The following is a 63,840-nucleotide window of genomic DNA, read 5'->3' as shown; positions in this document are numbered from 1 at the left end:
GATCGTGGTGGTGACGGAGGGTGAGCGGCGGGAGGGGAGGGATCGTGGTGGTGACGGAGGGTTAGCGGCGGGAGGGGTGGGATGGTGGTGGTGACGGAGGGTTAGCGGGGGCAGGGGAGGGATCGTGGTGGTGACGGAGGGTTAGCGGCGGGAGGGGAGGGATCGTGGTGGTGACGGAGGGTTAGCGGCGGGAGGGGAGGGATCGTGGTGGTGACGGAGGGTGAGCGGCGGGAGGCGTGGGATGGTGGTGGTGACGGAGGGTTAGCGGGGGCAGGGGAGGGATCGTGGTGGTGACGGAGGGTTAGCGGCGGGAGGGGAGGGATCGTGGTGGTGACGGAGGGTTAGCGGGGGCAGGGGAGGGATCGTGGTGGTGACGGAGGGTTAGCGGCGGGAGGGGAGGGATCGTGGTGGTGACGGAGGGTTAGCGGGGGCAGGGGAGGGATCGTGGTGGTGACGGAGGGTGAGCGGCGGGAGGGGAGGGATCGTGGTGGTGACGGAGGGTTAGCGGCAGGAGGGGAGGGATCGCGGTGGTGACGGAGGGTTAGCGGGGGCAGGGAAGGGATCGTGGTGGTGACGGAGGGTAAGCGGCGGCAGGGGAGGGATCGTGGTGGTGACGGAGGGTTAGTGGCGGGAGGGGAGGGATCGTGGTGGTGACGGAGGGTTAGCGGCGGGAGGGAAGGGATCCTGGTGGTGACGGAGGGTTAGCGGCGGCAGGGGTGGGATCGTGATGGTGACGGAGGGTTAGCGGGGGCAGGGGTGGGATCGTGGTGGTGACGGAGGGTTAGCGGCGGGAGGGGTGGGATCGTGGTTGTGACGGAGGGTTAGCGGCGGCAGGGGAGGGATCGTGGTGGTGACGGAGGGTTAGCGGCGGCAGCGGTGGGATCGTGGTGGTGACGGAGGGTTAGCGGCGGGAGGGGAGGGATCGTGGTGGTGACGGAGGGTTAGCGGTGGCAGCGGTGGGATCGTGGTGGTGACGGAGGGTGAGCGGCGGGAGGGGAGGGATCGTGGTGGTGACGGAGGGTGAGCGGCGGGAGGGGAGGGATCGTGGTGGTGACAGAGGGTTAGCGGCGGGAGGCGTTGGATCGTGGTGGTGACGGAGGGTTAGCGGTGGCAGATGAGGGATCGTGGTGGTGACGGAGGGTTAGCGGCGGGAGGGGAGGGATTGTGGTGGTGACGGAGGGTTAGCGGGGGCAGGGGAGGGATCGCGGTGGTGACGGAGGGTTAGCGGGGGCAGGGGAGGGATCGCGGTGGTGACGGAGGGTTAGCGGCGGCAGGGAAGGGATCGTGATGGTGACGGAGGGTTAGCGGCGGGAGGGGAGGGATCGTGGTGGTGACGGAGGGTTAGCGGCGGCAGGGGAGGGATCGTGGTGGTGACGGAGGGTAAGGGGCGGGAGGGGAGGGATCGTGGTGGTGACGGAGGGTTAGCGGTGGAAGCGGTGGGATCGTGGTGGTGACGTAGGGTTAGCGGGGGCAGGGGTGGGATCGTGGTGGTGACGGCGGGTTAGCGGCGGCAGGGGAGGGATCGTGGTGGTGACGGAGGGTTAGCGGCGGGAGGGGAGGGATCGTGGTGGTGACGGAGGGTTAGCGGCGGGAGGGGAGGGATCGTGGTTGTGACGGAGGGTTAGCGGCGGTAGGGGAGGGATCGTTGGGGTGACGGAGGGTTAGCGGCGGGAGGGGTGGGATCGTGGTGGTGACGGAGCGTTAGCGGGGGCAGGGGAGGGATCGTGGTGGTGACGGAGGGTGAGCGGCGGGAGGGGAGGGATCGTGGTGGTGACGGAGGGTTAGCGGCGGGAGGGGAGGGTTCGTGGTGGTGACGGAGGGTGAGCGGCGGGAGGGGAGGGATCGTGGTGGTGACGGAGGGTTAGCGGCGGCAGGGGAGGGATCGTGGTGGTGACAGAGGGTTAGCGGGGTAGGGGAGGGATCGTGGTGGTGACGGAGGGTTAGCGGGGGCAGGGGAGGGATCGTGGTGGTGACGGAGGGTTAGCGGGGGCAGGGGAGGGATCGTGGTGGTGACGGAGGGTTCGCGGGGGCAGGGGAGGGATCGTGGTGGTGACGGAGGGTTCGCGGGGGCAGGGGTGGGATCGTAGTGGTGACGGAGGGTTAGCGGTGGCAGGGGAGGGATCGTGGTGGTGACGGAGGGTTAGCGGTGGCAGGGGAGGGATCGTGGTGGTGACGGAGGGTTAGCGGCGGGAGGGGAGGGATCGTGGTGGTGACGGAGGGTTAGCGGCGGGAGGGGAGGGATCGTGGTGGTGACGGAGGGTTAGCGGCGGCAGGGGAGGGATCGTGGTGGTGACGGAGGGTTAGCGGCGGGAGGGGAGGGATCGTGATGGTGACGGAGGGTTAGCGGTGGCAGGGGAGGGATCGTGGTCGTGACGGAGGGTTAGCGGCGGGAGGGGAGGGATCGTGGTGGTGACGGAGGGTTAGCGGGGGCAGGGGAGGGATCGTGGTGGTGACGGAGGGTTAGCGGGGGCAGGGGAGGGATCGTGGTGGTGACGGAGGGTTAGCGGGGGCAGGGGAGGGATCGTGGTGGTGACGGAGGGTTAGCGGCGGCAGCGGTGGGATCGTGGTGGTGACGGAGGGTTAGCGGCGGGAGGGGAGGGATCGTGGTGGTGACGGAGGGTTAGCGGCGGCAGGGGTGGGATCGTGGTGGTGACGGAGGGTTAGCGGCGGGAGGGGAGGGATCGTGGTGGTGACGGAGGGTTAGCGGGGGCAGGGGAGGGATCGTGGTGGTGACGGAGGGTGAGCGGTGGCAGCGGTGGGATCGTGGTGGTGACGGAGGGTTAGCGGCGGCAGGGGAGGGATCGTGGTGGTGACGGAGGGTTAGCGGCGGGAGGGGAGGGATCGCGGTGGTGACGGAGGGTTAGCGGGGGCAGGGGAGGGATCGTGGTGGTGACGGAGGGTTAGCGGGGGCAGGGGTGGGATCGTGGTGGTGACGGAGGGTTAGCGGCGGGAGGGGAGGGATCGTGGTGGTGACGGAGTGTTAGCGGCGGGAGGGGAGGGATCGTGGTGGTGACGGAGGGTTAGCGGCGGGAGGGGTGGGATCGTGGTGGTGACGGAGGGTTAGCGGCGGCAGGGGAGGGATCGTGGTGGTGACGGAGGGTGAGCGGCGGGAGGGGAGGGATCGTGGTGGTGACGGAGGGTTAGCGGCGGGAGGGGTGGGATGGTGGTGGTGACGGAGGGTTAGCGGGGGCAGGGGAGGGATCGTGGTGGTGACGGAGGGTTAGCGGCGGGAGGGGAGGGATCGTGGTGGTGACGGAGGGTTAGCGGCGGGAGGGGAGGGATCGTGGTGGTGACGGAGGGTGAGCGGCGGGAGGCGTGGGATGGTGGTGGTGACGGAGGGTTAGCGGGGGCAGGGGAGGGATCGTGGTGGTGACGGAGGGTTAGCGGCGGGAGGGGAGGGATCGTGGTGGTGACGGAGGGTTAGCGGGGGCAGGGGAGGGATCGTGGTGGTGACGGAGGGTTAGCGGCGGGAGGGGAGGGATCGTGGTGGTGACGGAGGGTTAGCGGGGGCAGGGGAGGGATCGTGGTGGTGACGGAGGGTGAGCGGCGGGAGGGGAGGGATCGTGGTGGTGACGGAGGGTTAGCGGCGGGAGGGGAGGGATCGCGGTGGTGACGGAGGGTTAGCGGGGGCAGGGAAGGGATCGTGGTGGTGACGGAGGGTAAGCGGCGGCAGGGGAGGGATCGTGGTGGTGACGGAGGGTTAGTGGCGGGAGGGGAGGGATCGTGGTGGTGACGGAGGGTTAGCGGCGGGAGGGAAGGGATCCTGGTGGTGACGGAGGGTTAGCGGCGGCAGGGGTGGGATCGTGATGGTGACGGAGGGTTAGCGGGGGCAGGGGTGGGATCGTGGTGGTGACGGAGGGTTAGCGGCGGGAGGGGTGGGATCGTGGTGGTGACGGAGGGTTAGCGGCGGCAGGGGAGGGATCGTGGTGGTGACGGAGGGTTAGCGGCGGCAGCGGTGGGATCGTGGTGGTGACGGAGGGTTAGCGGCGGGAGGGGAGGGATCGTGGTGGTGACGGAGGGTTAGCGGTGGCAGCGGTGGGATCGTGGTGGTGACGGAGGGTGAGCGGCGGGAGGGGAGGGATCGTGGTGGTGACGGAGGGTGAGCGGCGGGAGGGGAGGGATCGTGGTGGTGACAGAGGGTTAGCGGCGGGAGGCGTTGGATCGTGGTGGTGACGGAGGGTTAGCGGTGGCAGATGAGGGATCGTGGTGGTGACGGAGGGTTAGCGGCGGGAGGGGAGGGATTGTGGTGGTGACGGAGGGTGAGCGGGGGCAGGGGAGGGATCGTGGTGGTGACGGAGGGTTAGCGGCGGGAGGGGAGGGATCGTGGTGGTGACGGAGGGTTAGCGGCGGCAGGGGAGGGATCGTGGTGGTGACGGAGGGTTAGCGGCGGGAGGGGAGGGATCGTGGTGGTTACGGAGGGTTAGCGGCGGCAGGGGTGGGATCGTGGTGGACGGAGGGTTAGCGGCGGGAGGGGAGGGATCGTGGTGGTGACGGAGGGTGAGCGGCGGGATGGGAGGGATCGTGGTGGTGACGGAGGGTGAGCGGGGGCAGGGGAGGGATCGTGGTGGTGACGGAGGGTTAGCGACGGCAGGGGAGGGATCGTGGTGGTTGTGACGAAGTGGGACTGTTCTTAATGTTTCCTCTGAATAGTGTGGGGGTGCCTCAGTTTCCCCCAGGCAGTTCTTAAGTATCTAGGTGGTGGGGTAAGGGTGTATGATCATTGCAGAGCCCTAGAGGGCAGGTGTGTGCAGGGGTCTGGACACAGAGAATGGCCGACACCCTGTTTCCTGGCAACTAATGGCCTGGGCCCTTCCCCCCCTGCAAGGTGAGAGCTGAAGGGTTGGAGAACAAAGGAATCCGGTGACCTCCTGGCCCGGGAAAGGAACAAAGCCCAGAGGAGGAGGGGCTGGAGGGAGTTTCAGTTTGGGGCTGGCTGGGACATGGAGTGAAGTGCAGACGCGGTTGTCTGGCTCACTACCCCCCAAAATGGACCCAGCTGAGGGGTCCCGTTCTCTGCTCCTGCAAGCTCTGTGTTAGACCATGTTCCTGTCGTCTAATAAACCTTCTGTTTTACTGGCTGGCTGAGAGTCACGTCTGACTGCGAAGTTGGGGGGCAGGACCCTCTGGCTTCCCCAGGACCCCGCCTGAGTGGACTCGCTGGGGGGAAGCGCACGGAGGGGCAGAGGAGGCTGAAGGCTCCGAGGTCAGACCCAGGAAGGTGGAAGCTGTGTGAGCTGTGTGTCCTGCAGACAGGCTGCTCACAGAAAGGCGACTACCCCAGAGTCCTGACTGGCTTCATGGGGAGCAGTTCCAGAGCATCGCCCAGGGACTCCGTGACAGTGGTGACGGAGGGTTAGCGGGGGCAGGGGTGGGATCGTGGTGGTGACGGAGGGTTAGCGGTGGCAGCGGTGGGATTGTGGTGGTGACGGAGGGTGAGCGGCAGGAGGGGAGGGATCGTGGTGGTGACGGAGGGTGAGCGGCGGGAGGGGAGGGATCGTGGTGGTGACGGAGTGTTAGCGGCGGGAGGGGAGGGATCGTGGTGGTGACGGAGGGTTAGCGGCGGCAGGGGTGGGATCGTGGTGGTGACGGAGGGTTAGCGGCGGGAGGGGAGGGATCGTGGTGGTGACGGAGGGTTAGCGGGGGCAGGGGAGGGATCGTGGTGGTGACGGAGGGTTAGCGGTGGCAGCGGTGGGATCGTGGTGGTGACGGAGGGTTAGCGGGGGCAGGGGTGGGATCGTGGTGGTGACGGAGGGTTAGCGGTGGCAGCGGTGGGATTGTGGTGGTGACGGAGGGTGAGCGGCAGGAGGGGAGGGATCGTGGTGGTGACGGAGGGTGAGCGGCGGGAGGGGAGGGATCGTGGTGGTGACGGAGTGTTAGCGGCGGGAGGGGAGGGATCGTGGTGGTGACGGAGGGTTAGCGGCGGCAGGGGTGGGATCGTGGTGGTGACGGAGGGTTAGCGGCGGGAGGGGAGGGATCGTGGTGGTGACGGAGGGTTAGCGGGGGCAGGGGAGGGATCGTGGTGGTGACGGAGGGTTAGCGGTGGCAGCGGTGGGATCGTGGTGGTGACGGAGGGTTAGCGGCGGCAGGGGAGGGATCGTGGTGGTGACGGAGGGTTAGCGGCGGCAGGGGTGGGATCGTGGTGGTGACGGAGGGTTAGCGGCGGCAGCGGTGGGATCGTGGTGGTGACGGAGGGTGAGCGGCGGGAGGGGAGGGATCGTGGTGGTGACGGAGGGTTAGCGGCGGCAGGGGAGGGATCGTGGTGGTGACGGAGGGTTAGCGGCGGGAGGGGAGGGATCGTGGTGGTGACGGAGGGTTAGCGGCGGCAGGGGCGGGATCGTGGTGGTGACGGAGGGTGAGCGGGGGCAGGGGAGGGATCGTGGTGGTGACGGAGGGTTAGCGGTGGCAGGGGTGGGATCGTGGTGGTGACGGAGGGTTAGCGGCGGCAGGGGAGGGATCGTGGTGGTGACGGAGGGTTAGCGGCGGCAGGGGAGGGATCGTGGTGGTGACGGAGGGTTAGCGGCGGCAGGGGAGGGATCGTGGTGGTGACGGAGGGTAGCGGCGGCAGGGGAGGGATCGTGGTGGTGACGGAGGGTTAGCGGCGGCAGCGGTGGGATCGTGGTGGTGACGGAGGGTTAGCGGCGGCAGGGGAGGGATCGTGGTGGTGACGGAGGGTAGCGGCGGCAGGGGAGGGATCGTGGTGGTGACGGAGGGTTAGCGGTGGCATCGGTGGGATCGTGGTGGTGACGGAGGGTGAGCGGCGGGAGGGGAGGGATCGTGGTGGTGACGGAGGGTTAGCGGCGGGAGGGGAGGGATCGTGGTGGTGACGGAGGGTTAGCGGCGGCAGGGGAGGGATCGTGGTGGTGACGGAGGGTGAGCGGCGGGAGGGGAGGGATCGTGGTGGTGACGGAGGGTTAGCGGCGGCAGGGGAGGGATCGTGGTGGTGACGGAGGGTTAGCGGCGGCAGGGGTGGGATCGTGGTGGTGACGGAGGGTTAGCGGCGGCAGGGGTGGGATCGTGGTGGTCACGGAGGGTTAGCGGCGGCAGGGGAGGGATCGTGGTGGTGACGGAGGGTTAGCGGCGGCAGCGGTGGGATCGTGGTGGTGACGGAGGGTTAGCGGCGGCAGGGGAGGGATCGTGGTGGTGACGGAGGGTAGCGGCGGCAGGGGAGGGATCGTGGTGGTGACGGAGGGTTAGCGGTGGCAGCGGTGGGATCTTGGTGGTGACAGAGGGCTGGTGGTGTCAGAAGTGGGATACTAGGGCAGCAGGCTCCCAGCCGTTCTCTCCTCCCAGGTGGGGCTCCTGGGGCCCAGTGATGAAATGCCCCTCGGGGCAGCGTCTGAACCAGTTCCGGCTGCGGGTGGAGCCGTGCCAGGGCCTCAAGGACGACACGGCCGCCGACAACATCGAGTTTGTCTGCACGGGTGGGGCGGAGCTGCGGGGGCAGGGGCGGTGCTGGGGCAAGTGGGGCCCCCAGAGCCGCTCCTGCGGCCAGCGGGGCATCTGCACCCTCGACACCAAGGTGGAGGCCCCCCCAGGGCAAGGGGGACGACACGGCCCTGAACGACGTCTACTTCAAATGCTGCAGCCCCCTAACCCTGCCCCCCACCTCCACCCAGCTCCCCACCTCAACGAAGCTCCCCCCCACCACAACCCTGCCCCCTCCACGCCAACGCAGACCCCCTGCTTCTCACCCCAGACCCTCGGCACCAGGTCGTCTGGTGGGCGCGGACCGCTCCCCATTGCCCCCCCAATCCCTCCTACTCAGACTCCCCGCCCCCCCCCCACGAACCCTGCTCCCAGCTGCTGCCCCGCCAGCCCCTGTGTGCGTGACCCCCCCAGGAAACGACTTACTGGGGACCTGAGCGGAATGGCGTCTGCCTCTCGTTGGCCGGACCCTGGCAATGGGGCAGGGGGTGTCGCTCCCCCCAGCTAAGCTGGGGCAGAGAGTGGGAATTAGAGACCCAACCCCCCCACCCAATCCAATTCCCTCACCCCCACCTCCCCAAACAGACTGCCTGGCTCAATGGGGCGGGGAATGGGGAGCGGGGCCTGTCCCCTCTAGGGGGCACCGGCTCCCATCTGGCCCCAGGGCGGGGACTGGCTGGCTTGGGGGGCAAGAGGGAATCTGCGGGAGGGGCATGGGGGACAGGGTTGTACCCACATCAAGGGCCCTGTGGGGGAGAGCAGCCCCCTTCACTGAGCCCCCGAGCTCTGCCCCGATCCCCCCCAGTGCTAACCCCCTCCTCTGGCCCCCCCACGCTCTTCCATAGGGCTCTGCCCCACTTCCCACCATCTCCCTCCCCAAATCCGTCCCTCCCACCTCCCCGCGAGCCCCTCCTTCAAGACCTAGGGGGCAAGGTCAGACCCCGAGGAGTCCGGACCCCCACCCGAAGCCCCCTCCGCCCAACTGCCCCATCCCGAATTTGGTGTCCCCCCCACATCGCGCTCCCAATGAAACCCGCATGCGCCAGGAAGGAACAGGGGGGCTCTTTAATCCGCTGGGGGGGGGGGCAGGAACAAGCTTGAGGGCTGGGGGGTGAGGGGGGCTGAGAGCTTCAAATCGGGAGAGCGAGGTCTGGGGGGGGCCCAGCTGGAGCCCCCACCATAAAGGGCCCAGGCATCCCACAGTCACTGAGCCCCAGGGACCTTCACCCCCTGCCCCCCGAGATGGACAGACAGACGGGGAGTGCGTGACAAGGAGTGAAAGAGCCCCCCCGAAAGAGCCCCCCAGAAACGGGTTTTCGGGGTCTCTCGGCAGCTCAGAGGCCTTCGCCCTGCGGGAGGGGAACCAGAGATGCCGTAAGTTAGTGACCAGGTATTTATCCAGCCCCCCCGGGTGCCCCAAACCAGGTATTTACCCAGCCCCCCGGGTGCCTCCAAACCGGGTATTCCCCCAGCCCCCCAAAAACCCCAAACTGGGTATTCCCCCAGGCCCTTGGGTGCCCCCAAACCGGGTGCTTACCCAGCTCCCCGTGAGCCCCAAACCGGGTCTTTACCCAGCCCCCCGGGTGCCCCCAAACTGGGTATTCCCCCAGTCCCCCAGGTGCCCGCAAACCGGGTATTCCCCCAGCCCCCCGCGAGCCCCGAACCAGGTATTCCCCCAGCCCCGGGCGTCTCTCACCTGGCGCTCGGCCGGCTTGCGGCAGTCCCCGCACAGGGTGCCCAGCAGCCCGTTGACCACCTGCACGGCGCACAGGGCCAGCTCCAGGGCCCCCAGCCCCAGGGTGATGGAGAACAGGACCACGTGCCAGAGCACCCCCCGGGGGGGGTTCACACACAGCCCCCACAGCGTCCGGTTCGCCAGGTAGTTCTCGCTGCGGGAGTCGGGGGGGGGGGGACGGGGACACACGGTCAGGGTGATCGCAGCTCGGGGAGCAGAGCCGGGGGGGCGGGCGGCGTGATTCTGGGGGGCCAAGATCAGGGAGGGGGGCAGGGAGTGGAATCGGAATTGGGGGCCGGGAGTGGTGGGGGAGGAGGCGTGGGAGTTGGGGTGCTGTCTTTATGAACCCCCACCCCTGCCTCGGTTTCCCCAGGGTGTTCCTGTTGGCCCTGGGGTGAGGGGGGAGTGAGGGAAGGGGTGCACACTGCCTGGGGGGGGGAAGGCTTGGGGGCCAGGCCTGGGTCTATGGGGTGCGGGGACCTGGATCAAGGGAGGGGGGGCAGGATTTCTGAGAACGGTGGAAGGGGCAGGAGTCAGACTGAGGTTAGGGGGCTGGGGATGGAAGTTGGGGGGCTAGGGATTTGCGGGGCTGGGCAGGTCAGGGTTAGGATTGTGGGGGGCTGGGAGGGGGTTAGGGTTCTGGGGGTCAGGCTGGGGGGCTCCCAGCTCCCAGGGCTCCCCAGGGTTATTATGGGATGGGGCAGGCCCCCCCCTCCTTACCTGATGTCCTGGAAGGGCGACCCCCATGTCCCCTCAGAGTCCTCGCAGAGGGGCCCATTGGCCAGGCCAGTGGCGGACACGACCAGGCAGTAAAACCCCCCCAGGACGCCCCACAGCGAGCAGAACACAGAGCGCAGCATCTGTGGGGGGAAACGGGGTGGGGTGAGGGCAGGAAGCGACCCCCCCGCCCCCTCCCCACAGCCTCCCCCACCTCATCCCTTACAGTCCCCACACTATCCCCCAGACCCTCCCCTGCCCCCCACCCGCCCCAGGAAGGAGGGTTCAAGGGGCAGTCCGTACCCGGCACCGGTTCCCGCAGCATCCGACTCCACAGCAGCCCTTCCCCCCGGCGCGGATGGCCGAGAGCCCGGGGCAGAGAACCTGAAATGGGGGGCGGGGGGGACACGTCAAAACCAGCAGCCCATAACGCCCCCCCCACCATCAGTCCCACGGGCCCATCCAGTGTCGGGCAGTTCCCCAGGCCCCTCCCGGGTCGCTGCGTCACTGGCATCAGGCCGATAAGGCCCCGTTATCAGGCTCCTGATAACCGCAGCCCGGAGCAAAGGGCAACCGGGGTGCGCTCGATCGAAGCTAGCAGGGGGGAGGGGGAAGTGCCGGCATGGGATCCCCCCCCCCCCTCCAGGCCCCAGCCCAGAGTAGGGACAGCGCCCTCCCCGTCACACAGAGCCCCCCTCCCTGAGACCCCCCGCCCCTCCAGTCCCACCCACCCCGCAGTCAACACGATTCTCCGCAGGGAAGGGACCACATGTAAGGAGGCCTACGTGCGCCTCAGTTTCCCTCTGGGCTCTGCCTTGCTGTGCCCCGAGCGTCCCAGTGGGGAGCGGAGGTGCCGGAAGAGACACGGGGCAGCCAACCCCACCAAGCCACCTGCCGCCGAGAGCTTTCCTCCCCGCCCGCCCCCACCGCTCTGCAGGGAAACCGAGGAAAGTCCCTGAGCCGGAGGACCAAAAGGCCAGGCAGCTGGGTTAAGAGGGAAGCTCTCCGGAGATGGCATGGGCGCTGACTCTGGTTTGAGACCTAGCCCGCCCTCCCCCGCACTTCCGTCCACACACAAATCTGGGGTGGCGAGCACTCCGGGCCTGGGTCCTGGGGGGCTATCCCAGGAGCCTGCGTCCTGCTGCGATCTGGATCAGAGTCTCACCCAGGGGTCTGGCTCGGTGGGACCCAGCCTGGCACGCTGCAGGGTTCCCCCAAGGGGCAGTTTAAAAGCCAGGCCATAGTGCCGAGTCTGTGGACCCGGGCCACCCCGTCCTCTGGGGCGTCGTCATCGGTGACAAGAACTTGCCCGACAGATACGTGGCTGGCCGGCGACCAACAGAACGGAGGTGGTTGGGTGGAGCCATCGACCCTGGGGTGGGCGTGCCCAGAAAAGGGCCGGTCAGGGCGCAGTTGGTGCCAGCGGTGGGATACAGGCCTGCAGCGGAAACCAGCCCAAGGAGCGTTTCCGCGCAAGGCATCTAGGGGTGGGGATGCCTTTGGGTCCTCGTCCAACGCCGTGCCCCCATCACCGATTCACAGGCTCCGTGCCACGCCCCGGCCTTTACCCAGTCTCCTGGGAGCAGCTCCTTGACCCCCCCACCCCCCCATGTCTGCTCCCGCCAGCTGGGGGCAGACGCTTGCCCAAGGAGGGGCGGGCGAAGGAGTCAAGGTTCAGTCCTCGGAGCTTCTCCGCCTCTCAGCCCCGGGTCTCCCCGGGAGGATACCCGGCGACGCCATCTCCCCCCACGGCTTGCACACACCGGTTACCGGCCGTGGCCGCGTCCTAGTACACAGGGCCGCTGAGCGACGTGTACCCCAGAGCAACCCCCCCCCGGCGATCGCCAGCAGCACCCGGGGAAGGGGGGCAGAGAGACCTGGGGCGGGGAGGGAGGGAAGGGGGGCAGGGATGGAGGGCCAGGTAGACAAACAGGTTGGAACATGGCATGCGGGGAAGCGGGACAGACGGGGGGACGCGGCGCGGGGGGACAGGCGGACAGGGGGACGCGGCGTGGGGGGGCAGGCGAAAGGGGGGACCCGATGGCCTGGAGAGACGGACAGAAAGTCCCCCCCACCCGCCCGCCGCCCCACTCACCATGAGCCCCCCGCCGGCCAGGCCGCCCATCAGCCAGACCTGCAGGCTGAGGTGCTCGGTCCAGCCCGTCTCCCCGTTGGGGAAGATCAGCAGGATGTTGGCCACGATGCAGCCCAGGGCCATGGGCACCAGCGCCAGCCCCACCAGCCGCGAGCAGCACCCCGTGCACATGGCTCGGGGAGGGGCGGGACGTCTCTGCCCAGAGCCGGAGGATTCGGGGGGCCGCTGCCCGGAGCCGGAGGATTCAGGGGGGGCCGCTGCCCGGAGCCGGAGGATTCGGGGGGCCGCTGCCCGGAGCCGGAGGATTCAGGGGGGGCCGCTGCCCGGAGCCGGAGGATTTTGGGGGGGGCTGCTGCCCGGAGCTGGAGGATTTTGGGGGGGCCGCTGCCCGGAGCCGGAGGATTCGGGGGGCCGCTGCCCGGAGCCGGAGGATTTTGGGGGGGCCGCTGCCCGGAGCCGGAGGATTTTGGGGGGGCCGCTGCCCGGAGCCGGAGGAGTCCCAGCCGCGTCTCCCGGGCCCAGGGCTGTTTGCTCTGTGATAAGCCGGGCAAAGGGCTGGGTTGGATGCGACGTCACCGACCGCCCCGGTGCCAGGGGAAGAGTCGCGGCTCGGCCTTGGAGCCGGGGGGGGAGAGGGAGGGGGGAGCCGGTGCCTGGCCCGGCTGGGGCCGGGGCGGGTGGGGGGTGACGTCAATGCCAGGGGAGGGGGGCCAGGACCGGCTCATCCCCAGGGCGGGGGGAGGGGGACCCCGGGTCGGACAGTAACGAGGCGCAGGCTCCATTAGCCGGGGCGGGTTTATTAGTCCCCCCCCCTCCCGCCACCCCCCTCATTTGCGGCGGCGGCCGCCACGGTTCTGCCGCTTCTCCTTGCGGCGGGCGCGGGCCGGGCTGGGCTCCAGGTGGGCGGGGCTGGGGGCGGGGGGCGGGGCCGGCCCCGGGGGCTGCCGCGGCCCCCCCGCCCCCCCCCTTGTACAGCAGGTGGAAGATGAAGGCGTTGGCGTACCTGGGGGGGGAAGGATACAGGGGTCAGAGGTCACGGCAATGGTGGGCAATGGGGGTCAGAGGTCATTGGTGGGGGGTCCAGGGGTCAGGGGGAGCCAAAATACAGAGGCGAGGGTCAATAGGTCAGAGGTCATGTCATTGTTTGGCGCCATGGCAGGGGTTAAAGGTCATGGAGAGGGGCAGGAGGTCAAAGGCCATTGCAAGGGGTGCAGTGACACCGGGGTCAGAGGTCACGACAATGTGACGGGGGTCGGAGGTCACATGGATGGTGGATGACCTGGGTCAAAGGACATTCTGGCAAGGCCAAGGGAAGGGTCACTGGTGTTGGGGGTCAGAGGTCACGCTAATGAGAACAAGGGGTCAGAGGTCATTCCAGCGTTTGAGGGGGGTCAGAGGTCATGCTAACGAGAACAAGGGGTCAGAGGTCGCTCCAGTGTGTAATGGGGGTCAGAGGTCACACTAAAAGAGTGTGGGGTCAGAGGTCACTCGTGACGTACAAGGGGTCATAGCGCCACAGGGGCCAGAGGTCAGGTCACGGGGCGAATGACCGTGGGGTCACACCAAGGGCCGGGGTCAGAGGTCGCCCTACGGCAACCACAGGGGTCAGAGGTCATGTTAGCGTCCGCCCCCTCCCCCGCTGATGCCCGCCGGCCCCCTGGCACCCACCAGGGCATGGCGTTGTCGACGCCGGCCTGGCGGAAGGGCGAGCGGAAGGGGTTGACGTGGGGCGGGCCGGTGCTGCCCCCCGTCGCCATGGAGACCGTGGCCTCGTCCACCGCGCAGCTGTACTCGCTGCACTCCGTGAAGTAGGCCGGGACCCGGAGCGCCTGCGTGGGAGACAGAGACATGGGGACCCAGGCGTCCGGGGCCGGAGCCACCGGGGACCCAGGCGTCCGGGGCCGGAGCCACCGGGGACCCAGGCGTCCGGGGCCGGAGCCACCGGGGACCCAGGCGTCCGGGGCCGGAGCCAGAGCCGCCGGGAACCCAGGCGTCCGGGTCTGGAGCCACCAGGGACCCAGGCGTCCGGGGCTGGAGCTGGAGCCGCCGGGAACCCAGGCGTGCGGGGCCAGAGCCGCCGGGAATCCAGGCGTGCGGGTCCGGAGCCACCAGGGACCCAGGCATCCGGGGCTGGAGCCGGAGCCGCCGGGGACCCAGGCGTCCGGGGCCGGAGCCACCGGGGACCCAGGCGTCCGGGGCCGGAGCCACCGGGGACCCAGGCGTCCGGGGCCGGAGCCACCGGGGACCCAGGCGTCCGGGGCCGGAGCCAGAGCCGCCGGGAACCCAGGCGTCCGGATCTGGAGCCACCAGGGACCCAGGCGTCCGGGGCTGGAGCTGGAGCCGCCGGGAACCCAGGCGTGCGGGGCCAGAGCCGCCGGGAATCCAGGCGTGCGGGGTCCGGAGCCGCCGGGAACCCAGGCGTCCGGGGCCGGAGCCGCCGGGGACCCAGGCGTCCGGGGCCGGAGCCGCCGGGGACCCAGGCGTCCGGGGCCGGAGCCGCCGGGGACCCAGGCGTCCGGGGCCGGAGCCGCCGGGGACCCAGGCGTCCGGGGCCGGAGCCGCCGGGGACCCAGGCGTCCGGGGCCGGAGCCGCCGGGGATCCAGGCGTCCGGGGCCGGAGTCGCCGGGGATCCAGGCGTCCGGGGCCGGAGTCGCCGGGGATCCAGGCGTCCGGGGCCAGAGTCTGGGGGTGCGGCAGGAAGAGAGGAGTTTGGGGTGCTGCGGGACGAGGGGAGCTTTGGGGGGGCCGTGGGTCGGGGGCACCCACCTGCAGGCGGGGCAGGGCACTGAGCCAGGTGTCCTTCAGTGCAAAGCCGGAATTGAACCCTGAGAAATAACGGGGGGAGGGGGCTCAGGGGTCGGCCACAAATGAGGGGACCCCCCCCGCTGCTGCCCCGGGGTGAACCCCCTCCTCCCTCGGGGAACCCCTCCCCTCACTGTCAGCCCTCCCCTCCCCTGGAGCCCCACCCCCATGCAGTGGGGTTCCCCATGTGCCCCCCCTAGAGAGCTCCCTCTCCCCTCCCTGCCACACAGCCCCCCCCAGGTCCCCCCTTGGCCTAAGCCCCTCCCCCCCGACAGCCACCCAGGATCCCCCCTCCCTGGACTGAGCCCCTCCCCCCCGACAACCCCCCAGAGTCCCCCCTCCCGGGCCTGAGCCCCTCCCCCCTGACAGCCCCCCAGGGTCCCCCCTCCCTGGCCTGAGCCCCTCCCCCTGGGCTCCCCCCCAGCCAGGACCCCCGTGGGGGGACACTCACCGATGACCAGGTCGGGTCTGGGGCCCTGCAGCAGGGGGGTGGGCTGGGCGCAGAATTTCAGCTGCAGCCCCCCCCGCCCCCCCTTGGCCTTGGGGGCCGGGCCGGGCCAGACGCGCACCCCCTGTGTCTCCTGGGGGGGGGGGAAGAGATATGGGGGGATGATCAGCCATGGGGGGGGGTGAGCCTCAGGGCCCCCCCACCCCCACCGGACCCCCCCCTCACCGTTCTCTGCAGCAGGAGCTGCTGCCCGTCGGCCTCGGGGGGCAGGATGCCCCCCAGAAACAGGAGCTCCAGCCACACGTGGGGCAGCAGTACGGAGAGCTCCTGGGGGGCCCAAAGGAGAGGAGGGGGTCACAGCAAGCCCCGCACAGCCCCACGGTGCCCCCCATACCCACCAGAGCACAGCCCTGCCCCACGGCGCCCCCTGCCCCCCCATACCCGCCAGAGCACAGCCCTGCCCCACGGCGCCCCCTGCCGCCCCCCATACCCGCCAGAGCTGAGCCCTGACCCACGGCGCCCCCTGCCCCCCATACCCGCCAGAGCACAGCCCTGCCCCACGGCGCCCCCTGCCCCCCCCCATACCCGCCAGAGCACAGCCCTGCCCCACGGCGCCCCCTGCCCCCCATACCCGCCAGAGCACAGCCCTGACCCACGGCACCCCCTGCTCCCGCATACCCTCAGTGCCCAGCCCCCATGCCCCAGCCCCCACCACCCCGGCGCCCCCCACGCACCCAGAAGAGGGGGGCCATGTCCGACTCCTTCCCCGTCTCCACGATGTGAATCTTCAGCGACTGTTTGTTCAGGATGTTCAGCTCCGGGACTGGGGGGGTCAGAGGAATGGGGGGGTCAGAGGGGGGCAGAGGACCCCCCCCCCGTTTCCCAGATCTGCCCCAGGACTGGGGCTCCCCACCCCTGCCCCGATGGTGACGCCAGGTTCCCAGCCCCCCCATCCCTCCCCCGCGGAGGGACCCCCCGCCCCCCCGAGACCCCCCCACTCACAGTGCCGGGGGGCCAGCTGGGTGACGATGTAATAGACGCTCAGGGGGTAGCTGAGCAGCACGGCCAGGGGGGAGCCCAGCGGGAGCCCCCGCCACGCGTAGTACTCCCGCCACGAGCCTGGGGGGACACGGGGGTCAGGGGCGCCGGGGGGCAGCCCCCCGCCGAGCTGCAACTGCCCCTCCCCGCCTGCGGGACCAGCCCCAGCCCGGAGATGGGGCCAGCCCCGCCCCCAGCCGCCACTGGCCCCGCCCCCTCCTCCCAGCTGCCACTGGCCCCGCCCCCAGCCGCCACTGGCCCCGCCCCCTCCTCCCAGCTGCCACTGGCCCCGCCCCCTCCTCCCAGCTGCCACTGGCCCCGCCCCTCCTCCCAGCCGCCACTGGCCCCGCCCCCTCCTCCCAGCTGCCACTGGCCCCGCCCCCTCCTCCCAGCTGCCACTGGCCCCGCCCCCTCCTCCCAGCTGCCACTGGCCCCGCCCCTCCTCCCAGCCGCCACTGGCCCCGCCCCCTCCTCCCAGCTGCCACTGGCCCCGCCCCCTCCTCCCAGCTGCCACTGGCCCCGCCCCCAGCCACCACTGGCCCCGCCTCTCCTCCCAGCCGCCACTGGCCCCGCCCCTCCTCCCAGCTGCCACTGGCCCCGCCCCCAGCCGCCACTGGCCCCGCCCATCCTTCCAGCTGCCACTGGCCCCGCCCCCAGCCACCACTGGCCCCGCCCCCTCCTCCCAGCTGCCACTGGCCCCCCCCCCGCTGCGAACCCCCCCGCTATTACCCACCCCTGCCCCCATCTCACTGAAATAGGTCCTGGGTGCAGGGGGCTCTGGGGAGGTGGGGGGCAGGGCCGCTCCCCCCTCCGGCCTCAGCGCTTCGAAGGGGTTACCTGGGGGGGGAGGGAAAGGGGGTGTTAGTGGGGGGATGGGAGCCGGCACCCCCTAGAGGGGACAGGCCCCTGCCCCCCCCCCCGCCCGTCCCCGCTCACCGCTCTGCAGGGGGCCGGGTGTCCAGTCCTTTCTGCCCCCCAGCCCCACACCGTAGTCGGGGGCCCGGACCAGCATGCTCTCGTGGGCCCAGTACCCCCGGGTCAGCCCCCGCGCGGCCAGGAACCCCTCCTTGTTGAACCCGTCGCCGGTCACCTCTGCAAGGCAGACGGGGGGGGGGACCCCCGATAAGCCCCAGCTCTCCGCCGGAGGGGGGCCCCCCGCCGCCCCCCGCCCCGGGGCTCACCGGCGGCAAAGCTGAAGGGCAGGTCGGCCAGCTGGCGGGCGCGGGCCACGTACCCGGCCATGCGGGGGCACCAGGCCCGGTGGGCTGCGTCCTCGGGGCTGCGGGCCCAGTCCGCGGCCCGGCACCGCTCGGAGCAGTACAGAACGGCCCGGCACTGCTGGCTGGGGGGGGAGGGTGACGGGGGGGGGCTCAGAGCCAGCCTGGCCCCCCCCCCCGGTACCCAGCTGCCCCCCGCCCCGCCCCCCGGCCGCTGCTCACCAGGGCGCCAGCCGCCCCTGGAACCCGTGCCTCTTGCACACGTGGCAGGCTCGCACGCGCATGGAGGGGAAGGTGAAGGCGGGTCGCGGCCCCCAGCCCCGCATGGGCCCCGGGCTCAGCCGTACCCCGAGCCGGGGCAGCAGGGGCTCCAGCAACCTGCGGGGAGAGCCGGGGGGGGTGGGGGGGCTCAGCGGGGCGGGGGATGGGCACGGAGCCCCCCCTCCCCCGCCCACTGTCTCACACTCACTTGTGCAAGGCGGGGTCCCCCACGGCCAGCAGCCGGGGCCGGCGGGGCTCCCCCGCCCCCAGCGGGCAGGCCATGCTCCGGCCCAGCAGCTCCAGGGCCAGCTGCTCCAGCGGGGGGGGCGCGGCCGGCTGGGGGGGGGGCCCCGGCCCCCAGCTGGAAATCCAGGCCCATCACCGTCCCGTGCTCGTCCGTCACCAGCAGGAGGTGCTGCACATGCACCAGGGCCTGGCCTGGGGGGGGCGGCGGAGGTGAGGCCGGCTGGGGGGGTGGGCACAGCCCTGGGTGTGGGGCAGGGTCCCGCGGGGGTGGGCAGATGGGGGGAAGAGGGGGTGTCTGGCAGGGTGGGGCGTAGCAGGACAGGCAGAGGAGGGGGAGGGGGACTGGTGGGGAGCCCAGGGGGCCAGGCGCTGGCTTGGGGGAGGGGGAGGCAGGGGATGGGGGGCCCAGCAGGGGAACCCCAGGGGCCCGGCGGTAGGTTGGGGGAGGGGGAGTCAGGGACGGGGAGCCCGGTGGTGGGTCGGGGGGCCAGGGGCCAGGCAGGGGAGCCCCACAGGGACGGGGGCCCGGCGGTGGGTTGGGGGGGCCGGGGGCCAGGCAGGGGAACCCCACAGGGACGGGGGCCCGGCGGTGGGTAGGGGGGCGGGGGCCAGGCAGGGGAGCCCCACAGGGACGGGGAGCCGGCAGTGGGCCGGGGGGTACCTGTCTCCAGCCCCTCATCCTCCTCGTCCAGGCGCAGGAAGGTGACCGTCCGCTGCAGGTCCCGCAGTTGCAGGGCGTCCTCCCCGCAGAGCCGCCCCCGGGGCTCCCCCCGGGCCCCCCCCGGCAGCGCCAAGCCCAGGGCCAGCCGGGGGTTGGGCAGCAGGTGCAGCAGCCAGAGGGCGGGGTCGGGGGGCAGGCGCCGGACGTGCCCCTCCTGCCGGCGCTGGTGATGCCCGTCCCGGGGCCCCCCGGCCTGGAGCCGGTGCCACCCCAGGAGCAGCTCTGCCAGGTCCAGCACCTCGGCCCGGTACCCCGTCACGAACTCCATCCTGGGGGGCCGGGGGGTTAGAGCAGGGAGCCCCCAGACCCCCGCCCTGCACCCCCAAACCCGCACCCTGTGCCCCCAAACCCCGCCCCGGTACCCCGTCACGAACTCCATCCTGGGGGGCCGGGGGGTTAGAGCAGGGAGCCCCCAGACCCCCGCCCTGCACCCCCAAACCCGCACCCTGCGCCCCCAAACCCCCGCCCCGGTACCCCCGTCACGAACTCCATCCTGGGGGGCCGGGGGGTTAGAGCAGGGAGCCCCCAGACCCCCGTCCTGCACCCCCAAACCCGCACCCTGTGCCCCCAAACCCCCGCCCTGGTACCCCGTCACGAACTCCATCCTGGGGGGCCGGGGGGTTAGAGCAGGGAGCCCCCAGACCCCCGCCCTGCACCCCCAAACCCGCACCCTGCGCCCCCAAACCCGCACCCTGTGCCCCCAAACGCCCGCCCTGGTACCCCATCACGAACTCCATCCTGGGGGGCCGGGGGGTTAGAGCAGGGAGCCCCCAGACCCCCGCCCTGCACCCCCAAACCCGCACCCTGCGCCCCCAAACCCGCACCCTGCGCCCCCAAACCCCCGCCCCGGTACCCCGTCACGAACTCCATCCTGGGGGGCCGGGGGGTTAGAGCAGGGAGCCCCCAGACCCCCGCCCTGTGCCCCCAAACCCGCAACCTGTGCCCCCAAACCCCACCCCGGTACCCCGTCATGAACTCCATCCTGGGGGGCCGGGGGGTTAGAGCAGGGAGCCCCCAGACCCCCGTCCTGCACCCCCAAACCCGCACCCGGTGCCCCCAAACCCCCGCCCCGGTACCCCCTCACGAACTCCATCCTGGGGGGCCGGGGGGTTAGAGCAGGGAGCCCCCAGACCCCCGCCCTGCGCCCCCAAACCCGCACCCTGCGCCCCCAAACCCCCGGCCCGGTACCCCGTCACGAACTCCATCCTGGGGGGCCGGGGGGTTAGAGCAGGGAGCCCCCAGACCCCCGCCCTGCACCCCCAAACCCGCACCCTGTGCCCCCAAACCCCCGCCCTGCACCCCCAAACCCCCGTCCCGGTACCCCGTCACGAACTCCATCCTGGGGGGCCGGGGGGTTAGAGCAGGGAGCCCCCAGACCCCCGCCCTGCACCCCCAAACCCGCACCCTGCACCCCCAAACCCCCGCCCCGGTACCCCGTCATGAACTCCATCCTGGAGGGCCGGGGGGTTAGAGCAGGGAGCCCCCAGACCCCCGCCCTGCACCCCCAAACCCGCACCCTGTGCCCCCAAACCCCACCCCGGTACCCCGTCACAAACTCCATCCTGGGGGGCCGGGGGGTTAGAGCAGGGAGCCCCCAGACCCCCGCCCTGCACCCCCAAACCCGCACCCTGCGCCCCCAAACCCCCACCCCAGTACCCCATCACGAACTGCATCCTGGGGGGCTGGGGAGTTAGAGCAGGGAGTCCCCCAAACCGCCGCCCTGCGCCCCCAAACCCCCGCCCCAGTACCCCGTCACGAACTCCATCCTGGGGGGGCCGGGGGGTTGGAGCAGGGAGCCCCCCAAACTCCCACCATGCGCCCCCTACCCTCCGCCCCGGTACCCCCGTCACGAACTCCATCCTGGGGGGCCCGGGGGTTAGAGCAAGGAGCCCCCCAAACCCACGCCCTGCACCCCCAAACCTGCACCCTGTGCCCCCAAACCCCCGCCCTGGTACCCCATCATGAACTCCATCCTGGGGGGCTGGGGGGTTAGAGCAAGGAGCCCCCCAAACCCCCACCCTGCGTCCCAAACCCCCGCCCGGTACCCCGTCACGAACTCCATCCTGGGGCCAGGGGGTTAGAGCAGGGAGCCCCCCAAACCCGCACCCTATGCCCCCAAACCTGCACGCTGCGCCCCCAAACCCCCGCCCCGGTACCCCATCACAAACTCCATCCTGGGGGGCTGGGGGGTTAGAGCAGGGAGCCCCCCAAAACCCCACCCTGCACCCCCAAACCTCCACCCTGCACCCCCAAACTCCCAGCCGGGTACCTGGTCACGAACTCCATCCTGGGGGGTTAGAGCAGGAAGCCCCCCAAACATCCATCCTCTGCCCCGAACCCTGTTACCCAGTCCTGAATTCATTCCTGCGGGGCTGAGACACCTCCTAGGCCCCCCGACCCCCATCCCACCTCCTGTGCCCCCCATTTCACTATCCTTGACCCCCTTCCTAGCACCCCTGCCCCCTCCCAGCCCTGCTGAATAAAGTCCTCCCAGATTCCTGGACCCCGACCCTCTGGACCCCCTGAACTGCCCGACCCTCCCAATGCTGCCCCCCACCCCTCAAAATAACCCCAATCCAGCCCTGCCCCCCCCCCATCGCCCCAGCCCCCTCCCCCCACCGTACCTGCTTCCTCCAGCTGATTTGAAGGTAAATACCCGGGCGCCCCGAGATTCCACTGTGACGTCACGGGGTTCCGGCTCCCCGGGGAACCCCCTCCCCCGCCCTGCCCCGGATCCCGCCACCCCCAGATTCCCCCCCCCACTCCTCTGGGGCCCCCTAGGGTGAGTGCCCTCCACTGCCCTCCCGGATGCCTGGGTCCCATCTCCCCTCCCCAGGGGTGGGCACCCTGCTCTGCCCTCCCGGACGCCTGGGTCCCATCTCCCCTCCCCCACCACCCCCTGGGGTGGGCACCCTGCCCTGCCCTGCTGGACGCCTGGGTCCCATCTCCCCTGCCCAGGGGTGAGCACCCTGCTCTGCCCTCCCGGATGCCTGGGTCCCATCTCCCCTCCCCAGGGGTGGGCACCCTGCCCTGCCCTGCCGGACGCCTGGGTCCCTATTCCCAGTGAACAGTTCGCTCTCCATTTCGCCACATAATATTTAATGCCCCTTCGCCCTCCTGCCCCCGAAGGGCGGCCAACGTCGCCCTCCCCTCCCAGAATCCTTTGCAGCGCCGGCCTTGTCCTCTTCCCAGCATGCCTTGCGTCTCGCTCACTCAGCCCAGCCACCTCCCCAGAGCCAGCCCCAGGGCGAGGCCGAGGGGCCGCCACGGGCAGGGGCGGGGCCCCCCGCCTCCGGTGACCCCCGGCTCCGCCTTCGGGGGGGTGGGCGTGGCCTGCTGGGGCCTCAGGGGTCTCCCCGCGGCGGCGGTGGCCTCGTCCATCCAGGCCCGGTAGTTGGCCACGCGGGTGTAGACGCCCGGGCGCTGGGGCCGCCCGCAGCCCCGGCCCCAGCTCACGACGCCCACCTGGTACCAGGGGGAGCCCCGGGGGGCCTGGCACTGCAGGGGCCCCCCGCTGTCACCCTGAAACGAGAGGCCGGGTCAGCCAAGCGAGGAGGAAAACGCAGCAGCAAGAAACCGAGAGGCCGAAGGAAGGAGGAAAGGGATCGACTCCCGAGCGAGGAAAGCAGCAAAGGAGGCCGGGCCGCAAGGAGCCGGAAAAGCAGGAAGGAGACGAGGCGAGGAAGGAAGGAGACGGGTCAATTAACAATTAACTGAGGAGGGGGAGAGCAAAAGGAGGAAAGGAGTCAAGGGAGGCGAAAACGAACCCACGAGAAAATCGAGGCCACGAACAAGCCCACGGGAGGAAACGACGGCGAAGCGGAGGAAGGCGAAAAGGGGGCGATGAACGAAGCTTGGAAGGAGAGGGCGGGTCACAGAGAAAGCGAAGGAACGAGATGCCGGAGAAAACACGAGACCGCGCCAGCGAGAGCCAAGAAACCGACGAGGGAGGAAGCGAAGGGAGGAGGGAGGAAGGACGGGGAGGAAAGAGGAAGCGAGGGAGGAAGGAGGCAGCGAAGGGGGAAGGAGGAAGGAAGGATGCGGAGGAGGAAGGAAGGAAGGAAAGAGGAAGCGAGGGAGGAAGCGAGGGAGGAAGGAGGCAGCGAAGGGGGAAGGAGGAAGGAAGGATGCGGAGGAGGAAGGAAGGAAGGAAAGAGGAAGCGAGGGAGGAAGCGAGGGAGGAAGGAGGCAGCGAAGGGGGAAGGAGGAAGGAAGGATGCGGAGGAGGAAGGAAGGAAGGAAAGAGGAAGCGAGGGAGGAAGCGAGGGAGGAAGCGAGGGAGGAAGGAGGCAGCGAAGGGGGAAGGAGGAAGGAAGGATGCGGAGGAGGAAGGAAGGAAGGAAAGAGGAAGCGAGGGAGGAAGCGAGGGAGGAAGGAGGCAGCGAAGGGGGAAGGAGGAAGGAAGGATGCGGAGGAGGAAGGAAGGAAGGAAAGAGGAAGCGAGGGAGGAAGCGAGGGAGGAAGGAGGCAGCGAAGGGGGAAGGAGGAAGGAAGGATGCGGAGGAGGAAGGAAGGAAGGAAAGAGGAAGCGAGGGAGGAAGCGAGGGAGGAAGGAGGCAGCGAAGGGGGAAGGAGGAAGGAAGGATGCGGAGGAGGAAGGAAGGAAGGAAAGAGGAAGCGAGGGAGGAAGCGAGGGAGGAAGGAGGCAGCGAAGGGGGAAGGAGGAAGGAAGGATGCGGAGGAGGAAGGAAGGAAGGAAAGAGGAAGCGAGGGAGGAAGCGAGGGAGGAAGGAGGCAGCGAAGGGGGAAGGAGGAAGGAAGGATGCGGAGGAGGAAGGAAGGAAGGAAAGAGGAAGCGAGGGAGGAAGCGAGGGAGGAAGGAGGCAGCGAAGGGGGAAGGAGGAAGGAAGGATGCGGAGGAGGAAGGAAGGAAGGAAAGAGGAAGCGAGGGAGGAAGCGAGGGAGGAAGGAGGCAGCGAAGGGGGAAGGAGGAAGGAAGGATGCGGAGGAGGAAGGAAGGAAGGAAAGAGGAAGCGAGGGAGGAAGCGAGGGGGGAGGGAGGAAGCAAGGGGGGCAGGAGGAAGCGAGGGGGCAGGACGGGCAGGAGGAAGGGGGGCAGGAGGAAGCGAGGGGGGCAGGAGGAAGCAAGGGGTCAGGATGGGCAGGAGGAAGGGGGGCAGGAGGAAGCAAGGGGGGCAGGAGGAAGCGAGGGGGGCAGGACGGGCAGGAGGAAGGGGGGCAGGAGGAAGCGAGGGGGGCAGGAGGAAGCGAGGGGGCAGGACGGGCAGGAGGAAGGAGGGCAGGAGGAAGTGAGGGGGGCAGGAGGAAGCGAGGGGTCAGGATGGGCAGGAGGAAGCGAGGGGGGCAGGACGGGCAGGAGGAAGGAGGGCAGGAGGAAGTGAGGGGGGCAGGAGGAAGCGAGGGGTCAGGATGGGCAGGAGGAAGCGAGGGGGGCAGGACGGGCAGGGGGCAGCGACCCCAGCAGGGAGGTGCCAGGCGGGGGCAGGATGGGAACGAAGCCGCCTTCGCGGGAACGGGGCAGACGGGGCCGCGTGAAGGACGAAGCCCCGGGGGGGGGGGCGTCCCCGGCCCAGGGACATGAGGGTGTCGGGGGACGTCGGGGGTGCAGTTGGGGGCCTTCAGGGGGGTCTGTGCAGCGGCCTGGGGGGGGTCCTGCTCCCTGGGGGTGGGTGGGGCAATGGCTGAGCCTCACCCTGTTGGGGGGGAGTTGGGGGAGGGGGCCCTGGGCGGGGGAGGGGATGGGCGGGGGAGGGGCTGAGGGGAAAGGGGGTTCTGGGCGGGGGGCCCTCACCTGGCAGGCGTCCCGGCCGCCCTCCTCGAGCCTGGCACAGACCATGTTTTGGGTCAGGGTCCCCATCCACCACATGCAGCGTAGCCAGTCGAGGATCCGCACGCCGGCCTCCCGCAGCACCCCCGACACCCGCTCCTGCCCTGCGAGAGACGGCACCGCAGCCTGGGCCGGAGCCCCCCGGGGACACCCCCCTGCCGGACCCCCTCAGCCAGCCACCCCCCCAGACCAAGCCCCCCATGGAAACCCTCCCCAGCCACACGCCCTCCTGTGACGCAGCGGGACTGTTCTTCGTGTTTCCTCTGATTCGTGTGGGGGTGCCTCAGTTTCCCCTAGGCAGTTCTTAAGTATCTAGGGGGTGGGATAAGGGTGTATGATCATTGCAGAGCCCTAGAGGGCAGGTGTGTGCAGGGGTCTGGACACAGAGAATGGCCGACACCCTGTTTCCTGGCCACGGATGGCCTGGCCCTTCCCCCCTGCAAGGTGAGAGCTGAAGGGTTGGAGAACAAAGGAATCGGTGACCTCCTGGCCCGGGACAGGGACAAAGCCCAGAGGAGGAGGGGCTGGGGGGAGTTTCAGTTTGGGGCTGGCTGGGACATGGAGTGAAGGGCAGACGTGGTTATCTGGCTCACTGCCCCCCAGAATGGACCCAGCTGAGGGGTCCCGTTCTCTGCACCTACAAGCTCTGTGTTAGACCATGTTCCTGTCGTCTAATAAACCTTCTGTTTTACTGGCTGGCTGAGAGTCCCGTCTGACTGCGAAGTTGGGGTGCAGGACCCTCTGGCTTCCCCAGGACCCCGCCTGAGCGGACTCGCTGTGGGAAGCGCACGGAGGGGCAGAGGATGCTGAATGCTCCGAGGTCAGACCCAGGAAGGTGGAAGCTGTGTGAGCTGCGTGTCCTGAAGACAGGCTGCTCACAGAAAGGCGACTGCCCCAGAGTCCTGACTGGCTTCATGGGGAGCAGTTCCAGAGCGTCGCCCGGGGACCCTGTGACACCCTGCAGCCCCCCCAGCCCCAGCCAGACTCCCCGAGGGCCCAGGCCCCCACTCACCGTACTCCGTGGTGCCCCACCCGGCCACGAAGCAGCTGCCCCACTGCCCGGCGTCCTCCTCCTCGTCCAGCTCCCCGGGCAGGCAGACGAGGCCGAGGCCCCGGCCGGGGGGCAGGGGCCGGCTCAGCAGGAGCAGGGCCAGGTCCGAGTCGTACGTGGTGCGGCTGTAGCTGGGGTGGGACAGGATCCGCCGAACCCGCCGGGTGACGCCGCCCACGCCCAGGGTCACGCTGCCGGCCGCCACCCTCACGTCCTGGGGCCTGGGCAGGGGCAGAGGGATGGCACCCCTCACTCCCGACCCGCAGCCCCTGTTACCCCAGCCCTGCCCCCCCCAGCGCCCCTCACTCCCGACCCCCAGCCCCTGTTACCCCAGCCCTGCCCCCCCCAGGCCCACCAGCACCCCTCACTCCCGACCCGCAGCCCCTGTTTCCCCAGCCCCTCCGGCGCCCCTCACTCCCGACCCCCAGCCCCTGTTTCCCCAGCCCTGCCCCCCCCAGCCCTGCCGGCGCCCCTCACTCCCGACCTGCAGCCCCAGTTACCCCAGCCCTGCCCCCCCCAGGCCCACCAGCACCCCTCACTCCCGACCCGCAGCCCCTGTTACCCCAGCCCTGCCCCCCCCAGCCCTGCCGGTGTCCCTCACTCCCGACCCGCAGCCCCAGTGACCCCAGCCCTGCCCCCCGAGCCCTGCCGGCACCCCTCACTCCCGAACCGCAGCCCCCTTACCGGATGTCGTGGAAGCAGTGGGCCGCGCTCAGCACCCACCAGGAGTGTATGACGCTCCCCCCACAGAAGTGGTGCCCTTGGGTCTGGATACTCACAATCCAGGGCCATTCCCCGGGGCGGCTTTTCTGCCCCCCGATGATGCGGGGCACGGGGGAGGTGCTGAGGCTGTCGTATCCCGGCCGGAAGCCACAGCCTGGGGAGACAGAGCCCCGGTTAGAGACATTCGCCCCCCTCTGCCTGCCAGCCCCCCATCCCTTCCCAGAGCTGGGAGAGAACCCAGGAGTCCTGGCTCCCAGCCCCCCTGCTCTAACCCACCAGCCCCCACTCCCCTCCCAGAGCTGGGGAGAGAACCCAGGAGTCCTGGCCCCCAGCCCTTCACATCTGCTGCTCCTGTAGCCAGCCCATTTAATGCCTGTGGCAGGTCTCCCACCCCCCCGCCCCCGTCCCCGTCCCCTGGATGACATCACAGCGCCGCATGTGTGACATCAGAGTCCGCCGTGACATCACAGGCAGCCAAAGCCTGGGAGGGGAGGGGTTGCCCTGTCCTGCACCCAGCCCCCTTCTGGGGCAGGGGGGAGGGCACGATTGGGGGAGGGGCACCTTCCCCCCCTTCAACCCCCCCCCGGCACCCACCTGTCACCCAGACGCCCGTGGCCCCAAGGAGGAGGAGGTCCAGCAGTAGCCAGGCTGCCATTGGCTGCCCCCAGCCGCGGGAGAGGCGGTGGGTGGGTGCAGGGGGAGGAGCTGCCCGCCGTGACATCACAGTAGCGCTGGCGATGACATCACAGTGACATTTAAAGGGCCGCGCGCGCACACACACGCTCCCCCTCCCCGGCCCCAGGTGCCCCTTCGCCCCGCTCTTCCTCCGGCCCCGCAGCAAGGGGGCCCAGGGAGAGACAGCAGACCCCCGAGAGGGGCCGGCGCATTGCAAGGAGATCCCCCCCCCCCGGCCGAGAGAGCACGGGGAGGGGGAGGGGGGGCGCGTCTCGGGGTCCGGGACGGGGGGGGGTTTAAGAATTTTTTAAAAATCTGTCTCTACTGTAATGTTCAGAGTTGCAGGAAGGACTCCCAGTCTCTGGCCCCCCCGCCCCAGGCCCTCGGCCCCAGGTCCCTCTTCCCCCAGCTTCCGGGCGTTCACGGTCGCTGCCCGGCCGCAGGTCTCCCCCGCGTCCCCAAGGCCATTTCATTGCTCCGGGGACAGTTCCCGGGAACGTTTCCAAAACCTCCCCATTCCCCCACTTGGGGCGGGGGCGGGGGGCAGGACGCCCGGTGACCAAGTGGGGGTTTCCCCCATGTTACGTGGTATGCGAGTCGCGCTGGTTTGCCTGAAGGCGGTGTGTGCCTCAGTTTCCCTGGGTTCCCGACGGCTCATAAGCGTCCCCGCCCCCCAGCCAGTGAGAGTTAGGGGCCAAGAAGACCGGAGGCCGCAAACCCCACCAGGGAGCCCTTGGCAACTTTCCAGAGCTTGGAGCGTTGGGCCCAGCGTGACCGGAAACCACAACACTTCCTTTCCTCGCTCCCGTTTAAACACAACCCGGGTTTGGACAAACTCGCTCCCCCTGCCCCCCCAGCACAACGCAGGCCTGGGCCCCCTTACCCCTGTCCACGTCCCTCCCTCCCCGGACCTGGCTCTGGGGGGCAGGGACAGGGGCAAGGGGGGGACGCAAGGTAAAAATCTGGGGACCCCTGTAATAAATAATCAACGGGCAGTGTGGCCTAGTGGGCAGAGCACGCGAGAGACCTTCACGGGCCTCAGTTTCCCCGTCTGTGAAGTGGGGCTAATGATACCCACCTGCTTTGTAAAGTGTGTTGAGATCTCCGGAGGGGAAGGGCTGCATCGGAGCCGGCAGATCCTCTAAGACAGTGGCCGACACCCTGTCCCCTGAGGGCCTGGGCCCCTGTCAGGGACTCCCAGGTCGTGCCCACTCTTGGCCCCGTGCGGTCCGTGGGGGGAACCCCCTTCAGCGCGACAGCCCTTCTCGGGGGTCCACTCTCTTGGCGGTCCAGCCCCTCCACCTCCTGGGTGTCACGGAGTCCCTGGGCGATGCTCTGGAACTGCTCCCCATGAAGCCAGTCAGGACTCTGGGGTAGTCGCCTTTCTGTGAGCAGCCTGTCTTCAGGACACACAGCTCACACAGCTTCCACCTTCCTGGGTCTGACCTCGGAGCATTCAGCATCCTCTGCCTCTCCGTGCGCTTCCCACAGCGAGTCCGCTCAGGCGGGGCTCCTGGGGAAGCCAGAGGGTCCTGCCCCCCAACTCCGCAGTCAGATGTGACTCTCAGCCAGCCAGTAAAACAGAAGGTTTATTAGACGACAGGAACATGGTCTAAAACAGAGCTTGCAGGTGCAGAGAACGGGACCCCTCAGCTGGGTCCATTTTGGGGGGCAGTGAGCCAGACAACCACGTCTGCCCTTCACTCCATGTCCCAGCCAGCCCCAAACTGAAAACCCCCTCCAGCCCCTCCTCCTCTGGGCTTTGTTCCTTTCCCGGGCCAGGAGGTCACCGGATTCCTTTGTTCTCCAACCCTTCAGCTCTCACCTTGCAGGGGGGGAAGGGCCCAGGCCATCAGTTGCCAGGAAACAGGGTGTCGGCCATTCTCTGTGTCCAGACTCCTGCACACACATGCCCTCTAGGGCTCTGCAATGATCATACACCCTTACCCCACCCCCTAGATACTTAAGAACTGCATAGGGGAAACTGAGGCACCCCCACACTATTCAGAGGAAACATTAAGAACAGTCCCACTTCGTCACATCTCTCCCCCCTTCGAGATCGAACTGAGCGGGGTCACTTTAGCCGGTGACCTGGGGAAGTTCGAAGCCACCAACGTTCCCATGGATGACCCAGCATCTCTCCCATTCCTTGGTAGGAGTTACACCAGGCCCTTCCAGTTTCACGCCCTCCCTTAGGTCAGGGGTGGTCGATAGCACTCGCAGGCCGCATGTGGGAAGGTTTATGCAGCCCATGCCCTTTGGCCACCCCAAGAATGTCTCCCCATTGACCATCACCTTCTGCTCCCACTGGGGGTCCGAGGGGCCTGACCCCAGGGAACTCCACACAGACATATAGGTTGGGGTCAGGAGTGGGAGCCTGTCCACCTCCCCACCCATCTGGCTGATGGAGTCTGTGGCCTTGGGACCCAGCAAGGGAGCTAGACACCAGGGCTTTTCCGCAGGGTCCCCCTGGTTCAAATCTCCAGCCTGCTCAAAGGCAGTGAGGTGGGCATCCACACACCCCCCCCTCCTTAACCAGGGGCAGCAATTTAGTCTCGAGGTTCCCTGCGGAACTGGCCCCCCGGGATCTATCCCCACTCACCCCGGGGAGGTCCCCTAGGCCTCTCCGCTCCCCCACCGCCAGTTCATGCTGCTGCTGCTTCTGCAGCTCTTTCTCGGGCTCTCGCTGTCTCCCATGGTCCTCTTGCTCTCTCAGACTCAGCTGCAATCCCGTCCGTCTCGATCCCCCGATGGGGAACCCGATCGTGAAGACCCTCGTCTGGTCGGGGACAGGAGTCTTGGCGATGCCTGGCTCCCGCTCCAGCTGCTCCCAGATCCTGCTATAGCCCCAGTTGGGGTCAGGAATCTGTTCCTTAGAGCGGTCATCCTCCTCCAGCTGCACGATTAACTCTGCTTTGGTGAACTTTCCAATGCTCAACCCTCTCTTTCTGCACAGGGTTACAATGTCCTTCTTAAGGAGACGGTGACAGGCCATCACTCCGCTCCTCCCAAGTTGTTGTGGACTCACAGGCCCGTGTGTTCTCAGCTCCCCACGGTTTCCAGGGAGAACCCCTAGTGTGCCAGCCCTTCTCGAGGTCACCACCTCTTTGCCAGGGTCGAGCTGCAGACTCCTCCGCCCCTTGGACTGCTCGCTGCAGTCCCCAGGGGAACCCTGTTACTGCACAATCCTTCTCGCTGGTCACACACTCCCAGGGGTTAACCGCCCCCCGAAACCGCTCCTCTCTGAGCCTTCAGCAGGCCTGGTCCTCGGCAATCCCCCTTCGTGTTACTGCTCCCCAGTCACTTACTGCAGGAAGCACCATCCACGGGGTGCAGTACATCCCACCGCTGCCACCAGTTGTCACGGAGTCCCTGGGCGATGCTCTGGAACTGCTCCCCATGAAGCCAGTCAGGACTCTGGGGCAGTCGCCTTTCTGTGAGCAGCCTGTCTGCAGGACACACAGCTCACCCGGCTTCCACCTTCCTGGGTCTGACCTCGGAGCATTCAGCATCCTCTGCCCCTCCGTGCGCTTCCCACAGCGAGTCCGCTCAGGCGGGGCTCCTGGGGAAGCCAGAGGGTCCTGCACCCCAACTTCGCAGTCAGACGTGACTCTCAGCCAGCCAGTAAAACAGAAGGTTTATTAGACGACAGGAACATGGTCTAAAACAGAGCTTGCAGGTGCAGAGAACGGGACCCCTCAGCTGGGTCCATTCTGGGGGGCAGTGAGCCAGACAACCCCGTCTGCACTTCACTCCATGTCCCAGCCAGCCCCAAACTGAAAACCCCCTCCAGCCCCTCCTCCTCTGGGCTTTGTTCCTTTCCTGGGCCAGGAGGTCACCTGATTCCTTTGTTCTCCAACCCTTCAGCTCTCACCTTGCAGGGGGGGAAGGGCCCAGGCCATCAGTTGCCAGGAAACAGGGTGTCGGCCATTCTCTGTGTCCAGACTCCTGCATACACCTGCCCTCTAGGGCTCTGCAATGATCATACACCCTTACCCCACCACCTAGATACTTAAGAACTGCCTAGGGGAAACTGAGGCACCCCCACACTATTCAGAGGAAACATTAAGAACAGTCCCACTTCGTCACACGCACCTCTCAGAGCCTTAGCCTGCCTGTCTCTGCCATGGGCCCCCTCAGAGAGTCCCCTCGCTCGGGACCCCCGGGGCCTCCATTCCCAGAGGGAATAATGCCCCTGTTCTCTAGACTGGAGCGACTCCCAGCCAGCGTAAAACAGGAGGGGTTAGTGAGCGTCTGAACCCAGCCCAGGAAACTCTCTGGGCCCCCAGGCCTGGCCTCCCTCAGCACAGCATATCTAGGTCTGTCCCGCATCCAGGGGGGCTCTGGGGGCTCCCTCTCTCCAGCCCCGAGCCCCCCTGCTTCCCAGCTGGGCATCTGCTATCACCAGCCTCAAGCCCCCCCCCCCCCCCCCCCGTCCATTGTCTCCTCTCCAGGAAACAGGGTCGCCTTGGCCCCCTCTCCCCTCATCTGTCCTCTGGCCCCCCTGGCTGGGACCGGCTGGTCAGGTCACTGGGTCCTCCCACTGGCCAGACCCGGCTGGGACTCCTGAACTGGGCCTCCCGGCCACCACGTCACCAGTCGCTGGGGTCTCCATTCTCGTCGCCAGTTGCTGGGGTCTCCATTCTCCAGGCCGTCAGTTTAGAGCTGGCTGGGGAGGTCCAGCACTGGGGTCTGGGCTCCCCACCCCCCAGAATGGACCCGGCTGAGGGGTCCCGGTCTCTGCACCTACAAGCTCTGTGTCAGACCATGTTCCTGTCGTCTAATAAACCTTCTGTGTTACTGGCTGGCTGAGAGTCCCGTCTGACTGCGGAGTTGGGGGGCAGGACCCTCTGGCTTCCCCAGGACCCCGCCTGGGCGGACTCGCTGTGGGAACTGCCTGGAGGGGCAGAGGAGGCTGAAGGCTCCGAGGTCAGACCCAGGAAGGGGGAAGCCGGGTGAGCTGTGTGTCCTTCCCGGAGAGGAGACTGCCCCAGAGTCCTGCCTGGCTTAGAGCATCGCCCAGGGACCCCGTGACACCAAGCTGACACCAAGCTTTCGACAGGGTAACAAGCCTTGTGGATAGAGGGGAAGTGGTAGACGTGACTTTAGTAAGGTTTTTGATACTGGCTGCCATGACCCTCTCATAAACAAACGGGAACTGCGAGTGCAGAGAGGAGTTCTCCGTGGTTCACAGTCAGGCTGGAAGGGCGTGAGAGGGGTCCCACATGGATCGGTTCTGTTCAATAATAGCATAGAGAGGACACTGATAAAGTTTGCGGACGACACCAAGCTGGGAGGGGCTGCGAGTGCTTTGGAGGATAGGATTAAAATTCAAAATGATCTGGACAAACCGGAGAAATGGTCTGAAGTAAACAGGATGAAATTCAATCAGGACAAATGCAAAGTACTCCCCCTAGGAAGGAACAATCAGTTACACACACACGCAATGGGAAAGGACGGCCTAGGAAGGAGTACTGGGGAAAGGGATCTGGGGCTCACAGTGGACCACAAGCTAAATATGAGTCAACAGGGTGACGCTGTTGCAAAACAAGCCAACATCGTTCTGAGCTGTATTAGCAGGAGCGCTGTAAGCAAGACCCAAGAAGTAATTCTCCTGCTCTGCTCCCGGCTGATTAGGCCTCAACTGGAGGAGTGTGTCCAGTTCTGGGCGCCACATTTCAGGAAAGAGGTAGACAAATTGGAGAGAAAAGGAGGACTTGTGGCACCTTAGAGACTAACCAATTTATTTGAGCATGAGCTTTCGTGAGCTACAGCTCACTTCATCGGATGAAGCTCATGCTCAAATAAATTGGTTAGTCTCTAAGGTGCCACAAGTCCTCCTTTTCTTTTTGCGAATACAGACTAACACGGCTGTTACTCTGAAATTGGAGAGAGGCCAGAGAAGAGCAACACAAATGATGAAAGGTCTAGAAAACATGAGCGATGAGGGAAGATTGAAAAACTTGGGTTTGTTTAGTCTGGAGAAGAGAAGCCTGAGAGGGGCCATGAGAACAGTTTTCAAGCGCATAAAAGGTTGTTACAAGGAGGGAGAAGAATTGTTCTTCTTAACCTCTGAGGCTAGGTGTCACGGAGTCCCCGGGCGATGCTCTGGAACTGCTCCCCATGAAGCCAGTCAGGACTCTGGGGTAGTCGCCTTTCTGTGAGCAGCCTGTCTTCAGGACACACAGCTCACCCGGCTTCCACCTTCCTGGGTCTGACCTCGGAGCATTCAGCATCCTCTGCCCCTCCGTGCGCTTCCCACAGCGAGTCCGCTCAGGCGGCGCTCCTGGGGAGGCCAGAGGGTCCTGCACCCCAACTTCGCAGTCAGACGTGACTCTCAGCCAGCCAGTAAAACAGAAGGTTTATTAGACGACAGGAACATGGTCTAAAACAGAGCTTGCAGGTGCAGAGAACGGGACCCCTCAGCTGGGTCCATTCTGGGGGGCAGTGAGCCAGACAACCACGTCTGCACTTCACTCCATGTCCCAGCCAGCCCCAAACTGAAAACCCCTCCAGCCCCTCCTCCTCTGGGCTTCGTTCCTTTCCCGGGCCAGGAGGTCACCTGATTCCTTTGTTCTCCAACCCTTCAGCTCTCACCTTGCAGGGGGGGAAGGGCCCAGGCCATTAGTTGCCAGGAAACAGGGTGTCGGCCATTCTCTGTGTCCAGACTCCTGCATACACCTGCCCTCTAGGGCTCTGCAATGATCATACACCCTTACCCCACCACCTAGATACTTAAGAACTGCATAGGGGAAACTGAGGCACCCCCACACTATTCAGAGGAAACATTAAGAACAGGCCCACTTCGTCACATCTCTCCCCCCTTCGAGATCGAACTGAGCGGGGTCACTTTACCCGGTGACCTGGGGAAGTTTGAAGCCACCAATGTTCCCATGGATGCCCCAGCATCTCTCCCGTTCCTTGGTAGGAGTTACACCAGGCCCTTCCAGTTTCACGCCCTCCCTTAGGTCGGGGGTGGTCGATAGCACTAGCAGGCTGCATGTGGGAAGGTTTCTGCAGCCCATGCCCTTTGGCCACCCCAAAACCCCAGGGGGTCAAACTGGGATCGGGTCTTCTCCCAGCGCTCCAGTCTGGAGGGCTGCAATTCGGGCTCTCTTGGTTAAGGGCCCCCATCTTGACCTGGGCCACATACTGTTCACTTACAGAACTAGCATGGAGACATCCCTTTCCCAACAACCTTGTCTCCCCAACAAGCTGGCCAAACACAGCCACTTGGTTATAGGACGGTATACCTTTCTTAACAGCTTTCACTCCATCTGAGACCTTCTCAAAGCTCTCCACACTGGATCTTTCAACAGGAAAGTCAGTGGATCCATTCACAACAGAAAATTTCTGGCTGTTAGGAACTGAAACTTTCTTGATTAAATCACTTTCACACCCTTCAGTGGCAGTAAACTGCTTGCAAAGACTCCATGAGGATTCCTTTCCCGAGGGCTTTTCTATGCAACAATTCACCCCCTCCCAGAAATTCTGCTCTTACCCTCTTTACCTAGGGCTTGCTCTAGGGGAACACTTTCCTGAGCAACTACAGACTCTTTCTGGGTCTCCCTTACATCCAGAATCACCTCTGGCCCATCAGGCGGATTCCTACACAATCCCCTTTCATGCAAACTTACAGACTTCCTAGATACAAGGTTAGAAGCATTCTCCTTCCCTTTGCCACACACAAGTTCAGGAATCTTTTCCTTCTTGCTACAGGTTTCCACACCCTCAGTAGGTTCCACAATCACATCACCTTCCTGCTCTCCTTGTGCCCTGGCTAGGATCTCACCCTGATTAGACAGAGTTGCTACACCCTTTCCAACAACACACTAGCAACAGGCAAAATACAAGCACCAGAATTGTCTGGTCTCGGGGATTTTACATAGACCCTAACTGGATGCGACCTAGTTACAGGGCCATTCTCCCGAGCAGACAGAAACTTAGGACCCTTCCCTTCCTGGGCTTTAGCTGAATCCAGAACCAACTCTGAGACAACTGCATGACCCTCAACCATCACAGGCTGAAAGGCCCCTTCTGTCTGCTCCACAGACCAAGAAGAGCCGGACACATTTTCTCCTTTACCAGACACACAGGTTGGGATCTCATTCCCTTTGTCCCAGCACACAAGGCTGGTCACAGACAACTGCTTGGAGATCAGGGTAGCTCCCTCCATAGGCAAGTCAATACCCCTGACAGACAGAGACCCATTTCCTTCACTGTCCCAATTCTCCACCCAGCTAACAGGTAAGGTCCAGGGACTCTCATCTTCCACTCTCCTCGCCTTCCCACCCTGCTGACTGGACACAGCCATCAGCTCACAAGGCTGCCTAGGCTCATCCAAACTTCCCTTACCAAGCACCTTGCCACTCCCCACAGATCCCCTGCCCTGCCTGTGTCTCCCCCCACTCAGCTGGGGTCTCAGCTCCCACTGTGCTCAGCACTGCCCTTGCTGTCCCAGTGGGGGCAGGCCACTGCTTTCCTCACTGCATCAGAGCCAGCGAGAGTCCCCAGTCTGGTGTGCAAGGGGGCAGGGAGCATCTCTCTGTCCCACCGAGTCCCAGGGGTCTGGTTACAGGCAGGCAGGTAGCCTGAGCCTAGTGGCTCCTCCCTGCTGCCAGCCAGGTCATCTGCATTTTCACTGACCATTTCCCTCTCCACCGATTGGTTCCCTGGATTCAAATTCAAACCCTCGGCAGTTACAGGAGCAGGGCCTGGATCCTGTCCCAAAGAGACACAGTCACCCCACAACAGGGTCTCGCAGCTGGTGTCCTGGGGCACCCCAACGGCCAGCCAGCCCCACCCCTCCTGGGTCTGCACAGGGATCTGGGCCATAGGCAGGGCGAGGGGCTTCGTCCCTGGGACCCTCACCCAGCTCACACAGGCCCTCAGCCTCTGAGGCTGCACCACCCAGGGTCTGACACCAGTTCTCTCTGTCCCAGGATCTCGCCACCCCAGGAATGTCTCCCCATTGACCATCCCCTTCCGCTCCCACTGGGGGTCCGAGGGGCCTGACCCCAGGGAACTCCACACAGACATATAGGTTGGGGTCAGGAGTGGGAGCCTGTCCACCTCCCCACCCATCTGGCTGATGGAGTCTGTGGCCTTGGGACCCAGCAAGGGAGCTAGACACCGGGGTTTTCCGCAGGGTCCCCCTGGTTCAGATCTCCAGCCTGCTCAAAGGCAGTGAGGTGGGCATCCACACACCCCCCCTTAACTAGGGGCAGCAATTTAGTCTCGAGGTTCCCTGCGGAACTGGCCCCCCGGGATCTATCCCCACTCACCCCGGGGAGGTCCCCTCGGCCTCTCCGCCCCACCACTGCCAGTTCATCCTGCTGCTGCTTCTGCAGCTCTTTCTTGGGCTCTCGCTGTCTCCCACGGTCCTCTTGCTCTCTCAGACTCAGCTCCAATCCCGTCCGTCTCCGATCCCCCAATGGGGAACCCGATCGTGAATACCCCCGTCTGGTCGGGGACAGGAGTCTTGGCGATGCCTGGCTCCCGCTCCAGCTGCTCCCAGATCCTGCTATAGCCCCAGTTGGGGTCAGGAATCTGTTCCTTAGAGCGGTCATCCTCCTCCAGCTGCACGATTAACTCTGCTTTGGTGAACTTTCCAACGCTCAACCCTCTCTGTTTGCACAGGGTTACAATGTCCTTCTTAAGGAGACAGTGACAGGCCGTCACTCCGCTCCTCCCAAGTTGTCGTGGACTCACAGGCCCGTGTGTTCTCAGCTCCCCACGGTTTCCAGGGAGAACCCCTAGTGTGCCAGCCCTTCTCGAGGTCACCACCTCTTTGCCAGGGTCGAGCTGCAGACTCCTCCGCCCCTTGGACTGCTCGCTGCAATCCCCAGGGGAACCCTGCTACTGCACAGTCCTTCTCGCTGGTCACACACTCCCAGGGGTTAACCGCCCCCCGAAACCGCTCCTCTCTGAGCCTTCAGCAGGCCTAGTCCTCAGCAATCCCCCTTCGTGTTACTGCTCCCCAGTCACTTACTGCAGGAAGCACCATCCACGGGGTGCAGTACATCCCACCGCTGCCACCAGTTGTCACGGAGTCCCCGGGCGATGCTCTGGAACTGCTCCCCATGAAGCCAGTCAGGACTCTGGGGTAGTCGCCTTTCTGTGAGCAGCCTGTCTTCAGGACACACAGCTCACCCGGCTTCCACCTTCCTGGGTCTGACCTCGGAGCATTCAGCATCCTCTGCCTCTCCGTGCGCTTCCCACAGCGAGTCCGCTCAGGCGGCGCTCCTGGGGAGGCCAGAGGGTCCTGCACCCCAACTTCGCAGTCAGACGTGACTCTCAGCCAGCCAGTAAAACAGAAGGTTTATTAGACGACAGGAACATGGTCTAAAACAGAGCTTGCAGGTGCAGAGAACGGGACCCCTCAGCTGGGTCCATTCTGGGGGGCAGTGAGCCAGACAACCCCGTCTGCACTTCACTCCATGTCCCAGCCAGCCCCAAACTGAAAACCCCTCCAGCCCCTCCTCCTCTGGGCTTCGTTCCTTTCCCGGGCCAGGAGGTCACCTGATTCCTTTGTTCTCCAACCCTTCAGCTCTCACCTTGCAGGGGGGGAAGGGCCCAGGCCATCAGTTGCCAGGAAACAGGGTGTCGGCCATTCTCTGTGTCCAGACTCCTGCACACACCTGCCCTCTAGGGCTCTGCAATGATCATACACCCTTACTCCACCCCCTAGATACTTAAGAACTGCATAGGGGAAACTGAGGCACCCCCACACTATTCAGAGGAAACATTAAGAACAGGCCCACTTCGTCACACTAGGACAAGAAGCAGTGGGCTTAAATTGCAGCGAGGACGGTTTAGGTTGGACATTAGAAGAACTTCCTACCTGTCGGGGTGGTGAAGCCCTGGAATAAATCGCCCAGGGCGGTTGTGGGATCTCCATCATGGGGGATTTGTAAGAGCAGGTTGGACAAACCCGTCAGGGATGGGCTAGATAATCCTTAGTCCGGCCACGAGTGCAGGGGACGGGACGAGAGACCTCTCGAGGCCCCTTCCAGTTCTATGCTTCTCTGATTCGAAATTGCTGAGTTAAATCGCTTTAAACCAACCCACCCTGCTCCCCCCGGCCTGCGAACTCCCCTTGGGTCCCTGCTCCCCACCCCGACCCAGGATGTTTCTACTAATCTGCCCCCAATCCCAGCCCCCCTTGCCCCCAGCAGGGTGTATCTTTCCCCCCACACGCAGCAGGCAGGGAACCGGGCAGGCCATGGGGCCCTGCTATGGGGAAAACAGCCCCTTCCCGGTGGAGGGGAAAGAGGGGAGCTAGACAGAAGATTGGGGGGGCTGGCTTGGGGGCCCAGCTGCCATGGCAGGTTTTCTCTCCGGCCAATAACCACCTCCGCAGCCGGCTCCGTCTGCAGCCCCAGTTAGTCACAGAAAAGCCCCAGGAAAAAAAAGTGAGAACGTGCAACGGAAACAAAACAACACAGCAACCCCCCCTCCCCCTCCAGCCCCCCCCCCCCCCTCGGGACTATTTAAAGCAACAACTGCCTGGACCGAAGGCCTTCCTGTATCCTGCCTCCAGTCCCCAAACCCAGCCAGATTCCCACAGTCTGCAAATCCAGACGGGGCTTTTTTTGGTGTGTGTGTGGGGGGGGTCCAGGGGGGCTGCAGAAGTAAGGGGGGGGCAGGGGCCAGGCCAGCCTTGCTCCTCTGTAACCCTCATACAGGGGGCAGGGGGGCTGAGGCCAATTTGGGGGTGACTGTAGCCCCACCCCCAAGCGCCACCCTGATTGGGAAGCTCACAACACCACGCGGGGAGGGGGGATGCTCAGCGTCCTGCCAAGGGGGTTGGGTGGGGTGGGAAGGGAGTGGGGGGAGGGGTACTGGGAGGGGGGGCTGGGGTCATCCATGAGGTCTGGGGGCAGATCTGCAGGGTAATAAGGGGGCAGTTGTGGGAGTGCCAGGGGGCAGGAAGTTGGGGGGCAGGCCCCAGGGGCGCTGGAGTCCGGGGTGGGGGCTGCAGGGACCGGGGGAGGGGGATCCCCCAGGCAGGGAGCGAGTCGCACCGCCTCCTCCCCGGCCAGGACCCGCCCAGCCCGGAAAACCCCGGCCAGGTCCCTGTCCCGGGCGGTTTCGGTCCGTGCCCGGCCCCATGGCGGCGACCCCCGGCCCGGGAGCGACCCTCCTGCTGCTGCTGCTGCTGCTGGGCCCCCCGCCGGGTAAGAGCCCCCCAGCTGCGCCCCCGCCCCCCCGTCTCCAGCTGCCCCCCGCGACCCCCAACTGCGCCCCCGGCCCCCCGTCTCCAGCTGCGCCCCGCCTCCCCCCCAACTGCGCCGCGCCCCCCCCGGCCCCCAGCTGCCCCCCACGCCCCCCCTCCCCAGCTGCGCCCCCGCCCCCCGTCACCAGCTGCCCCCCGCGACCCCCAACTGCGCCCCCGGCCCCCCGTCTCCAGCTGCGCCCCGCCTCCCCCCCAACTGCGCCGCGCCCCCCCGGCCCCCAGCTGCCCCCCACGCCCCCCCTCCCCAGCTGCGCCCCCGCCCCCCCGTCTCCAGCTGCGCCCCGCCTCCCCCCCAACTGCGCCCCCGGCCCCCCGTCTCCAGCTGCGCCCCGCCTCCCCCCCAACTGCGCCGCGCCCCCCCCGGCCCCCAGCTGCGCCCCGCGCCCCCCCTCCCCAGCTGCGCCCCGCGCCTGGCCCCATCTCCTCGCGCGGCTCCGCGGGGGAGGGCAACAGGCTGAGACCCGCCCCCGCCCTACTGACCCCCCCATACAGCGCCCCCCCCTTGGCATCGAGGCGTGTGACCCCCCCACCCCTGCGGCCCCCGGGGCCGAGCCTCATTTCGGCTGGGACCCCCGCACGTCTCCCGCCCCTGGGGGGCCTGGGACCCCCAGATCTCTCCCTTGGGGGCTGGGCTGGGCGGACCGCGGGTCAGACTCCACCCGCCCTATGCCCAGCGGGCCCCGGTGGCAGACCCCTAACCCCAGGTGTGTCCCCCCCTCGCAGCCTGGGGGAACGAGGGGGGCGCGCTCGGGGTCTGCAAATGCCAGAGGCTGAGGACGCCCCCCGGCCGGCTCCGGGACCTCGCCGACAGGGTGAAGGGCTACGAGGCCTGCGGCGGGCACCTCGTCCGGTACGTACCCCCCCCCCGGCCATAATGCCCCTGCTGCCCCCCCCGCCGGGCCATAATGCCCCTGCTGCCCCCCCCCGCCGGGCCAGAGCGCCCCCCCGGGCCATAATGCCCCTGCTGCCCCCCCCGCCGGGTCAGAGCGCCCCCCCGGGCCATAATGCCCCTGCTGCCCCCCCCGCCGGGCCAGAGCGCCCCCCCGGGCCATAATGCCCCTGCTGCCCCCCCCCGGCCATAATGCCCCTGCTGCCCCCCCCGCCGGGCCAGAGCGCCCCCCCGGGCCATAATGCCCCTGCTGCCCCCCCCCGCCGGGCCAGAGCGCCCCCCCGGGCCATAATGCCCCTGCTGCCCCCCCCCCGGCCATAATGCCCCTGCTGCCCCCCCCCGCCGGGCCAGAGCGCCCCCCCGGGCCATAATGCCCCTGCTGCCCCCCCCCGCCGGGCCAGAGCGCCCCCCCGGGCCATAATGCCCCTGCTGCCCCCCCCCGCCTGGCCAGAGCGCCCCCCCGGGCCATAATGCCCCTGCTGCCCCCCCCCGGCCATAATGCCCCTGCTGCCCCCCCCGCCGGGCCAGAGCGCCCCCCCGGGCCATAATGCCCCTGCTGCCCCCCCCGCCGGGCCAGAGCGCCCTCCCCGGGCCATAATGCCCCTGCTGCCCCCCCCGCCGGGCCAGAGCGCCCCCCCGGGCCATAATACCCCTGCTGCCCCCCGCCAGCCCAGAACGCCCCCCGCCAGCCCTGAATAGCCCTGCTGCCCCCCAGCCCATGACAAAAGTTCTCCAAAAATTCCAGACACCCCGTTTCCTGGTGCTGCAAATTCCAGTCCCAGCCCCCCCCAGCAAACCCTCTCCCGTACTCCCCCTGCCAGCCCCCCTGATTACCCCTGCCAGCCCCCCAATCCCCCAGCCAACCCCTCCCTCTGCCAGGCCCCCCAATCTCCTCCCACCACCCCACCCCCTGCCAGCCCCCCAATGCCCCAGCCAACCCCTCCAATCTCCCCCCCATCCCTCCCCACAAAATCCACCCCTGCCAGCCCCCCTAATCACCCCAGCCAACCCCTCCCCCTGCCAGGCCCCCCTGATCCTCCTGCCAACCCCACCCCCCCACCAGTCCCCCGCAACCTGCTCCCACCAAACCCTCCTCCTGCCCCCCCCCCCCCCCAGGTCCACCCCGCCAACCTTTCCCCCCACCAGCCCCCAGATACCAGCCAACCCCCCATCCCTCCCCACCAGCCCTTCTAACAGCTAGCCTCACCCGCCCTGCCATGGGGCGGGGCCAGGCCAGACCCCCCCTCATTTCTGCCCCCTGCCCCCCAGGTTCGAGCTGCCCCGTGTACAGATCTGTGGGCTGGACAGCGCCGACTGGGTGATCCAGCTCCGCCAGCTCTGGGAGAACAAAGGTGGGTCTGACCCCCAACCCCTCCCCCCAGCCGCTGCCCCCCCCCCGGGTTATGGGGGGGCTGCTCTCCCTCCCTCCTGTAAAAAGGGGGTCCCCTGATGGAGCTGGGATCTGGGTGCACCCCTTGAGGGTCCCCATCCAGTACTCCCTGCTCTGGGGTTTGGGGGGGACCCAGATCCTACAGCTTCCCCCCAAGTGGTTGTGGGGCGGGTCTGACGGGCCAAGGAAGTGGGGATCCCTGTGGGGGGGGCACAGGGGAAGAGGGGGAGGCCCTGCGCTGGGTGAGGCGGGCAGGGCAGAGATGGCAGTGGGGGGCTGCTGGGGGGTGGAGTGGACTCTGTTGGGGGGCAGGGGGGGCGAGGGCCCTCCCGTCTGGCCCAGCCAGGTCACAAACTCACCGTGTCCTGCAGAAGCCGGAAGGATTGATGCCCGCCAAGGGGGCGGGGGGCCGGCCCCGAACCCCACCAACGCTTCCCTGCCCCCCAACACCCGGTCCCCCATGCCCAGTGCGGCGCGACCCCTGGAGCCCCACGGACTCACAGACGGACCCCCGGAGCGGCAGGGACTTACAGACGGACCCCCGCAGCGGCACGGACCCCCAGAGCCGCACGGCCCCCCAGAGCCCCAGGGACTCACAGACGGACCCCCGGAGCCGCACAGACCCACAGATGAAGCCCTGACCACCGGTGAGCTCACAGCTGGGATTCCCCATGAGGGGGACTCTCCGTGGGGCGGGGATCCCTGCCCCCCCTGGTTTCTAACCCCCTCCCCCTTTGTCGTGCAGACCCCGTTGGGGGGCCCAGCCTGGCGCCCCAGCAGGGGGAGGGAGCGGCTGATGGGCCCCCCCCCCGCTCAGCCCCGTCCCTACCTCACGGCCGTGCTGGTGCTGCTGGGCACCACCCTGGGGCTGCTGGGGGGCCTGACCTACGTGCTCTGCCGGCGGAGCCGGCGGCCCCCCCAGCTACCCGGCCCCCCGCCCCGAGACCCAGGTAAGCGGCGCAACGGGGTTGGGGGGGCCCTGCTTCCCTGGGGGACTGGCTATTTACCCCTGGCTCTCTGCCCCCCGCACCCTCCACGGCCGATCCACCCCCGATCTGTGCCCCCCACGTGTCCCCCACACAGCCAGTCCACCCCCGATCTGTGCCCCTGGCATTCCCCCCCCCAGCTAATCCACCCCCATCCCTGAGTCCCTCCAGCTCATTTTCTCAGACACCCCCCCACCATGCCCCATCTCTGCCCAGCCTCGTCCCCCCACCCCTGTGCCCCCCCACTAATCCCCCGGACCCAAGGCGTGGGGGTGGTTTCCCCTCCTAATTTACGCCCCCCCCAATGCCCGCTCTCCTCCTAGCCGTGGGGAGCTCCCCGGAGCGGGCCCTGGCCGTGCTGGCTTGGGGTCCTCGGTTTGCTCTAACCCCCCTCCCGTTTTATCCCCCCCGCCAGGCACCGAGACACTGTACCACTCCTGCGAGCTGGGATGACGGACGACGCCCCCCCCAAACCTGGACCCCAGCACCCCGATCCCCACTGTGCTTTCTTGGGGTGGGGAGGTGGGGGGTGATGGTATGCAGGGAAGGGCAAGGAGGGGGTGACTTTGGGGGGTCTAATGCCCCGGCCCCCCCCACTGCATGAAGGACCCTGGCTCCGGGGGGCCCCGCAGAGCTGTCCCCCCCCCGCACTAAGCTAATCTCTAACCACAGAGGAGGTACTCTGGGGAGACACCTGCCAGTCCTGCCCCCCCCAGAGCCTCACTAATTTATTCCCCGGGGGGGCCTGCTCCCAGCCCCCCCTTGTACAATGTGCCAGTGCTTTAATACAGAAGTTTGTACAAGGCTGCGTCTGGTTATTAATGGGGGGGCACAGTTTTGGGGGCCCCCGCAGCCCCCAGATCCCTGCATTTCTGCCGGGGTAGGGGGGTGTCTCTGAGGTTTCTGCACCCAGGCTGGGGAGTGGGGGGACACCTGGAACTGGCCTGAACCCCCAGCATGCAAGGGGGGCCCCCCCCAGAGACTGATGTGGGGGCAGCTCTGGAGAGAGGACACCCCCCCCCCCCCAGACACTTTCACTTCCTCTGTGCGGAGGCTGGAGGGGGGGCTGGATCGGTGTGGAAACAGGGCGCGTGTGGAGGGGGGTGGGATTTACACCGGGGGGAGACCCACACGGGGGGCTCCCTCCTCCGGCACGTCCAGTCATGGGGCTCCCCCAAGGCCAGCTCCTGCCCCATCCACACCCCGCCCCCCGAACAGAGGTCCTCAGTGTGGGGCAATCTGGGTTTTTTCCCCTTTTATTTAACAAGGGCAGTAGGAAAAACAGTCCCCCCCCCGCCGGTGGCCCCCCCGGCGCCGAGAGCCGGTGGGTCAGACCGTGTTCCCGGTGCGCCCGGGGTGGGGCGGGGCCCGGCCGGCGTGTCGCTCCTGGGTCCCCCCGGAGCGTGTCCCGCCTTCTCACGTGCCCGGCCGGTCACGCGTGTGGCAAGCGGCTCCGCGCTCCCCCCGGCCGCCGTCCCGTGCTCCTGGCGTGTTCCCGCGGGGGGGGGGGGCTCCGGCGAGCTCCCGGCGGGCCGGGGGGCGCCCCCTATTGCTCCAGCATGTGCTCGCAGGTGCGGGCCAGCTCTCCCAGCTTGACCCGGGCGTAGTCGACCCGGTTCAGCGCCATCTGGCAGCCCTTGCGGGCCGAGTAGCTGGAGCCCTCGTGGGGCTGCCCCGTGGCCACCTGTGGGGGGGGAGACAGCAGAGATGGGGGGTGAGCCTGAGCGCCCCAGCCGGCCCCGCCCCCCTGCGCCGGCCCCGCCCCCCTGACCTGGGTGAGGTAGCGGATCTGGCCCGACAGCTCCGACTCCACCTTCTGCACGGAGGCGGTGAACTGGGCGGCCTGGCGCTCGAGCAGCCGCTCGGTCGGCTTCTCCTTCGACAGCTCCAGGATCACGTTCCCTGGGGGGCGGCGGGGGGGGTGAGGGGCGCCCCGATAAACCCCCCCCTTCCCTGGGGCGAGCCTCGTCCCAAAGCGCCCCCCTGTTCCGGGCCTGACTCGCCGGCACCCCTGTCCCTGAACGCCCCTGGCATCCCCCCTGGGGATCCCCCAGCACCCTCCCCCCCGAAAATCCCTGGCATCCCCCCTGGGGATCCCCCAGCACCCTCCCCCCCGAAAGCCCCTGGCATCCCCCCTGGGGATCCCCCAGCACCCTCCCCCCCGAAAGCCCCTGGCATCCCCCCGGGGGATCCCCCAGCACCCTCCCCCCCGAAAGTCCCTGGCATCCCCCCTGGGGATCCCCCAGCACCCTCCCCTCCAAATGCCCCTGGCAACTGCCCAGGGGATCCCCCAGCAACCCTCCCCCCCAGGGATCCCCCAGCACCCTTCCTCCCGAAAGCCCCTGGCAACCCCCCCCGGGATCCCCCAGCACACCTCACCCCCGGGGATCCCCCAGCACCCTTCCCCCCGAAAGCCCCTGGCACCCCTTCCCCTATCCATGACCTCCAGCCACAACTTTCTACTCCCACAAACCCAATACCCTAGCCCCGCCCCTTCTCCCAGACCACGCCCCTTCCCCAGGCCCCGCCCCCGGCTCACCACAGTCCCCCTCCCTCGCCGGCTCTCCCCTTCCCTCACGCACTTCCACTGGGCTGGGGCAGGGGGTTGGGGGGTGCAGGCTCTGGGGTGGGGCTGGGGATGAGGGGTTTGGGGTGCATGAGAGGACTCTGGGGTTGGGGGGGCTCAGGGCTGGGTGTTGGGGTGCAGGAGGGGGCTCTGGGGTTGGGGGGGCTCGGGGCTGGGTGTTGGGGTGCAGGAGGGGGCTCTGGGTTTGCGGGGGCTCAGGGCTGGGGGTTAGGATGCAGGAGGGGGCTCTGGGTTTGGGGGCTCAGGGCTGCAGGCTCTGTGTTTGGGGGGGCTCAGGGCTGGGGGTTGGGGTGCAGGAGGGGGTTCTGGGTTTGGGGGGCTGGGGGTTGGGGTGCAGGAGGGGGCTCTGGGGTTGGGGGGGCTCGGGGCTTGGGGTGCAGGAGGGGGCTCTGGGTTGGGGGGCTCTGGGGTTGGGGTGCAGGAGGGGGCTCCGGGGTTGGGGCAGCTCGGGGCTGGGGTGCAGGAGGGGGCTCTGGGTTGGGGGGTTCAGGGCTGGGGGTTGGGATGCAGGAGGGGGCTGTGGGTTTGGGGGGGCTCGGGGCTGGGGGTTGGGGTACAGGAGGGGGCTCTGGGTTTGGGGGGGCTCGGGGCTGGGGGTTGGGTTGCAGGAGGGGGCTCTGGGATTGGGGGGGCTCGGGGCTGGGGGTTGGGGTGCAGGAGGGGGCTCTGGGTTTGGGGGGGTTAAGGCTGGGGGTTGGGGTGCAGGAGGGGGCTCTGGGTTTGGGGGGGCTCGGGGCTGGGGGTTGGGGTGCAGGAGGGGGCTCTGGGTTTGGGGGGGCTCGGGGCTGGGGGTTGGGGTGCAGGAGGGGGCTCTGGGATTGGGGGGGCTCGGGGCTGGGGGTTGGGGTGCAGGAGGGGGCTCTGGGTTTGGGGGGGTTAAGGCTGGGGGTTGGGGTGCAGGAGGGGGCTCTGGGTTTGGGGGGGCTCGGGGCTGGGGGTTGGGGTGCAGGAGGGGGCTCTGGGATTGGGGGGGCTCGGGGCTGGGGGTTGGGGTGCAGGAGGGGGCTCTGGGTTTGGGGGGGCTCGGGGCTGGGGGTTGGGGTGCAGGAGGAGACTCTGGGTTTGGGGGGTTCAGGGCTTGGGGCTGGGGTACAGGAGGGGGCTCTGTCCCCCACCTCACTCGCCGCACCCCACTGCAGCTCCCCACCCCTGCAGCCTGACCCCGCCCCCAAACGTTAGCCCCGCCCCTGCCCTGCAGCCTGGCCCCTCCCAAAGGGGGGGCGCCCAAAACAGCAAATGGGGGGAGACCGTGGCCCCGCCCCCAGCCATTAGACCCGCCCCCAGCCACGCTCGGCCGTTGGCCCCGCCCCGCGCTCTGCAGCCAGGCCCCGCCCCGACGCGCGCTCGGCCGTTGGCCCCGCCCCTACCCGCGCTCTGCAGCCAGGCCCCGCCCCGACGCGCGCTCGGCCGTTGGCCCCGCCCCTACCCGCGCTCTGCAGCCAGGCCCCGCCCCGACGCGCGCTCGGCCGTTGGCCCCGCCCCTACCCGCGCTCTGCAGCCAGGCCCCGCCCCGACGCGCGCTCGGCCGTTGGCCCCGCCCCTACCCGCGCTCTGCAGCGAGGCGCCGATCTCGCGCTCCAGCTCCTCCAGCACCCGCAGCCGCTCGTTGGCCACGCTGTAGGTGGCCATGGCCCCGCGCGCGCCGCCGGCCCCGCCCCGCCCTGCTGCTCGCGGCGCATGCGCCGGCCGGGCTCCGCCCCTCCTCCCCGGCGCTACATCTGCCGGCGCCGGCGCACGTGACCCGGAAGCGATGGAGGGGGCGGGGCCCGGCCCGGCCTGGAGGCGCCACGTGCGCCGGGAGCTGGAGCGGCGGGAGCGCGAGACGCGGCGGCTGCGGGGCCTGGTGCAGAGCCGTGAGAGGGGGGCGGGGCCTCAGCGGGGGGCGGGGCCTGGTGCAGAGCCGTGAGCGGGGGGGCGGGGCCTGGTGCAGAGCCGTGAGCGGGGGGCGGGGCCTCAGCGGGGGGCGGGGCCTGGTGCAGAGCCGTGAGCGGGGGGCGGGGCCTGGTGCAGAGCCGTGAGCGGGGGGGCGGGGCCTGCGGCCGAGCCGTGAGCGTGGGGCGGGGCCTGCGGCAGAGCAGGGGCGGGGCCTCGGAGGGGGCGGGGCCAGTCGAACAGCGGGGGGCGGAGCCTCAGGTGGGAAATCCAGAGGCCTGACCCCGCCCCCAGCCCCTTCCAGAGCCGGGGAGGGAACCCAGGCGTCCGGGCTCCCAGCCCCTCCCCCTCCTTCCCCTACAGATGAGAGACTCTCGGAGCGCCGGGACCTGGAGCGGCTGTTGGCAGAGACCCTCCGGCTGGAGCCGGGGCCCCAGGCACCCAGGTGGAGCCGGGGCCACCACCCCCTGCTCCGGGGGCTGGGGGTCGACTGCGGGGGCAGGGCTGGGGGCTGCGGGTCGGGAGTGGGGGGCACCGGCAGGGCTGGGGGGGCAGGGCAGGGGGCTGCGGGTCGGGAGTGGGGGGCACCGGCAGGGCTGGGGGGGCAGGGCAGGGGGCTGCGGGTCGGGAGTGAGGGGCACCGGCAGGGCTGGGGGGACTGGCAGGGGGCTGCGGGTCGGGAGTGGGGGGCACCGGCAGGGCTGGGGGGGCAGGGCAGGGGGCTGCGGGTCGGGAGTGGGGGGCACCGGCAGGGCTGGGGGGGCAGGGCTGGGGGCTGGCAGGGGCTGCGGGTCGGGAGTGAGGGGCACCGGCAGAGCTGGGGGGGCAGGGCTGGGGGCTGCGGGTCGGGAGTGGGGGGCACCGGCAGGGCTGGGGGCTGGCAGGGGCTGCGAGTCGGGAGTGGGGGGCACCGGCAGAGCTGGGGGGGCAGGGCTGGGGGCTGCGGGTCGGGAGTGAGGGGCACCGGCAGAGCTGGGGGGGCAGGGCTGGGGGCTGCGGGTCGGGAGTGGGGGGCACCGGCAGGGCTGGGGGCTGGCAGGGGCTGCGAGTCGGGAGTGGGGGGCACCGGCAGAGCTGGGGGGGCAGGGCTGGGGGCTGCGGGTCGGGAGTGGGGGGCACCGGCAGGGCTGGGGGGGCAGGGCTGGGTGCTGCGGGTTGGGAGTCAGGGGCACTGGCAGGGCTGGGGGGGCAGGGCTGGGGACTGGCAGGGGGCTGCGAGTCGGGAGTGGGGGGCACCGGCAGGGCTGGGGGGGGCTCTGACCCACTCCCCCTTTATGCCCCCCAGGGCCCCCCTGGAGCTGGCGTCTCTGCGGCTGCAGCACGCGGTCGAGCTGGCGGAGCTGCGGGGGGCTCAGGAGGAGGTGAGCCGGGGGGGGCGCTGTGGGGGGGGAACAGCATCCGTGGGACTAACCCCCCCGTGTCTCCCCGCCCCCCCTGTAGCTGGCCCAGAGCGTGGCCCACCTGAGCGATGCCCTGAACCGCAGCGAGGCCGAATGCCAGGAGCACCGGGCCAGGTGAGCCCCCAATCCCCCCCCCAGCTTCCTGACCCCCCCACACTGTCCCCCCTCCACGGCCCTCTGGGGCCCCCCCACATCCCAGCCCGTCCTCGGGGGCTCTAACGCCGGCGTGTGTCTGCCCAGGGCGGGGCGCTGTGCCCGGGAGCTGGCGGGGCTCTCGGGGCGCTGCCAGGAGCTGCAGGCCCGGCTGTGGGAGCGGGGCCAGGAGGCCGAGGGGCTGCGGGCGGCCCTGGGGGCGGCGCTGCGGGCCCGGGACCAGCTGGAGGCCCGGTGGGTGCAGGAGAAGCAGCTGGAGGCCCAGAGGGTGAACGAGACCAATGCCCGGGAGGAGAGGTGAGCCCCACGGCCCCCCTAGGGCCTCCTGCCCTGAGCACCGACAGCCTGCGCAAGGAGATGGGGGGCGAGCCCCCTGTGCCCCCCCAGGCTGGGCGCCCCCCTACCGGTCTGTCTGTGCCCCGCCCGCAGGTACCAGAACCAGGTGTCCCGGCTGCGCCAGAAGCTGGAGAGGCTACGGCTGGGAGCAGCGGCTGGGTAACAACCCCCCCATTTCGTGCCTCCACCCTCCTGCCTTGGCATGGCACCCCCTTTCCCCATGGACATCACCCCCACCCCCCAGATACCCCGCGCTCAGATTCCCTCCGCCCCGCCCAGCTGGGCTGGTGGCTGCCCGGACACCCCACCCCAGAGACAGCTGCATTTGGGGGCCTGGCGAGCAACCCTCCCCCGGGCAGGCCCAGGCTGGGAGGGAGGGGCAGGGTGTGCACCCCTAAATTAACACCCTTTCCCCCACCAGACCCCCCTGGCTGGCCGCTGAGCTGGTGACGAGCGAAAGCAGCTGTAACACGTCCTGCGAGGAGCTGGTGAGAGGGGAGTGGGGGCTGGTGGGTCAGAGCAGGGGGGGCTGGGAGCCCGGACTCCTGGGTTCTCTCCCCAGCTCTGGGAGGGCAGTGGGGGCTGGTGGGTCAGAGCAGGGGGGGCTGGGAGCCCGGACTCCTGGGTTCTCTCCCCAGCTCTGGGAGGGCAGTGGGGGCTGGGAGCCCGGACTCCTGGGTTCTCTCCCCAGCTCTGGGAGGGCAGTGGGGGCTGGGAGCCCGGACTCCTGGGTTCTCTCCCCAGCTCTGGGAGGGCAGTGGGGGCTGGGAGCCAGGACTCCTGGGTTCTCTCCCCAGCTCTGGGAGGGCAGTGGGGGCTGGGAGCCAGGACTCCTGGGTTCTCTCCCCAGTGTCAGGAGGATTGTGGGGTCCCAGGGGTCTCACTGTTTCTTTTCTGTCCCCCCCAGGCAGTGGTGGGGCTGGGCCCCAGGGGCAGCTCATCCCCTGGGAGAGGAGGAGAAATGGAGGGTGAAGGACCAGGTAAGAAGAGGGGGAGACCAGTGAGCCCCCTGGTCCCCCCCCCGCACTGTCAGCACCCCCTGCTGGCCCCCTTTCTCCCAGCGGGGTTTTCACCCGAATTGTCCCCCCGCCCCTTTGTTGTTCCAGACCCGGCGCCCGGACCCGCTGCGGAGCTGGACAGAGACGCCCCCTAAGCAGCTGCACCGGGGACCCCCCGCTCCTGGGAACGTTGTGAGGGGAGGGGTCTGCCATAGACCCCCCCCCCGTCCCCCAACTCCCACAAGGCTCATTAGCCCAGCCCTTGTTGGGCGGATGTCCACATTTGAATATGCATTGTGCTCATTTGCATAAACGCTCCCTTTCCCCGGGAGAGGCTGCCTGGTGTGCACCCCCCAGGCCGGGCGCTCTAGCCCTGCAGAGCTGCTCTCCAGGGCTGTGGGGCGGCCCCCTCTACAGCCGGGGGAGGCTACGCTCTAGCCCAGATCTCTGTGGTCAGGGGCCCAGTGCAGTCCTCCAGGCCTCTGGCCATCGAGATGGGGGCTAGAGTGGCTCCCCGAGCCGCATCTCCATGGTGATGAGACTACACTGCTAACCCGCCAGGAAGTCCTCCAGGAACGTGACCATAGAGTCCCAGCTAGAGCGTCACCACCCATGGACCCTTACCATCGAGATCTAGGTGGGGGGCGGCAGGAGCTAGGCTCTAGGCACAGTCTCTATGGCTAGTCCCAGAGCCAGCCTGGCCTCCACCCATTGGCTGGCAGCCCGGAGCCGTGGCCGCTCTAGCTGGAGCGTTAGGACTCTATGGCTAGTGCCCAGGGAATGACCATAGAGAGGGAGCCGGCGCAGGTTGGGGCTCTAGGGCCTTTCAGGGAGGGGTACACTCTAGGCGGGGGATTTAGTCCTCCAGGACATAGAGACTCCCCCCCCCCGGCACTGCTCTATCCCCTGCCTGGAGCCATCCTCTGTAGCCGAGATGCGCCCACCTCTGGGGCAGGGCGGCCGGGGACCCCTCGCCCGGCCCCGAGACGCGCCCACCTCTGGGGCGGGGCGGCCGGGGACCCCTCGCCCGGCCCCGAGACGCGCCCACCTCTGGGGCGGGGCGGCCGGGGACCCCTCGGCCGGCCCCGAGACGCGCCCACCTCTGGGGCGGGGACCCGGGGACCCCTCGCCCGGCCCCGAGACGCGCCCACCTCTGGGGCGGGGACCCGGGGACCCCTCGCCCGGCCCCGAGACGCGCCCACCTCTGGGGCGGGGCGGCCGGGGACCCCTCGCCCGGCCCCGAGACGCGCCCACCTCTGGGGCGGGGCGGCCGGGGACCCCTCGCCCGGCCCCGAGACGCGCCCACCTCTGGGGCGGGGCGGCCGGGGACCCCTCGCCCGGCACCGAGACGCGCCCACCTCTGGGGCGGGGCGGCCAGGGACCCCTCGACGCGCCCACCTCTGGGGCGGGGCGGCCGGGGACCCCTCGCTTGGCAGTGAGATGTGCCCACCTCTGGGCCAGGGACCCGGGGACCGCTCACCTGACACCGAGACGCGCCCACCTCTGGGGCGGGGCGGCTGGGGACCCCTCGCCCGGCGCCGAGATGCGCCCACCTCTGGGCCAGGGACCCAGGGACCCCTCGCCCGGCACCGAGACGCGTCCACCTCTGGGGCGGGGCGGCCGGGGACCCCTCGACGCGCCCACCTCTGGGGCGGGGCGGCCGGGGACCCCTCGACGCGCCCACCTCTGGGGCGGGGCGGCCGGGGACCCCTCGCTCGGCGGTGAGATGTGCCCACCTCTGGGCCAGGGACCCGGGGACCGCTCACCTGACACCGAGACGCGCCCACCTCTGGGGCGGGGCGGCTGGGGACCCCTCGCCTGGCGCTGAGATGCGCCCACCTCTGGGCCAGGGACCCAGGGACCCCTCGCCCAGCACCGAGATGCGCCCACCTCTGGGGCAGAGCGGCTGGCGCCAAGGTCTGCGACACGAACCACCCCAGACACCAGTTGATATTTTCTTTACTTGTCCCAGTGCTCTGCGAGAGCCGCCCCCCCCACCTCCCGCCCTACATATGGCTACAGCGCGACTGTCACAAAACCCCAAAATCCCCGACCCCCAGCACGAGCATCCGCAGGCCCCCACCCAGGGGGGGCGCCAGGTCCTGACTCCACCCACACCAGGCAGGGGCCCCCAGAGCAGATATGGGGGGCAGGGCCCCCCCAGAATGAAAACAGGTGTAAAAGTCCACGGATAGATGAACAGGGGCCGTGGGCGTCTAAGCAGCAATAATGCCCAGAGAGGAGTCCAGTGGGGGTTACCCCTTCCAGAGCTCAGGAGGGGAGCAATGGTTAAAATCTTGGGGGGGGAGAAAAAGGGACCCCCAAGTTAATGACATTTAAAAGCCAGACCTGGGTTCTGGGGGCCCCCCCCGTACAGCAGTGAGATAGGGGGCTTAGTGGGGACCCCCCTCACCAGGGGGGCAACGCAGCATAAAAAGCCTAAACAGACACAGTTAAAATCCACACCCCCCAATCAGGGGCCAGGCCCCAGCTCTGCTACGGGGAGGGGGGGGTCAGCTGCCCAGCTCCCTCCCCACCCTCAGAAATGGTCATCGTCCTGGTCGTCCTTGACTTCCCCCTTGAGCCGCAGGCGGGCGAAATCCTCGAAGACGATGTCGTCGTCCTGGCCATAGCTGAGGGGTGGGACGGATGTGGGGTTAAGGAGGGGGGCTGCTCCCTGGCCCCACCCCCCCCCAACCAGCCTGCATGAGGCAGCCCCCCACGTGTGGAACCCCAAGGGGACACTGGGGGCGGGGACTGGTCCCTGCCCCAATTTAGGACCCCACCCCCCTGCTGCTCTGGGGATACACCCCTCTTATCCCCCATTTATTGGGGCAGACACGGATAAAGCTACTCTAGTCCCTCCCCACAGGCCCCTCCCCAACATCGGGGCGCGGCCGGGGGGGCTCCCTGGGAAGTGGGGGGGATATGGGGGGGCTCTTACTGGGTTTCAAATTCGATGAGGTTGGTGTCGACGGGCACGTCCATCTCTGGGACAACTGCAGGGAGGGGAGAAAAAATCATTAATCCTCCCCGCCAGGCAACCTGGTGCCCCTCGCCCGGTGCCGAAATGCGCCCACCTCTGGGGCGGGGCGGCTGGTGACCCGGGGACCCCTCGCCCGGTGCCGAGGGGCGCTGGGTGACCCAGGGGCTGTGTTTAACCCTTACCTGACTGGGGCCGTGCCAGTGCGAACGCCTCGCGGGGCTCGGGGTGCATTAGGACGAAGGGCAGCTCCACGGACACGTCGCTGCGGGGAGAGCGAAGGGGACAGTGAGACGGGGGCAGGGTTAAGGGGAAACTGGGGGTAGGGGGGCAAGACGGGACATGTGAGCAGGTACTTACCCCCCCCGCAAGACAACCAGCTTCACCTTCACACGGTACGAGACCAGAATCCCCAGCACCTCCTTGTTCGCCCCCTCCTTGACTCTGAAACAGAGCGCGGGGTCGGAATGCGCCCACCTCTGGGGCGGGGCGGCCGGCGCCCTGGGGTCCCCTCGCCCGGCGCCGAGACGCGGCCACCTCTGGGGCGGGGCGGCCGGGGACCCGGGGTCCCCTCACCCGGCGCCGAGACGCGGCCACCTCTGGGGCGGGGCGGCCGGAGACCCGGGGTCCCCTCGCCCGGCGCCGAGACGCGGCCACCTCTGGGGCGGGGCGGCCGGGGACCCGGGGTCCCCTCACCCGGCGCCGAGACGCGGCCACCTCTGGGGCGGGGCGGCCGGGGACCCAGGGATCTGGCGATGGGCCCAGGGAATGGGTGTAGACGCGCCCCCCGGAGCCCCCCTCACATGGTGCTGGAGGCCAGGTTGGTGTCCTCGTGTTTGAGTTTCCCGTCCAGCGCCAGGCCCCGCTTCTCCCGGTTCTGGCTCAGCAGCGGCGTCAGGGTGTAAACCCGGCAGAACGTGGAGCTGGGCGACACCTGGTCACTGGGCGCAGAGCGGGTGGGGGGTGAGCGGGCGGGACCCCAACTAATCAGGGCCCCTCCCCCCACGCCACCCCCGGGCCCCTCCCCGGGCCCCTCCCCCCACACCACCCCCAGGGCCCTTCCCCATGCCCCCCGGCCAGGGCCCCTCCCCCCACGCCACCCCCGGGCCCTTCCCCGCGCCCCCCGGCCAGGGCCCCTCCCCCCACGCCACCCCCGGGCCCTTCCCCGCGCCCCCGGCCAGGGCCCCTCCCCCCACACCACCCCCGGGCCCCTCCCCGGGCCCCTCCCCCCACGCCACCCCCGGGCCCCTCCCCGTGCCCCCGGCCAGGGACCCCCCCATGCCACCCCCGGGCCCCTCCCTGTGCCCCCGGCCAGGGACCCCCCCAAAGGGCCAGGTTGTTCCTCCGGGACCCCCCCAGTGCAGCCCCAGTCCTGCGCCCACCCCGGGTCTCTGTGCCGGGGGGGGGTCACTCACTCTTGCTCGGTCTGGGCCACCGGACACTTGTACTGGGCCGTGCTAAAGAGGCAGATGTCTGCGTATTGTCGCACTGCGGGGGGGAAGGGGGGGATCAGAGGGGGGGCACAGGCAGTCCCCCCCCGACATGCTGCCCCCCCCCGGCCCAGGGCCCTAACCTCCCCAGTGCAGGGGGTGCATATCTCCCCCCCCGTACATGACCCCCCCAAGTGTACAACCTCCCCTACTCCCCCCAGCACGTGTCTGCCCCCATCAGACCCCCCCCCCGTACAATCCACCCCCCTGCCCCCCAGGACGCACCCGAAACTTTGATCTTCTTCACGCTCTTGCTGGAGTTGTTCGTTACGTGCACGTTCACGCTGATGGGCTCCCCGTGGTAATAGAGCTGGGGGGTCACACCGGGGGGGGTCAGTGCGAGGCCCCCCCCAGTACCTTCCCCCCCCGCGTGAGGGCCCCACGGCCTCCCCCCGTCCACGTCCCATCCCCCAGATCCAGCTCCCCGTGCCCCCCAGATCCCTCCCACGTCCCGTCCCCCGGATCCAGCTCCCCGTGCCCCCCAGATCCCTTCCCCCCGATCCCCCCCACGTCCCGTCCCCCAGATCCAGCTCCCCGTGCCCCCCGCGGACCCCCAGATCCCCCCCACGTCCCGTCCCCCGGATCCAGCTCCCCATGCCCCCCACAGCTCCCCAGATCCCCCCCCACATCCTGTCCCCCGGATCCAGCTCCCCGCGCCCCCTCCAGCCCCCCACCTCCTTGTCCAGCGAGGCCTCCAGGTGCAGGGACCGGTCCGACATGAGGAAGTGCCGGGTGGTCTCGGCCGTGGGCTGGGGGCCTGGCTTCTCGGGGGCGTACTGCACCTTCCGGATCACCAGCCGCACCGAGTTCCTGGGGGAGAGGGGAGTCAGAGCCCGCCAGGACGCCTGGGTTCTCTCCCCGGCTCCGGGAGGGGAGTGGGGGCTGGTGGGTTAGAGCAGGGGGGGCTGGGAGCCTGGACTCCTGGGTTCTCTCCCCGGCTCCGGGAGGGCAGTGGGGGCTGGTGGGTTAGAGCAAGGGGGGCTGGGAGCCAGGACGCCTGGGTTCTCTCCCCAGCTCCGGGAGGGGAGTGATGGCTGGTGGGTTAGAGCAAGGGGGGCTGGGAGCCAGGACGCCTGGGTTCTCTCCCCAGCTCTGGGAGGGGAGTGGGGGCTGGTGGGTTAGAGCAGGGGGGACTGGGAGCCAGGACTCCTGGGTTCTCGCTCTGGGAGGGCAGTGAGGGCTGGGGGTTAGAGCAGGGGGGGCTGGGAGCCCGGACTCCTGGGTTCTCTCCCCGGCTCTGGGAGGGGAGGGGGTCTCGCTCGCTGCCTGTCTGCAGCCTCGGCTGCGCGCGGGGGGCTCACCCTGGGGTCTCCGGTACCTTTTGTGAATCTTTTCTTCCAGGGATTTGGCACAGAAAGCTCGGATCTCAAAATCGACCCCGCAAGCCTGAGAGTGTGGGAAAGACCCCATGAGCCTGGCGCCCCTCCCTCCCATCCCGCACCCCACCCCCAGGCCTGCCGGGGCCCCTCCCTCCCGACCCACAGCCCCCCCCAGGCCTGCCGGCCCCCCCCCCCGACCCCCGCGTCCGTACCTTGCCCGTGTCCTCTGGGCCGGGCTGGAGCGTCACGGAGCAGGGCAGGTTCTGTGGGATCTGAGACACAGGGTGTATTAAATGGGGTTCCCCAGTGGGCGGGGTCTCACCGTGCCGGCGAAGGGGGGGCATTGGGGGGGATTTAGGGGAGGGGGGGGTCTCACCGTGAAGGCGAAGGGGTGGGCGTTGGGGGGATTTAGGGGAGGGGGGTCCTCACCGTGAAGGCGAAGGGGTGGGCGTTGGGGGGATTTAGGGGAGGGGGGTCTCACCGTGAAGGCGAAGGGGAGGGCGTTGGGGGGGATTTAGGGGAGGGGGGTCTCACCGTGAAGGCGAAGGGGAGGGCGTTGGGGGGGGATTTAGGGGAGGGGGTCTCACCGTGAAGGCGAAGGGGGGGAGCGTTGGGGGGATTTAGGGGAGGGGGGTCTCACCGTGAAGGCGGAGGGGTGGGCGTTGGGGGGGATTTAGGGGAGGGGGGTCTCACCGTGAAGGCGAAGGGGGGAGCGTTGGGGGGGATTTAGGGGAGGGGGGGTCTCACCGCGAAGGGGAGGGCATTGGGGGGATTTAGGGGAAGGGGGGTCTCACCGTGAAGGCGAAGGGGGGGCGTTGGGGGGATTTAGGGTAGGGGGGTCTCTCCGTGAAGGCGAAGGGGTGGGCGTTGGGGGGGATTTAGGGGAGGGGGGTCTCACCGTGAAGGCGAAGGGGAGGGCGTTGGGGGGGATTTAGGGGAGCGGGGGTCTCACCGTGAAGGCGAAGGGGAGGGCGTTGGGGGGGATTTAGGGGAGGGGGGGTCTCACCGTGCCGGCGAAGGGGGGGCATTGGGGGGATTTAGGGGAGGGGGGTCTCTCCGTGAAGGCGAAGGGGGGGGTGTTGGGGGGATTTAGGGGAGGGGGATCTCACCGTGAAGGCGAAGGGGGGGGAGTGTTGGGGGGATTTAGGGGAGGGGGGTCTCACCGTGAAGGCGAAGGGGAGGGCGTTGGGGGGGATTTAGGGGAGGGGGGTCTCACCGTGAAGGCGAAGGGGGGGGCGTTGGGGGGTTTAGGGGAGGGGGTCTCACCGTGAAGGCGAAGGGGGGGCGTGGGGGGATTTAGGGGAGGGGGTCTCTCCGTGCCGGCGAAGGGGGGGAGGGTTGGGGGGATTTAGGGGAGGGGGGTCTCTCCGTGCCGGCGAAGGGGGGGCGTGGGGGGGATTTAGGGGAGGGGGTCTCTCCGTGCCGGCGAAGGGGGGGCGTGGGGGGGATTTAGGGGAGGGGGTCTCTCCGTGCCGGCGAAGGGGGGGGCGTGGGGGGGATTTAGGGGAGGGGGGTCTCTCCGTGCCGGCGAAGGGGGGGCGTGGGGGGGATTTAGGGGAGGGGGGTCTCTCCGTGAAGGCGAAGGGGGGGCGTGGGGGGGATTTAGGGAGGGGGTCTCACCGTGAAGGCGAAGGGGGGGCGTTGGGGGGATTTGGGGGAGGGGAGTCTCTCCGTGCCGGCGAAGGGGGGGCGTTGGGGGGATTTGGGGGAGGGGGGTCTCTCCGTGCCGGCGAAGGGGGGGCGTTGGGGGGATTTAGGGGAGGGGGGTCTCTCCGTGCCGGCGAAGGGGGGGCGTTGGGGGGATTTAGGGGAGGGGGGTCTCTCCGTGCCGGCGAAGGGGGGGGCGTTGGGGGGATTTAGGGGAGGGGGTCTCTCCGTGAAGGCGAAGGGGGGGCGTTGGGGGGATTTAGGGGAGGGGGTCTCACCGTGAAGGCGAAGGGGGGGCGTTGGGGGATTTAGGGGAGGGGGTCTCACCGTGAAGACGAAGGGGGGGCGTTGGGGGGATTTAGGGGAGGGGGGTCTCTCCGTGCCGGCGAAGGGGGGGCGTTGGGGGGATTTAGGGGAGGGGGGGTCTCTCCGTGCCGGCGAAGGGGGGGCGTTGGGGGGATTTAGGGGAGGGGGGTCTCTCCGTGCCGGCGAAGGGGGGGCGTTGGGGGGATTTAGGGGAGGGGGTCTCTCCGTGAAGGCGAAGGGGGGAGTGTTGGGGGGATTTAGGGGAGGGGGTCTCTCCGTGAAGGCGAAGGGGGGGGCGTTGGGGGATTTGGGGGAGGGGGGTCTCTCCGTGAAGGCGAAGGGGGGAGCGTTGGGGGATTTAGGGGAGGGGGTCTCACCGTGAAGGCGAAGGGGGGGGCGTTGGGGGGATTTAGGGGAGGGGGTCTCTCCGTGAAGGCGAAGGGGAGGCGTTGGGGGGGCGTTGGGGGATTTAGGGGAGGGGGTCTCTCCGTGAAGGCGAAGGGGAGGCGTTGGGGGGATTTAGGGGAGGGGGTCTCTCCGTGAAGGCGAAGGGGAGGCGTTGGGGGGATTTAGGGTAGGGGGGTCTCTCCGTGCCGGCGAAGGGGGGCGTTGGGGGGATTTAGGGGAGGGGGTCTCACCGTGAAGGCGAAGGGGGGGCGTTGGGGGGATTTAGGGGAGGGGGTCTCACCGTGCCGGCAAAAGGGAGGGCGTTGGGGGGGTTTAGGGAGGGGGTCTCACCGTGAAGGCGAAGGGGGGCGTTGGGGGATTTAGGGGAGGGGGTCTCTCCGTGAAGGCGAAGGGGGGAGCGTTGGGGGGATTTAGGGGAGGGGGTCTCTCCGTGAAGGCGAAGGGGGGGCGTTGGGGGATTTAGGGGAGGGGGGTCTCTCCGTGAAGGCGAAGGGGAGGCGTTGGGGGGATTTAGGGGAGGGGGTCTCTCCGTGAAGGCGAAGGGGAGGCGTTGGGGGGATTTAGGGTAGGGGGGTCTCTCCGTGCCGGCGAAGGGGGGGCGTTGGGGGATTTAGGGGAGGGGGTCTCACCGTGAAGGCGAAGGGGGGGCGTTGGGGGGATTTAGGGGAGGGGGTCTCACCGTGCCGGCAAAGGGGGGGCGTTGGGGGGGTTTAGGGGAGGGGGTCTCACCGTGAAGGCGAAGGGGTGGGCGTTGGGCCCCAGCTTGCGCAGTAGTCGCTCCTGCAGGCGGGTGGGGGGGCGCCGTTCCTCGGGCAGGGGGGGCACGGCCTGGCAGGTGGCCGCGAACAGGTCCTTGCGGAACGACAGGCCCAGCACGTCCAGGTCCTCGCGCCCGTAGCGGAAGGCGCAGGTCAGCGTCACAAACACTGCGGGGCGGGAGGGGGGACGGGACACAAGGTGGGGGGGTGAGGGGAGGGGCCTCGGCCAGCTCCGCCCCCCCCCCCCCCCCCACTCTCTTCACTCTCTCCGGGGAAGCCGAGAGGGGGCGACCGGAGCAGGACGTTTTCACGGCCCGGGGGGGGGGGGGGGGGGGGTTCGGCGCCACGGCGCGTGCGCAGAGTTCCTGCCCCCCGCAGATTTCTTCGCCTCCCCGCAGCGAAAGGACGTGGGGAAGCCGCGAGAGCGGTCACGTGGCCCCCCCCAGCCCCAGCGGTATGTTTCGGGGGGCCCAGGGCCGGCGGCAGGGAGGCGAATCACTGTGGGGCAGGGGGCGGGACTGGGAAAGACCCGGCTGGTCGTCCCAGCTGGGCTGGGGGGCGGGGTGGGACACACGCGACTTCCTCTTTCCCTGCACAGCATCCGGGGTGGGGTCGAACCCACCCCACATTTCTCCCCCCCCGGCTGCAGGAAGCTCTGCAAACTCCCCACCCCCCACTTCCTGCACCCACGGCTCCTCAGCTGCAGGGGAGGGATCCCTGTACAGGGAGCTGCTGCCCCATGTGTCCAGACCCCCTCCTACCCAGACCCTCCCGCCGAGCCCCCCTCCCCCCCCGCCCGATGAGCCGCCCACACCCAGATCCCCAGCCCACGGAGCCCCCCACAGCCAGGCCCCCTGCCGAGCTCTATCCCCCCCCCACGCAGAGTCCCAGGGCTGTTGCCCCGAGAACCCCCCGACAAGCCCCTGTGCGGGGGGGAGGGGGAGCTGCAGGGGGTCTCCCACCTCTGTGCAGCGCCAGGCTGGAGCCTCCCCATTTAGTTGCCAGATGAAAGGTGCAGAACGTCGTTTTGCTGCGGGGAGGCGAAGAAATCTGCGGGGGGGGGGGGGCACGCGCCATGGCGCACCCCCCCCATCCCCCCCAGGGACCGGTGACCTTTTCCCATGGGCATTACTTTGCTCCTGGCTCCTTTCCCACGGGACGCTGACAGCCCCGGGGGTGGGGGCCTGAACGATCAGGTCTGGGTCAAATGAGGGGGTGGAGCCAGGAATGCCCCCGAACCCCACTGGGGCAGAGCCGCCCTACGCCCCTTCTTACCTTTCCGATCCTTCAGGTACTCAGGGTCCACCAGCACCACGCCATCTGCACGGGAACCGGGGCGGCGGTAAGGACGGGGGGCAGGACCCCACTGCCCCCTAGTTGTCCCCAAGCCCCACTGCCTGCCCCCCCCAGCCCCCCAACCACCCCATAGCCATCCTCACCGCCCCTCAGAGCCACCTGCCCCCCCAAACCCCAGCCCCCCACTACTCCCCAGAGCCACCCCAGCCCTCCTTTCCCCAATCCCCATGGCCAGCCCCCCAGCTCCCCGCCTCAACTCACCCACGGGGTCCACCCGGTCCAGGTGATCCACGAAGTCCCGCTTGCCCAGATAGACGGTGAGCTGTGGGGACAGATGGACACGGGGGTCAGCAGACGGACAAGGGGGTGGGGGGGCACATGCCCCCCCCTTCCGCAGGGAACTGGCCCCTTCACAGCACCCCGGGAGGGGACCGGTCCCAGCTCGGGGGAGGGCGTCTCCCAGCTCAAGGCTCCTCTGATGCAGGTTGCCAGAGCCCCCCAAGTAACGCCCCCCAGGCCCCTGCTCCCCCCGGTTACCTGGGTCCCCAGCTGTTTCCTGAACACCTGGAGGCCTCGGGACACCTCGCAGCAAATCCTGTCCAGCTCGAGGGGCTCCATGGCCCCCCCCGACGCACCCCCTGCCCCCTTCCGGAGCTGTTTATCAGCCGGCTCCCAACTCCCCCCCACACGCCCGGGACTCTGCTGGGGGGGCCCCCAGGGACAGGGGAAGCCAATCAGGAGGCGGGGAGGGGGGGCAGGTGCGTGGAGACCCAATGTAAACAAACCGTCGCTGGGGGGTGGGGTGGGGGAGGGTTAACCCTTTGCTACCCGGAGCTGACGGGGTCCGTCTCCCCACACCAGAACCTGAGGCGACCCCCCCGTTCCCCCCCAAATACCATGGAGCAGAGACCCCCCCCAACACATCCCCCCCTCCACACACACTCTCCTGGGCCCACCCTCCGCCGCCCCCAGGTTCTCTGTGCACAAGCCGTGCGAGGACTGGGCGCTCACGAGCACGTGCAAAGACCCGTGCAACGGGGGGAGAACAGGATCCCCGAGTCAGCGTATGAGGGAGGAAACCAGGCAGGGGAGGGATCGCAACAGGAAACCAAAGGGGGGAGCAACCATGTCACACACCCAGAGCCCGAGGCTGGGGGGGGGCAGGGGCTGCGGGTCGGGAGTGAGGGGCACCGGCAGGAGCTGGGGGGGGGCAGGGGCTGCGGGTTGGGAGTGAGGGGCACCGGCAGGGGGCAGGGGCTGCGGGTCAGGAGTGAGGGGCACCGGCAGGGCTGGGGGGGGGGCAGGGGCTGCGGGTTGGGAGTGAAGGGCACCGGCAGGGGGGCAGGGGCTGTGGGTCGGGAGGGAGGGGCACCAGCGAAGCTGGGGGGGCAGAGCTGGGCTGGCAGGGGGCTGCGGGTCGGGAGTGAGGGGCTCCGGCAGGGCTGGGGGGGGACGGGGGGCACAGGCAGGGACTGGGGGGGCACCGGCAGGGGCTGGGGGTCGGGGGGGGGCACCGGGCTGTCACTCACCTTGCAGTTGGGACTCGATTTCTTGAAGACCCTGGGGGAGGAATCGGGGGGGAGACGGGTCAGAATCGACTGGTAGAAACCCCCCCCCCAAAAAAAAACCCAACGTCCCCCGGGGCTGACCTTTGACCCCTGACCCCCCCAGCAGAGGGTTTAACTCTTGGGGGGGGCCATCCAACACCCCCCCAGCTCAAGGCTTAGCTGGTTGCCATGGAAACAGGATCCAGGCCAGGTGTCCTGGTGTCACCCCAGCAACGGGAGCCGCTGGGGGGTCGGGGTGGGGGGGGAATGGGACACGCTTGTTCCCCCAGGAGGGGGGGCAGGAGCAACCCAGTCCCCCCCCCAGCAACCCGTCCCTGGTCCCCCAGATACAGGCCTGACCCACACGGCCTATTTCCCGGGCGTGGGGCAGGGACCCCCCACCCCAGCCCTGGGAACCCCTCCCCCTTTGCTCCAGACCAGAGGAGGAGCACTGATGGGAGGCCCCCCCATCTCTGCCCATGGGGGGTCCCCACTCAGCCCCGTTCTCAACGGGGGGGACGGACAGAATGGGACTCAGGACCCTCCCCCTACATTTGGTCCTGTCGGGGGGGGGGCTTCAGAGCTGGTCTCCCCCCCCAACCCCCAGGTTGCTATGGAAACTGCCAGGCCCAAGCCCCATGCAGGGGGCACAGATGAGGGGACCGTGCACCGGGGAGGGGCTGCGGTGGGGGGCAGGGCTGCGGTGGGGGGCAGGGCTGCGGGGCCCGCATGGGGGGGGCGGGGGGGCCAGCAGAAGCTGGGGACACGTCTCTGACAGGACGTGGCATTTCCTGTTTTGTTTCCTCGGCAGGATACTGGGAGGAAGTCCCAGGGGGTGGGGTGGGGGGGGACGCCGGTGACAGCTGTGGGGGGGGGTTCTCCGTGCACCCCGGCACTCCAGCATCCTGCTACTCGGCCCCGATCCCGAGCCCCCTCCACGGCCCCTGGGGGATGGGAGGGAGTCAGGCCCCCCCCAACACAGGTGCCCGCACAAGGAGGCGCTCCACCCCAGAGCTGGCTGCACCTCCAGTCCGGGAGCTGCTGGGGGCCACAATGGCTGCTGCTGGTGAAGCACAGTGGGGAGGGGGCATCTGGGCCCCCCACTCCCCTCCCCCCCCATCTTCTCCACCCCCCTGCGAGGCAGTTACTGATATCCGACCGCTGCGCTCTGCGGCTTTTCACTTCCTCTTTCTGACCCGCCCCGGAGCCAGGAGCATCCCCATGGCCCCAAGGGCACCGGCGGGGCTGGGGGGGGGCAGGGGCTGCGGGGCGGGAGCGAGGGGCACCGGCGGGGCTGGGGGGGCAGGGCACTGCGGGGCGGGAGCGAGGGGCACCGGGGCGGGAGCGAGGGGCACCAGCGGGGCTGGGGGGGGCAGGGGCTGCAGGGCGGGAGTGAGGGGCACCGGGGCGGGAGCGAGGGGCACCGGCGGGGCTGGGGGGGGCAGGGCGCTGTGGGGCAGGAGCGAGGGGCACCAGCAGGCTGGGGGGGGGCAGGGGCTGCGGGGCGGGAGTGAGGGGCACCGGGGCGGGAGCGAGGGGCACCGGGGCGGGCTGGGGGGGGCAGGGGCTGTGGGGCGGGAGCGAGGGGCACCGGCGGGGCTGGGGGGGGGCAGGGGCTGTGGGGCGGGAGCGAGGGGCACCGGCGGGGCTGGGGGGGGCAGGGGCTGCGGGGTGGGAGCGAGGGGCACCGGCGGGCTGGGGGGGGCAGGGGCTGTGGGGCGGGAGCGAGGGGCACCGGCGGGGCTGGGGGGGCAGGGGCTGTGGGGCGGGAGCGAGGGGCACCAGCAGGCTGGGGGGGGCAGAGGCTGCGGGGCGGGAGTGAGGGGCACCGGGGCGGGAGCGAGGGGCACCGGCGGGGCTGGGGGGGGCAGGGGCTGCGGGGCGGGAGCGAGGGGCACCGGGGGGGGCAGGGGCACCGGGGCGGGAGCGAGGGGCACCGGCGGGGCTGGGGGGGGCAGGGGCACCGGGGCGGGAGCGAGGGGCACCGGCGGGGCTGGGGGGGGCAGGGGCACCGGGGCGGGAGCGAGGGGCACCGGCGGGGCTGGGGGGGGCAGGGGCTGCGGGGCGGGAGCGAGGGGCACCGGCGGGGCTGGGGGGGGCAGGGGCTGCGGGGCGGGAGCGAGGGGCACCGGCGGGGCTGGGGGGGGCAGGGGCTGTGGGGCGGGAGTGAGGGGCACCGGCGGGGCTGGGGGGGGCAGGGGCACCGGGGCGGGAGCGAGGGGCACCGGCGGGGCTGGGGGGGGACCCCAGGGGGTAATAGGGAGGGGCTCAGCCCCATCTCTCCTCCCCACCAA

The 63,840-nt window shown here is 69.0% G+C and overlaps 7 protein-coding genes across 10 annotated transcripts; 2 read left to right on the top strand and 5 right to left on the bottom strand.

The window, feature by feature from the left end:
* Window positions 1–8,467: 8,467 nt before the first annotated feature.
* TM4SF5 (transmembrane 4 L six family member 5) lies at window positions 8,468–12,241 on the bottom strand. Its single transcript, XM_048834050.2, has 5 exons — window positions 11,973–12,241; window positions 10,181–10,261; window positions 9,881–10,020; window positions 9,122–9,314; window positions 8,468–8,774 (listed from the first exon to the last, which is right to left on the bottom strand). The coding sequence occupies exons 1-5, from the start codon at window positions 12,141–12,143 to the stop codon at window positions 8,760–8,762; spliced, it is 600 nt and encodes a 199-aa protein (XP_048690007.2). The 5' UTR covers window positions 12,144–12,241; the 3' UTR covers window positions 8,468–8,759.
* A 464-nt stretch (window positions 12,242–12,705) lies between these two features.
* Window positions 12,706–19,029, bottom strand: ZMYND15 (zinc finger MYND-type containing 15). Its single transcript, XM_075123756.1, is given in 15 exon segments — window positions 12,706–12,926; window positions 12,928–12,975; window positions 13,641–13,801; window positions 14,740–14,798; window positions 15,227–15,356; window positions 15,449–15,550; window positions 15,958–16,046; window positions 16,226–16,342; window positions 17,012–17,098; window positions 17,198–17,353; window positions 17,443–17,603; window positions 17,701–17,856; window positions 17,948–18,106; window positions 18,108–18,177; window positions 18,539–19,029. Coding segments are annotated over 15 exon segments (2,058 nt in total). The 5' UTR covers window positions 18,975–19,029; the 3' UTR covers window positions 12,706–12,799.
* Window positions 19,030–21,555: 2,526 nt separating this feature from the next.
* LOC125628760 (serine protease 55) lies at window positions 21,556–28,260 on the bottom strand. 2 transcript variants are annotated; one of them, XM_048834057.2, is made up of 6 exons: window positions 28,022–28,260; window positions 26,863–26,999; window positions 26,230–26,422; window positions 25,507–25,766; window positions 24,459–24,598; window positions 21,556–22,228 (listed from the first exon to the last, which is right to left on the bottom strand). In XM_048834057.2, exons 2-6 carry the CDS (start codon window positions 26,987–26,989, stop codon window positions 21,920–21,922), a joined length of 1,029 nt encoding a protein of 342 aa, XP_048690014.2. In that variant the 5' UTR covers window positions 26,990–26,999; window positions 28,022–28,260; the 3' UTR covers window positions 21,556–21,919. The 2 variants fall into 2 exon arrangements, with proteins under 2 accessions (XP_048690014.2, XP_074979966.1); XM_075123865.1 differs by lacking the exons at window positions 21,556–22,228; window positions 26,863–26,999 and having other exon boundaries at window positions 23,948–24,598.
* Window positions 28,261–38,925: 10,665 nt separating this feature from the next.
* On the top strand, window positions 38,926–43,249 carry CXCL16 (C-X-C motif chemokine ligand 16). Of its 2 annotated transcripts, XM_048834045.2 has the most exons (6): window positions 38,927–39,122; window positions 39,905–40,031; window positions 41,340–41,422; window positions 41,832–42,107; window positions 42,206–42,410; window positions 42,862–43,249. In XM_048834045.2, the coding sequence occupies exons 1-6, from the start codon at window positions 39,056–39,058 to the stop codon at window positions 42,977–42,979; spliced, it is 876 nt and encodes a 291-aa protein (XP_048690002.2). In that variant the 5' UTR covers window positions 38,927–39,055; the 3' UTR covers window positions 42,980–43,249. The 2 variants fall into 2 exon arrangements, with proteins under 2 accessions (XP_074979958.1, XP_048690002.2); XM_075123857.1 differs by lacking the exon at window positions 42,206–42,410 and having other exon boundaries at window positions 38,926–39,122.
* Window positions 43,250–43,686: 437 nt separating this feature from the next.
* Window positions 43,687–46,736, bottom strand: MED11 (mediator complex subunit 11). The gene is made up of 3 exons (XM_048834055.2): window positions 46,578–46,736; window positions 44,218–44,348; window positions 43,687–44,130 (listed from the first exon to the last, which is right to left on the bottom strand). Exons 1-3 carry the CDS (start codon window positions 46,660–46,662, stop codon window positions 43,993–43,995), a joined length of 354 nt encoding a protein of 117 aa, XP_048690012.1. The 5' UTR covers window positions 46,663–46,736; the 3' UTR covers window positions 43,687–43,992.
* Window positions 46,736–50,123, top strand: LOC125628749 (autophagy-related protein 16-1). The gene is made up of 9 exons (XM_048834043.2): window positions 46,736–46,886; window positions 47,269–47,350; window positions 48,191–48,266; window positions 48,346–48,419; window positions 48,546–48,755; window positions 48,888–48,953; window positions 49,216–49,282; window positions 49,702–49,774; window positions 49,901–50,123. The coding sequence occupies exons 1-9, from the start codon at window positions 46,784–46,786 to the stop codon at window positions 49,945–49,947; spliced, it is 798 nt and encodes a 265-aa protein (XP_048690000.1). The 5' UTR covers window positions 46,736–46,783; the 3' UTR covers window positions 49,948–50,123.
* Window positions 50,124–52,045: 1,922 nt separating this feature from the next.
* On the bottom strand, window positions 52,046–60,632 carry ARRB2 (arrestin beta 2). Of its 2 annotated transcripts, XM_048834028.2 has the most exons (14): window positions 60,537–60,632; window positions 60,261–60,321; window positions 59,979–60,023; window positions 58,675–58,871; window positions 55,797–55,856; window positions 55,584–55,651; window positions 54,940–55,075; window positions 54,491–54,575; window positions 54,191–54,263; window positions 53,579–53,716; window positions 53,136–53,219; window positions 52,961–53,040; window positions 52,737–52,791; window positions 52,046–52,425 (listed from the first exon to the last, which is right to left on the bottom strand). In XM_048834028.2, the coding sequence occupies exons 1-14, from the start codon at window positions 60,615–60,617 to the stop codon at window positions 52,332–52,334; spliced, it is 1,257 nt and encodes a 418-aa protein (XP_048689985.1). In that variant the 5' UTR covers window positions 60,618–60,632; the 3' UTR covers window positions 52,046–52,331. The 2 variants fall into 2 exon arrangements, with proteins under 2 accessions (XP_048689985.1, XP_048689988.1); XM_048834031.2 differs by lacking the exons at window positions 55,797–55,856; window positions 58,675–58,871; window positions 59,979–60,023; window positions 60,261–60,321; window positions 60,537–60,632 and having other exon boundaries at window positions 55,567–55,623.
* Between the last annotated feature and the right edge of the window lie 3,208 nt (window positions 60,633–63,840).

Source organism: Caretta caretta, chromosome 28 (assembly GCF_965140235.1).
Source record: "Caretta caretta isolate rCarCar2 chromosome 28, rCarCar1.hap1, whole genome shotgun sequence".
NCBI classification, from domain to species: Eukaryota; Metazoa; Chordata; order Testudines; family Cheloniidae; genus Caretta; species Caretta caretta.
The sequence above is the reverse complement of the archived record's forward strand: the minus strand, read 5'-3'. Positions and strand labels throughout refer to the sequence as shown.

Bases quoted from the DNA above. Each gene is read 5' to 3' on its own strand.
- LOC125628760 (XM_048834057.2), bottom strand. From the start codon at position 26,989: ATGTCACGGCGGGCAGCTCCTCCCCCTGCACCCACCCACCGCCTCTCC. The intron at 26,423-26,862 runs GTGGGTGCCGGG...CTGTCTCCCCAG, and splicing joins CACGGGCGTCTGGGTGACAG to GCTGTGGCTTCCGGCCGGGA. The intron at 22,229-24,458 runs GTGAGGGCCCCC...CTCTCGTTTCAG, and splicing joins GCGGCCGGGACGCCTGCCAG to GGTGACAGCGGGGGGCCCCT.
- LOC125628749 (XM_048834043.2), top strand. From the start codon at position 46,784: ATGGAGGGGGCGGGGCCCGGCCCGGCCTGGAGGCGCCACGTGCGCCGG. The intron at 48,267-48,345 runs GTGAGCCGGGGG...CCCCCCCTGTAG, and splicing joins TGCGGGGGGCTCAGGAGGAG to CTGGCCCAGAGCGTGGCCCA. The intron at 49,775-49,900 runs GTAAGAAGAGGG...TTGTTGTTCCAG, and splicing joins AATGGAGGGTGAAGGACCAG to ACCCGGCGCCCGGACCCGCT.
- TM4SF5 (XM_048834050.2), bottom strand. From the start codon at position 12,143: ATGTGCACGGGGTGCTGCTCGCGGCTGGTGGGGCTGGCGCTGGTGCCC. The intron at 10,262-11,972 runs GTGAGTGGGGCG...CCCCCATTTCAG, and splicing joins TGGCCGGCGGGGGGCTCATG to GTTCTCTGCCCCGGGCTCTC. The intron at 10,021-10,180 runs GTACGGACTGCC...TTCCCCCCACAG, and splicing joins GCTGCGGGAACCGGTGCCGG to ATGCTGCGCTCTGTGTTCTG.
- ARRB2 (XM_048834028.2), bottom strand. From the start codon at position 60,617: ATGGAGCCCCTCGAGCTGGACAGGATTTGCTGCGAGGTGTCCCGAGGC. The intron at 55,076-55,583 runs GTACCGGAGACC...CCTCTCCCCCAG, and splicing joins GAAGAAAAGATTCACAAAAG to GAACTCGGTGCGGCTGGTGA. The intron at 54,264-54,490 runs GTGCGTCCTGGG...TCCCCCCCGCAG, and splicing joins GAAGAAGATCAAAGTTTCGG to TGCGACAATACGCAGACATC.
- CXCL16 (XM_048834045.2), top strand. From the start codon at position 39,056: ATGGCGGCGACCCCCGGCCCGGGAGCGACCCTCCTGCTGCTGCTGCTG. The intron at 40,032-41,339 runs GTACGTACCCCC...CCTGCCCCCCAG, and splicing joins TGCGGCGGGCACCTCGTCCG to GTTCGAGCTGCCCCGTGTAC. The intron at 42,411-42,861 runs GTAAGCGGCGCA...CCCCCCCGCCAG, and splicing joins CCCCCCGCCCCGAGACCCAG to GCACCGAGACACTGTACCAC.
- MED11 (XM_048834055.2), bottom strand. From the start codon at position 46,662: ATGGCCACCTACAGCGTGGCCAACGAGCGGCTGCGGGTGCTGGAGGAG. The intron at 44,349-46,577 runs GTAGGGGCGGGG...GCCGCCCCCCAG, and splicing joins CGCCTCGCTGCAGAGCGCGG to GGAACGTGATCCTGGAGCTG. The intron at 44,131-44,217 runs GTCAGGGGGGCG...CCCCCCCCACAG, and splicing joins AGATCCGCTACCTCACCCAG to GTGGCCACGGGGCAGCCCCA.